The 72,089-nt window shown below is 34.4% G+C and overlaps 5 protein-coding genes and 1 pseudogene across 7 annotated transcripts; 4 read left to right on the forward strand and 2 right to left on the reverse strand.

Moving 5' to 3' along the window:
* The first annotated feature begins 4,723 nt into the window (after positions 1 to 4,723).
* LOC108205278 (uncharacterized) lies at positions 4,724 to 13,477 on the forward strand. The gene is made up of 4 exons (XM_017375169.2): positions 4,724 to 5,506; positions 5,966 to 6,055; positions 6,230 to 6,297; positions 13,167 to 13,477. Exons 1-4 carry the CDS (start codon positions 4,895 to 4,897, stop codon positions 13,300 to 13,302), a joined length of 906 nt encoding a protein of 301 aa, XP_017230658.1. The 5' UTR covers positions 4,724 to 4,894; the 3' UTR covers positions 13,303 to 13,477.
* An 11,151-nt stretch (positions 13,478 to 24,628) lies between these two features.
* LOC108204876 (transcription factor bHLH63) lies at positions 24,629 to 27,184 on the forward strand. Of its 2 annotated transcripts, none has more exons than XM_017374534.2 (7): positions 24,629 to 25,384; positions 25,457 to 25,714; positions 25,806 to 25,940; positions 26,056 to 26,127; positions 26,216 to 26,425; positions 26,510 to 26,612; positions 26,992 to 27,184. In XM_017374534.2, exons 1-7 carry the CDS (start codon positions 24,860 to 24,862, stop codon positions 27,027 to 27,029), a joined length of 1,341 nt encoding a protein of 446 aa, XP_017230023.1. In that variant the 5' UTR covers positions 24,629 to 24,859; the 3' UTR covers positions 27,030 to 27,184. The 2 variants fall into 2 exon arrangements, with proteins under 2 accessions (XP_017230023.1, XP_017230031.1); XM_017374542.2 differs by having other exon boundaries at positions 24,695 to 25,384; positions 25,469 to 25,714.
* Positions 27,185 to 29,346: 2,162 nt separating this feature from the next.
* On the reverse strand, positions 29,347 to 33,392 carry LOC108206268 (uncharacterized). 2 transcript variants are annotated; one of them, XM_017376517.2, is made up of 5 exons: positions 33,058 to 33,392; positions 32,895 to 32,974; positions 29,916 to 30,034; positions 29,757 to 29,833; positions 29,347 to 29,674 (listed from the first exon to the last, which is right to left on the reverse strand). In XM_017376517.2, the coding sequence occupies exons 1-5, from the start codon at positions 33,281 to 33,283 to the stop codon at positions 29,649 to 29,651; spliced, it is 528 nt and encodes a 175-aa protein (XP_017232006.1). In that variant the 5' UTR covers positions 33,284 to 33,392; the 3' UTR covers positions 29,347 to 29,648. The 2 variants fall into 2 exon arrangements, with proteins under 2 accessions (XP_017232006.1, XP_017232015.1); XM_017376526.2 differs by having other exon boundaries at positions 29,347 to 29,572; positions 29,712 to 29,833; positions 33,058 to 33,346.
* Positions 33,393 to 35,100: 1,708 nt separating this feature from the next.
* On the reverse strand, positions 35,101 to 45,710 carry LOC108219427 (uncharacterized; annotated as a pseudogene).
* Positions 45,711 to 47,962: 2,252 nt separating this feature from the next.
* LOC108219419 (uncharacterized) lies at positions 47,963 to 48,976 on the forward strand. Its single transcript, XM_017392871.1, has one exon. The coding sequence runs from the start codon at positions 47,963 to 47,965 to the stop codon at positions 48,974 to 48,976; it is 1,014 nt and encodes a 337-aa protein (XP_017248360.1).
* Positions 48,977 to 49,302: 326 nt separating this feature from the next.
* On the forward strand, positions 49,303 to 50,412 carry LOC108219412 (uncharacterized). The gene is made up of 3 exons (XM_017392858.1): positions 49,303 to 49,405; positions 49,604 to 49,714; positions 49,790 to 50,412. Exons 1-3 carry the CDS (start codon positions 49,303 to 49,305, stop codon positions 50,410 to 50,412), a joined length of 837 nt encoding a protein of 278 aa, XP_017248347.1.
* The last annotated feature ends 21,677 nt before the right edge of the window (positions 50,413 to 72,089 follow it).

Below are 72,089 nucleotides of genomic sequence, written 5' to 3' on the forward strand. Positions count from 1 at the left end.
AGCAAATTACTATGAAAATGAGCTGAGAATGAATCCCACCTGGCCTTTATCTGCATTTCACAAGAAGGTTGTGAATGATTGGAACTGCCATGTGAGTGTACATGCAATTGGGAGAGCTAAAAGAAAGGCCCTGGAGAAGATAAATGGGAATTATGCAGAGCAATACAACAAATTGTGGGATTATGCCTCAGAACTGAGGAAGGCAATGCCTGGAAGCACTGTTCTTTTGATGACTGAAGATGGACAAGCTGAGGAAAGGAAGAAATTTAAGAGGTTCTATATTTGTTTTGCTCCAATTAAGCAGGGATTTAAGAGTGGTTGTAGGCCATTAATAGGGCTGGATGGATGCCACTTGAAAGGTCCATATGGAGGTCAATTACTAACAGCTGTGGGGTCAGATGCTAATGATGGGATGTATCCCTTGGCATGGGCTGTGGTGGAAGCAGAGAACTCTAACAGTTGGAACTGGTTTTTGAAACAGGTGGTTGAGGACTTAAACATTGAAAATGATGGCAGCTGAACTTTTATTTGTGACAGACAAAAGGTACAAATATTGGTAAATAGTGTTTGAATATTGTATATTTGTTTGTGTATTTTTCTAACTACTGTATAAATATTGTTTGCTTGGTAGGGATTGATAAATGCCCTTGAAGCCATTGTGCCTAGGGCTGAGCACAGGTTTTGTGTAATGCACCTGTACAAGAACATGTGGAAAGAATTCAAGGGCATTGGAGTCAGGCAATGTCTATGGGCTGTAGCAAGATCAACAACTGACTACATGTTCAATAATCATATGGATGAGATGAAAAAGGTATACATTGCTGACTTATACATGTGTATAAATGCTATGATTTGAAATAAATCTGTATTTGTATTTGTATTTGTAGTTATCAAAAAAATGCTATTATTGGTTAATTGAGAAACCAAGATCACAATGCACTAGAAGTTCATTTCAAATGGTTTGCAAGTCAGACCAGTTTGTTAACAATCAGTGTGAGGTCTTCAACAACAGCATCAAAAAATACAGGGACCTAACAATTATAAGCATGTTGAAGGGAATACATATTGATGTAATGTGTAGGATCCAGAAAAGGAGAGATAAAATGCAAAGTAGCTATGCATTCAATCCAATCTGCCCTAATGCCATGAGAAGGCTAAATAAGCAAGTTACTCAATTTGTTGTTGTTTTCTTCTGATTTTATGTTTGTAGTTGCTGTATTGAATCTATTTTAATTGTATTTCAGGGATATTGCTGCAAGTAAAGGGTGTCATGTGATTTGGTCTGGTGGATCTAATTACCTAGTTACAATGACAAATGAAGGATATGAGATGGTGGTGGACCTGGAGGCACAAAAGTGTGCATGTAGAAAGTGGGAGCTGTCAGGTATCCCAAGTTACCATGCATGTGCATGCATTGCATGGGCACAACAGAGGTTTGAGGGCTACATTTATAAAAGCTACTCAAAGGATGCCTTCTTGGACTGCTACAGACATATTATTGAGCCCATATGTGGTAAAACAGAATGGACTCCAACAGAATTTCCAAGGCCATTACTACCAACAATAAAAGTGCCTACTGGTAGGCCCAAGAAAAAGAGGAACAAGTCCACTGATGTCCCACAAACAAATGCTACAAAGCTGACAAGGAAAAACACTTTCATGACATACACATACGGCAAAGAGACCAATCACAATACTAGGACTTGTCCAGCAAAGGTTAGAAAAATATATTATTTTGTATTCTATTTCTTATTTATTTTGCTCTTCATACATCATAAATCTACAATCAAATTGTACAGGCTGCAGATAAAGCAAAAGGCTGTGAAAAATAGGTCAAAACTAGGGTGAAGAAGGCCAAAACAACTGCTGAGACACCAAGAGATGAGACACCTCTTTCTGAGCCCACAAATACCCCTACAGCTGCAGAGACACATGTCTCTACAAGGAAAGCACCTCAGCAGATGGGAGAAGGAACTAAGTCATAGCAGAAAAAGGCCACAACTGCAACAATTGGAGAAGGCAGTCAAGGTGGAGTATTTAGGCCAAAAAAGGCCACAACTACAAGGAACACACCTCTAGGAATACAACCAGAGGACTTTGGAGATGGCAGGAATGCACCAGTTACAAGTCTGAGGAAGCTAGAAGCAGCAAAGAAAGCAAGGCAAGATAACAGGAATAAATTTACTGAGAAAGCAGCTTGGAAAATATGATGTCTAAATCTTTGCTTTGTTTTCAGTCTGTCTTCTTAACTGTGGTATAATGAATTTGGGAAGTATATTTTGGTGGGATGTAAACCATAACTTACTCTTTTGCTGTGAACTTATGTCTTTGTCGTAAACTTTGTGGCAAGTCAGTTGGATGTAACTATTTGGTACAATTTGAAGTTATGGAAATCTTTGCTTTGTTTTCAGTTTGTGTTATTTACACTTCCTAGTTTGCTTTACTTTGCTGTGAGTCATTTGAAATATTTTTATTTCGAATGGTAGATTATGGAGTTGGATGGATAAACTGAAATTGCATTACAAACAAGTGAAACATTACACCAACAAACCAGACAATGAAAACCAAACTAAACATCAAATGCAACTACAACCTACACAAAACTACTACATCACACCACATCCTTGTTGCAAAATTGTTAACAGAACAAACCAAACATTAAACAATGGCCTACTCCTCGCCAGAATCATCATCATCAGTGTGCACAGCTTGAATCATAGCCTTCATATGCCTGATTTTTTTGGCGTCTTTTCCATGAATCCGACTCACCTGCAGAGAGTGCCTGATTTTGTTGTCGTTCAGCTCTTTCAACACCTTCTGAATAACAGCCACTGAACGCTCCTCGTGCGGTGGCTCGATCCACCTGGAGTATGCACAACCCTTCCACCCCTTGGGGCACACAACCTTCTTCCTACCTGCATTTTCCTCAAACCAACAATATCTCTCAACAACACGCAAGTCACAGAAACACAAATCGAGATCTGGAATCTCACGAGAGTCTCCAGAATTGGCGTTGCTGCTGTTTGTTGCGGCCATCTCGTACAAAGAAGCGATAGAGAGTGAAGAAGATTTGAGGTATAGAGAGAGAGAGAGAGATTTAGGATTTGTTCAGTGGGATGTCTGTGAAAAGGGATGGGTTCGGGAAACACTTTATAGAGCTGCAAAATAGCTGTTACAAAGTTAATTACCCTGCTAATTACAAATTAATCTCACGGCGTCAGCGAAAATTTGACGGTAGTACACTAACTGCATAAAAATTAAAAGTACAGTACATCGGGTGTAAGATTTTGAAGTGTGCAGTATTGAAAGTGCTGTAATGGTTAAAGTTCAGGTACATAAAGTGCACTTTTCTCTTATTATATAGTATAACACGAAATTTTAGAATAGAATCGGATTTGAGTAAATTAAACTCGTACAAAATATTCTACAACTGAAATTCAAAATAAAATATTAAATAATTTACAACTGATAGAGTATATTTTTCTGTATACTTTAGATGATTATTATTCCCATATTAATTATGAATTATATTTAACTGGATATGTATTAATTATATTTAATTTTTTTTATCCTAGGAGGGAAGGAATTCTAAATTGGAAAGGATTTGGAAAAAATTAGAAGAAAAATCGGATTTGTTGACAATGTAAGGAATATTGTTTGGGTCATATCTTGAGTTGTAGAAGTCGGATGTGGGCAATTCAACAGCCCACGCAAAGATAATTTAATTTTCATCATTCTAGATGGGTCCGAGTATCAAAAACCAATTGAACAGCCCGGGAACAGAGGTTAAAGTCAACTACGAATTTTGACTTCTGGAAATTTATCCAGTTTTGGTATGTCTATATTCCTATGGGAATTAGAACACTTTAGTATTATGTATAATTAGATAGAATATTACATATGTGTTACTGAGGGGGAGCCACCAAGAAGGAGAGAAGGAACTTCTACTTGGTGATTGCAAGTTCAACAACATAGGGATAATTTTTCTACCTCATCGTATCATAATCTCTTCAAGAATTCTATTTGTTTTATGTTAACTATGATTGCCTAAACCTCTATTCTTAGAGGGTTGTTTTGAAAACGTAAACCTTACGACGGGTATACAGTTATGAGTTTTCGAGATATGTTATGACCCGTTAATGCTTGTTAAGATACTTGAACTAACTAGGGTATTCGATCATCCTAATATGTTATGTGATTGATATCTTTACAAAGTCAATTAATCTTTCTATGCGGTCATGAGATTAATTGTATGACAGTGTGTAATTCGTTTTAGCCTTTATATGCGGTCCATGAGGGTATTCAAACTTTCCAACATATTAATTTAATTGTTTTTAAGATTAATATTGGATTAATATTTAGGTATATATAATATTGCTGTGCGGTGCGGTTTGAACCGCACCAGCAATATATCAAATCGTAACCCGCACCGCACCGCGAGATTTGTAAAAAATCCAAACCGCAATGATCAAGTCACGAAAATTAAAATTCACGTTTCACGGTGCGGTTAGATGTGATGCGGTTTGGGCAAAATTATTACTAATAATAATAGATATTCAAATATCAAGTGAAGTCGCTTCCTTCACGATGCTATCCGTTAGAAACTCTCGGATACGTTTACTTCATCGACAACCAATTCGTAAGAAATCAGAAGCTTCAGCTGGGACGCCAACATTGACCGCCCACGTTCATGAAAAAGTCTCCTAACACAGCCTGTCCAAATATTAAAAAAAAAGGAAGCAGCTGGCGGGTTCCATGTGTAAATGTGCGGAAGTCAAATGACTAACAAAAAATTATACTGTAATTACTAACAAAATATATTCTAGTTTGTTATAAGTTGTGATTGAACGATATCATATTCAAGTTCGGGACAGTCCAGAAAAAAAAGCAGAAGATGGTTAAAGTTTTCGCAATCCTGAGGCCAGTGATCCGCCTCCTGATGAAGTTTTACGGATTATCTCCGCAAATAATCGAAACCGAACCCGGAACCCAAATAAAGATCTGGGCTCCGTCCAAATCCAAATCCGAATCCAAACCGAATATCGTATTCCTGCATGGCTTCGGCGCTGATGGCATCCTCAACTGGTTGTCCCAAGTCATGGCAATCTCCAGCAACTACGCAGTCTACGTGCCGGACCTCCTCTTCTTCGGCGAATCCATCACCGACAAGCCAGGGAGGTCAACGGCGTTTCAAGCGGAGGTCATAGCCGCGGCGTTGAAGAAAATCGGTGTCAAAAAGTGCACTGTTGTGGGACTCAGTTATGGCGCATCAATAGGGTTCAAGATGGCAGAGTTGTGCCCCGAGCTGGTTGAGTTCGTAGTGGCTAGCGACACCATAATTGAGTTTAATGAGTCGTTGAGTCGAGCTGTTGTGGAGAAGTATGGGTTTCCTAGCTTGCCGGAATTTTTGTTGCCGACGACGGTTGAAGGGTTGATGTCTTTTCTCACCATCTGTAATCATGGACCTGTGAGTATGCCTGGTTTTGTGGCCAAGGATTTTCTAAAGGTAATTCTGTAGATTTTTGCTACAATTTTATTTTTATTCTTTCTATTTTGGAAGTTTTTTGGCACACAATTTTAAATCCTTTGATGGTTTAGTTAAAATTGTTATATTTAAAAAATTCCTTTGTTTTTTTCTTTTTTATTGGTCAGGAATTTTTTATTTTTTTGTTTGAATTAAAATATTAATCATATATTTTTATTTTTAAAAAAAATTTCAAAAATAATAATTTTGACTATACAGTCAAATTACTTGAAAGTGTGTGCCTGAAAATAAAACGACCAATATTTTAAAACAGAAGTAGTAATTGTTTAATTTTTGTGATTAATTAATTCGGTTAAAAGGAAACCGGAGTTTATATATCTTAATATTTAGTCAATGATTTTGTTGTATGGAATGAGAATTACAAATCCTTGCTGACCTCAATACAAACGCCTCGTTAATTCCCTGTTTGGTTGAGTGCAGGAGTTCTATAACAACAGAAAGGAGAGAGCTGAATTAGCAAAGGCATGGGTCGTTCCTGATGATGAAGTGAAGCCCATTAGTTTAAGCCAGGTCAGTTTCTTTGTTTTTATTTGAAATGTTGAATTTTTTTTGTTATCCTCGATTTAACTGAAATTTGAATTGAATTATATGTTTATTCAATTGAATCCAGAATCTGAAACGTATGTGATATGTGTAATCGACAAAAAGTTCGATATGTAAAAATTGTAATGTGTGGTGTTGCAGAAAGTTCACTTGATATGGGGAGACGATGACAAGATTTTTACTTCCCTCACTGCTGAAGACACCAAAAGGTACGTATCTCGTGTATAAATATAGAGTTAATTACATTTTGTAACCCCTAATTTTGCTCCAAAAGCAATTTACTCTTTCTGTCCCATTTTAACTGATGTTTGACTTTTTGACACGTATATTGAGGTGTAAAAAAATAGTATCTACGCTCAATAAAAAGATTTAATTCTTATATCAAATAAAAGTTTAGATTCTAAACTTTTATTTGATATAAATTTTATAAACAATAATTATGTTTAGATGTGATTTTTTTAACACCTTAAAATACGTGTAAAAAAGTCAAAAGCAGTTAAAATGGGACGGAGGGAGTAGTATCTGAACTTTAAAACGCGGGAATATGCACCTTACACTTAACATTCCTGTGCAAGTTGTAACCCCTAGTCACTATTCCGTCCAAATCAAACAGTTAACTTTAACTGTTTGAGACGTAACAATGTGTATATCAGAAACTAACAGTTACTTTACCCCCGTGACCCCTCAAAGTTTATGTATTATATTTTGAAATTATTTCTGAACTCACACAATGATTTAAAATAAAATTTAAAATATGTATTTATTTTAAAATTTTAAATAAGTTACATCGTTTATGTAAAAAAAAATTAAATTTTCAGATTTTAAATCTGGATACATATTTTGAAAACTATTTTAATTTTTTTTACATCGTGTGTGTGTTTAGAAATAATTTCAAAATATCTATATTATACTATTAAAACCGAAACATCAAAAGTTTGGTCGGTTGGCACTTGGGCCGAGTTATGGGCCTATTTATATAATCAATCATTCTTTTTAACTAAAACTATTATCTTGGTTTCAAAAAAAAAAACTAAAACTATTATCTTTTTTATATTTTCCTAGCTAAAAAAACTCGATTTTCTAAAAATAATTTTAGACAACATGACAATTACCCTTTCTAACTAAAACACATTATCTTTTTAACCAATTATTCTTTTTAACTAATATATATTATCTTTTTTATATTTTCTAACTAAAATAACTTAATCTTCTAAAATAACATAGAGCAACATAGTAATTATCTTTCTAACTAAAACACATTATCTTTTTCAGATTTTCTAACTTAAAAAGACAGATCTTCAACAATTAACACGAGCGATTATTAATAAATAACTGGTTTGCAATTAAAATACATTAACATTATTTTTAAATACTCTAATGGTCTCATTTTAAAAGTAATATTATAAATCTATACTATACTTATATTATTATATCACTAAAGCCGAAATAGGAAAAGTTCAGTTCGTCGGTCGGTCGAGTTTGGCAAGCCGGTTTGTATTCGACCCGCAGACCTCTTTAATTTATAACATATTATAATATTTTCTTTATTTTCTATTAGACTAAAATATTGTAAATTAGATCAGTATGATGGGTCGATATTTGGACTTACGCGTCTCTTTAACTTATAATCTATTATATACGATATTATTAATCATTAATAACGAAATATTGAATGGTTGATATATATCTGGGTTTATAGGTGTTCTTAAATTATAACATATAAAAAAATATATTTTAACATCCTCATTAAAATATATATGTTCGACATAATTTTTAATTAGCTATTTGACAGACTTAACTATTAAGAATTTATTCAGCTGTTAAATAATTTTTTATTTAATCATAATTTTATTTTCAAAATAAAATTAGTTAAATTTGAAATATATACAATAAAATAAGAAATATTATAACCGCCCGTGCGTTGCACAGGTTATAAGCTAGTAATACATAATTTTTGAGGGGTCACGAGGGTAAAGTAGCCCGTTAAAAACATAATTTATTAGAATTATGTTTCTTACCAATGTCCCGCTATTTCTTACCATTTTGATTTCCCGAGTATTTATTTATATCAAATGTATCAAATTCTACGTTAGAACATCGATTTAAGACATTTTAGTTTAGGACATTAATTGGGGACGTGAACGTGGAACGCACTTTAATGCATTAAATCTTATAAAAAGAAGAAAATTTTAGAAAAAATTATAGAACTATATTTTATAGACACATTAAAGTGTGTGTCGGTAGCGAAATCAAAATGGTAAGAAATAGCGGGAGTATGTTTACTTTCTCCGTTCCAAAATAAGTGTCGATTTGACTTTTTTCATGTAATTTGAGGTGCAAAAAAACATAATTCTACATATTATTTTTTAAATTATCCTTTTCTAAATAAAAGTTTAACATCCAAATTTTTATTCAGAAAAAAAATTTAAAAAATACTATGTAGAATTTTGTCTTTTTTTACATCTTGAATTACGTGCAACAAGTCAAAGGGACACTTATTTTAGGACAGAAGAAGTATGCGTAAATTTAAAGTTTCATATTATTCAGAGATAACGAATCTTTCCCAGACTACCCAATGTTCCGTTGGTTCCCCATGTGTCCAAGTCCATTCATTTCTTCCTAAATATTCGCCTATTACTTCTTCAAGAATAATAAAATGATAAAGTGGACCCCAGTCCTCAGTTGTACCCACAAAAATTAATGAACCAACAAGCATGCACACATACATTTTACATATAGATCACTTAAGTTTATTATCTTTATTAAATTAATTCTATATTTACTTAATTAATTATAATAATAATAAATTATTAAGTAATATTTATTTGAACATGTAAATAAATTAAAATATATGAATTCAAAAAATGCTAAGAAAAACAAACCTGATCACCTTGGTATATTTCACCTCATATTGCAAGTTATATATAGCCGAGCAACTAGATCATAATTTAGCAAGTTTGACAAGACATAAAGTGTGAATAGTTGAATTGATAAATGAGTCAAACAGTTGATTTGACAATTCAGTATTGATTTTGGGTAGACAATGCATCGCAAAGTTAGAAATAAAAGCTGTGAGAGAGAAGTTAGCATTTTCAGCTTCTTAAAAGTGTTTCTGCTTATCTACACAAACGGGTCAAAAAAGTAGAAGCCAGAAGCCGCTTATGCTTCTATGAAATAAACACGCACATTATACAGTATGTATTATTTTGTAAATAGTTGATTTGATAACTCAGAAAAAGTATTTAAATTATTTATTTTATTTTTTGAAGGAATAAATTATTTATTTTATTAGTTTATAAATATAAATTGGTCATATTATTATTATTTATAAGGTATTTATTAATATATAATTTATGATACTTCTAATGATATAAATATATTAAAAATGAAATATTTTAATTTAATTTCACCATACATATAAATTGTTTAAACTCCAGTGGCTTATTTGCATCTTTGTCCGGACAGATATGTACCATCGCAGCATGCTTTATGTATAGAATAGGTTGTTGCCCAGGCTTTTTAAACATTTTCAAACATACAATGTAAAAAGCGGGTAGTTAAGGAAAGATTGAATGCACGTGGGTAGAGTGGGAAAGTTGAACACCAACATGAGTAATCAGGGAAATGATTGAGAGATAACCACCTACATACACTATTGAAGAATGTGCAAAAGAAATCGAAATTCGAAAAAAAACTTTCAATTCTGAGTTGTTTCTTTTTTCTTTTTTTTGACAATCTAGGCTTATATGCCTTACAAATGAGTATGTGCTCTAATACTTTTCGGGATGAATCAGAGTCGAACCCGGATTTCGTGGGACAATAGAGATAAACCCATCATTGGGATATCCTTTATCAACGATTAAATTTAAATTTAAAACAAAGATCAAATTTGTCATCATCAATGTAATTGACTAATTCTACATCAACGGGACATCTTCGACGCCCCAATTTGTAAGGCGAGAATAGTGGCTGGCATGTGAAAACTAAAATTATAAATAGTATGCAAGAAGTATTATAGTCTGACAAAATATTTTTGGGATAGTTTTTATGTTACTATCATGAAATTGATTTTTCTTATATTTTAATTTTATTTCTGAATTTACTTACAATATTCTTGTTGTGTAAAGACTTTTCACGAAATGCATGTTGCGGTGGAAAAATTTAAAAGTGATAAACTTTTGTTAGAAGCGACCCCTTGATATTGAATGGATTTTTGCGACGCTCTACTAATTTAGGGTCTAAGGCTGGAAAGTCACTACTCATTGTTAACATACATAATGTAGGTTTAATAATATAAATACTCAATCCCTTTACACCACAAAAATTCGAATAATGAAATGAAACAAGTTACAACTACTAATCAAAAATATATAATATTAACTTATTAGGAATCTTTAACAAATAGTGATAATCATAATCTTGGCTTGGAATCATACAAAACATCCCAAAGGTGCTGATACCAATGATCTAAATTAATATGGATTACTCCTAACTGAATATCTAAAATTGTATTCTACTTAAATTGATATAGCAAAACTAACGAAATAGAGAGGATGATATAGACAGTCTAACGACCCGTGCAGATCCGTGCACCTAAGATTGACCATGAATGACATTTACGTCACTCAACTCGATATTAACTTTCAGTTGGGTCATCCAACTTAAAAAGTTTTCAATGAGGTCACAAATCAAATAATAATATTCAATCTAATCGTCATACACGATAAAAGTTTCACAACCATTAATGGCATTGACAATAGACAGGACTCCGTCTATTGTTGTCATATTAGGTGACATATCACCTGCCACGTCAATAATTAATCTTCCAGCTGCAAACCCGACCCATAACCCACCCCCTATAATCCCGATAGTGAAAACCTAGACCTCAATAATAGAAATCGATTTTGAATTGTAAACCTAGCTTCAGAGTTGGTTCAAACTCGATTAGGTATTGCAGAATTTAGGACGAATTTGCGTTGTTTCGTGATGTTGTTGATGAGTTTCCGTATATTTCATTGGATGCCGATGAGTTTGGGTTGCGTGGGTGCATTTGTCGACAATCGACATCGGGGGAATCCACCGCGGCATCGGAATCAGAGGGAGATATGGTACGAGGGAGAGAAATAAAGAAAATAGGAGGCGGAAAGGTGGATGATAGTGTGGTGGGTGTGTATTGTTTGCGCGGTTTGTATTGAAGTCTCACCGTCTCGGTGATGTCGGCGACTAGAGTGGAAGAACAGGTGCGAAGGGCGAAATGTTTAAGAAGAGATGGAAAGGAGTTTGTGGGTATATAGCTATGTATGAGTACGATGTGGTAAAAGTAGACGAAACCACCACCTTCAGTAGGGGTGGCGGAGGGCAGGGGAGCTTGCTATGAACCCTAACCGAGAGTTTGCATAAACTGAGGAAGGAGATTAATTAGTTATATCAACCGGGTCGGGTCAGGTGTAATCCTTAGGTTAGGTCAACGCCACGTTAGATTGCTCACTCAGTTTTCCATCCATTAACGTCAATAACGGCAAGTGGCCTTTTGAAATTTGTTAAGAGAATAATGAGTTGACTGATAGCCTTTTGAGTTGGATGATCCAACTGAAAGTTAGTATCGAGTTGAGAGACCTAAATACCATTTAACCCGTTTGACCATCTTCACTTGCTCAGATGTCATGGTTAGAGTTAAATATTGGAATGAGCTACAAAAGCTCAACAAGTAACTATAAAAAAATTCTGGTTATAGGTCAAAGATACCAAAATCTAAATGGAAGTTCTAAAGTTACGGATCATTAAAAAAGCAATGTATCAACCATTTGTTTAATAAATGATTTATCTAGTATGTGTCTATAGACACATGCTATGTACAAAATATTATACATTTAACCTTTTGTCATTGGTATAGTTTCTCATATGTAAGGTGGTTCATCATTATTAAGAAGTAAGTCAATCAAAACAAATTAAAACTTTAAAAATTGGGTATTCAGCATGTGTTCATGAGCACACGCTAGATGAACCGTTTCATAAATACCTTTTTTCCCCAAAAACTTTAATTAAATTTTCTTTTTTCACGACATTTTTTTTATCAAAGCTTCACTTTCTGTCACAAAAATTGCCTCATTTTCAAAACAGTCCAATCATCTGGATATTTCTTTTTATAAAATATTTCACTCAATTGGGGTGTATAATAATCTGAATTGCACGAGTGATCATCCACGTACGATCTCCGTACCAGACTTTGCAATCCGTCTGCACGCGAATAGAAAATCCGAAATACAATTTATTTTCAAATATCAGCTCTCATCTATCTTCATAATGCCTCAACTATCAGCTCTCACCTATCTTCGTAATGCCTCAACTATCATATAGCTGAACCGACGTATGATTTTGTTAATTCACAAACTTGGAGGTTTGGTTTGTAGGAGATGAAATTTATTTTAATGAGTTAAACAGTAAAATGAAAATGCATTAGTTAAATAAATACACAATTGATAGTTTTCAGGATTCAGAGTCGCTTTTATTAACATGATTTTAATAATTTATTCCAATAAATTGGTAACTAGAAATATTTTAGAGGAATTAATAAGCAGAAGCTTGGTGGCTTGTTACCATATGCATGTATCTCTAACTTTTGAAAGAGACTGAAGTAAAATAAAGTTAAGAATACAAGGAATGGTACCAGGGAAATAGAAAAAATAAGTTGAAAAGTAACAGATTCTTTGCTCTCCGCTTTGGAGACGAATATGTACAACATACTGTAATTTCGAATCAGATATATACGGGTGTTTGTTTAACGTCTATAAGTTAGGAGCACTTATTCGTACCGTTTGTGTAATAAGTCAAGAAGCACTTATAAAAAGTTAGGAATGCTAACTTTTGTTTCAAGACTTCTACTTATTTCCCAAACACTTTAATCACTTATAAATCTTATCTTGCTTCTAACTTCTACTCCACTTATTTATTTTAATCAAGAAGCACTTGTTTTAAGCTCACCCAAACGGCCCCTAAAATGAATCTTCATTTGAGATTTCATCTTGCTGGTAAACAAGTGAGCAATAGAAAATAGATAATGATAATTTAGAAAATGCAGGCAACTGGGAGGGGATACAACATTGGTATACATCAAGGATGGGGGTCATGTGGTTCAGCAGGAGAAGGCGGATAATTACAATGCGGAGCTCAAGAAAATTCTTGCTTCCCTTTATGCCAAATCGAAGGATGCTTAGTACTGTTTTGTAATCTCTTGTTGTGTTAATTTGTTGTTTTAACTTTTGTTGTTCTATATTTTTGTTGTCTTTTTTGTTTTTTTTCACTGTAGTTTGGATGACTGGGAAGTCTCCATATTTTTCCAATAAAATGTGGATGACAAATTTATAATATGTTACCGGCTTATTCGAGAAATTTTGGACATTGTTTTACGGGAATATTGCTCTTTCGAAGTGGTATAAAATTATAATTTTCCCGTCTTACCCAAACAACTCAACGTTCTGGGAATAAGAAGCATAACGGCTGCCTTTGTTTTTTGCTTCCATGGAAAATTCTTGAATTATAAAATAATATTGTTCAAATAAGTTCAAGATGAGTGAAATTGAATTTTGGGAGAATTGTTCTCTTTTATGAAATGGGATGGTAAGATAAATGGATGAATAATTATTAAAATAATATGAAAAATGTGAATAAGTATGAATAGTTTAATTTGACAAAAATTTCAGAAAAATATTATGAAGAGGAGAAGGAACATTATTTTTAAAATATATTGGTTAAATCTTTTATTTAATTAATAAGAATAAATGATCGACGACAATTATAAAATATTTCAATCACCTTAATTCATAATACAAAGTTTATTCAATTCTCTCTTGTTTTATTTTGTCCAAGTGAATGGACCACTAATATTCTTTGAAGTGGAATACGAAGCAACATGGCTTTCTTCTTCATTTGTTTCCTGAGGGAAAAAAATTACGAGTTGTATAAAAATTAAATATTAGATCTGGGAGAATCTTGAATGACAGGATATAAATTTTTTATTAATCATCCATCGTGCTGATTGGCTATTGACTTATATTTACTGAGATTTGATTTAGGAAACGGAAGAAAATGGGGACAGGACTCAGGACATGTGCACGTACTCCATTTAAAATAATGATTTATTATTTAAAATGATTTAATATGATCTCCATCTAGGTAAGTTTAAATTACATGTGATTTGTGATATTAATAGAATAAAAATAATCAAATTATTTATATTAAGTGTTAAAATTGATTTTTATAAGAAAATGATAAAAATAAAATAAATTATTTAAAATATATATTTTATCATTCTAATTTTAATATAATTATGACTTTTTTTAAGTTTTAAACTAGTTCTTGACGTATTTCATAAATAAATATTTTTTTAATTTAAAATTAAAACTGATTATAAGGAGGCGATTGAAAATTTGCTAGCGTTGTATTGCAACAAATGAAGCTGCCACAAGATGAGAATTGAAGCAACTGCGTGGGTTGATACCAGCCATTCACTTCCGTCAGCACTTTGAGATTTAACCTCTCACGAATTCCTAAACCTGAGATACAATGAAATAATCCTATCTGACGGATAACATTTTAAAACTTAGAAATTTTAGATTTATCGAACCTGTTTTCTAGGATTTAAATTGAAATTTAGAATTAATTTTCAAACCTTAAAAATTTTGGCTTGAATTTGAATATTATGTATTACGTAGATCGGTCCGAAACCCGAATATACATATGAGTGAGGGGGAGGGAGAGAGAGAGGGGTTCTATGGAATCCGCATTTAAGTGGAAGATCGGAGTCTCAGTTATATTTTTTAGTTTAATCATAAATAATATCTTCAATTATCTAAATTTATATATAATTTATCATTTATAACTTATAAGTGGACTTAAATATAATTATCAATTAATCATTATTATATTTCAATTTTAACAGTCATTAACATCAATGTTCTACTTATAGGCTATATTGAAAAACATAGTGTCCTATAATTTATAAAGATAATTGTTCTACCATTTAATTATAATGATTATTTGTCGGATGTTTACAAATGTTTTGAAAAAAAATTAAAATTAAAACAACCAGATTATATTTTATCTGATTTTGGACCCTGATACTCTAATATTTTGTAGGCTCTATAGAATTTACAATATATATATATATATATATATATATACACACACACACACACACACACACACACACACACATATATATAGGGTAGCACTCCATATCATACCCTCTTATATGGAGTTACGTAGCACACCATTATAAATATATACATAATATATATTCTATTATATTTTTTATGAAATACAATCGCAAATTTTGATTATTAAACCGAAAACGAAGTTATACAATTTTTTTATTCCAAAGATCATCTAAAATTATGCAATATCTCAACATGATTCTATAACAGAATAATAATCATCCAGAATTATTCTGTTGTAGAATCAGTTTTGAAAATATACTTTTTTTAATCAAATTTTAAGTGTTAAATTACTTAAAATAGATTTATTTTATAGTATTCAATATTAGAATCACGTTTTATATGTATTCTATAACAGAATTTATAATAAAATTGATGATTTATAGTGGCGCACTCCATTGGCCTACATATATATATATATATATATATATATATATATATATATAGAGAGAGAGAGAGAGAGAGTTGGGGTCCTTGGAGACTCACTTTGTTTAGAGTTATTGGAGTCCTACTTCCCTACCCTAGGATTGTTTTTAGAAGTAATGGCTACAATTTAAAAAATAAACAAACTTTATTAATTATTAATTAAAACAATAACTACTAGCATAACTTATCCAGTCTTGTAATTTTGCAATCCGGATGTCCCGCGTCTTTAAGAGCTTCAGGTACGATTTTGAACACCCAACATCAACCCAATCTGCTTAGTGTGTCGAATTGCTAGAGCACCTGGAGCGTGGAACACAATTTGCAGTTGATACGTTTACGGTTTGTATGTATTTAGGGCTCTAGTCGAAAAACATAAAAACCACAATCATGAGCGAAGATATGTGATGTACAGTATATTTCTTATATGTTATGTTTTCTTAACTATTTAAACTTTGATACACATCAATGTCGTAGCTCTCTATTCTAAAACTAATTTTCACTCTGTATATTGGTTTTGGTTATTTTTTGCTTGTTTTTTTATTTTCTGAGTATCTATTCTATTGGTTCTTTGATTAATTAGTAACCAATAGACATGTAATATGTTCTTGGTGATGCATTTTATATATTGGGAACAAAAAAAGGTGAAAGTGAGTGAGAATATGTATTGTGTATAAAAATTATAATTATGATGTCTATAATTCTTTCTTAATTTGAATTAGAATTGGAAAATGAAGGTTAGGGATGCAGGATATGTGGGACATATTGTACTGCACATCTTTGATGGAGTGGGACATGCAGTTATGAAAAATAAATCACATTAGAGGCTTAGTATGCGTAGTGTATTGTGTAATAATTTCTTAATGCAGGACATTTTCTCCTATAAAATAGAGAGCATGCCTAGGATTTGTTCATGCGTATATTTCTTTTGTTCTGAAGAACATGTAATAGTACATTGAACATAACATGGTTGTCATATTTACTCCATTGGTTGTAATTCTGTCTTTTAAAAATTAATGCAGCGTGAAGAAGAAGAAATCAGATTATTTGTTCCCATTGGTTGTACAAATAGACCAATGTAATCGTAAATTATATTTATGTATTACACTAAGCAAGTCTTTTTTTATGAGTTAAATAGCTAATTCATCACTAACCTAGCTGGAAACTTGCAACTGAGTCATGTTGTTGAAAAACTTTTCAAACACATCATCAAGTAATTAAAAAAATTCAAACGCGTCACTCTCCGTCAATTCTGTTAATTACTTAACGGAAAATTCGAATTTTTTTAAAAAAATATGAAAAAAATCAAGCAAATCTTAAAAAATTTAGAAAAATCTGAAAAAAAAACAAAACATTCTTAATAAATTCAAAAACAATATGAAAAAATGAGGAAAAAAAATTCAAAAGTTCAACTAAATTCTGAAAAAATTCAAAATCTTGAAAGAATTTGAAAAAAAAAAGCTTGAAAGAATTTGAAAGAATTACTTAACGGAACTGACGGAGAGTGATGCTTTTGAAAGTTTTTAATTACTTGATGACGCGTTTGAAAGGTTTTTCAGCAACATGACTCAGTTGCAAGTTTTCAGCTAGGTTAGTGATGAATTAGCTATTTAACCCCTTTTTTTTATCTATATGCTATGAATTTGTTATAGTATAATGCAGGACAATCAAAAGGCACTGCTAAACAAACTCCAGGTCATCTACAATCAGAGGATTCTTATGTGGTAAGAGAATAAGAGAAGATAGCTGGTATATGATGGCATGAGGAAAATTGCAAAAGGGAAGAATATAGTTGGTTGAATTATACTTAGAAAATTGTTTTCGTATTTCAATTAGACGATGGTTTAGAAGATTGATTGATAAGCCATACTTTTATAATTTGTTGTTTAAAATCATAACTTTGCTTTGAATGAATGAGCTTGGTAAATTGTTTGGATAATTGCATTGTTATTTCTTATTTTTAATGATACTATTGTTAAAACTTATAATGCATTTTAATTGACTAAGACTTGAGAGTGCCTGATATGGCATCAGTCATAGAGTATGGACCTTGTTGCAAAAACATCTATCAACTTATTTCCTTACTATTAAAAAAATAAACGTGTGAAACAACTATTAGGATTAAAGATGCAACATCATTTTTAGCATCCAAATTAATGCACAACAAACACTACGCAGTGCAAAGTTAATACCAGGTTGAACCGAATGCTCTGCGAGTTTATAGAACATTTTGCAATGTTTTTATGTCATTCTATAGTTGCAGAACATACGTGGTCTACGGTACTACAGTAAATATGTGGACTACATGGAACTTTGTAACAACTATCACATACATATAAGTGAAAAGTTAAATTATACCTTTGAGTATTTTAATAAAAACCAAGTTTAAAATAAACAACAACCTAACATTTCTTATTGGAGACAAAATCCGAAATGAAGCTTAAATATGTCTATGAACAAAAAATGCCAACTACTTTAAATAATCTATGAATAGCGGCGGGAAATCCTTTGGCCTTTAATCAGGGTCTTCAGGAAGATCCTCTAGTCCTTACTTCTTTAGAGTAGGACACGTTCTGGCATTATGACCGTCAGTCCTATTGCAATTACTGTAAGCGCGTTGCTCCCGGTTCTACATATAGATCTTTTTTACACTTTTTATTCGAGAACGATAACCCTTGTTGATGTGAGGTTTGCGTACACACTCCTCATTAGGTGGTATATGACCAACAAATCTGTTGGCTCGATTACTCTGATATTCTATATGGGTCGTGTCACTCTTATTCTGTAACTTATTATTGATATCCAGAGTGATATTAACTATAAAAGGAAACCATGTCCAGAAAATATATTCTGGTGATGATGTCCTCTTGAAAGCTCATAAAGATAATTATGCTTTAGTCCTGCAGGCAGATTTGTTCTTGCATAATTATAAGGTTGAGTGGATGATCAAGGATAAAAGATATTGATTAAATTAATTGTCAGAAATTAATTTAATTAATGGACATGCGATATCTTAAACATGGGGAATTTATAAGCAATTAATATGAGAGCCGAATTAAATAATTAATTTACGGAATTAGGAAAGGTAGTGCAAATATTAATTCTTTAGTGGATTGAATTAATATTTAATGACATTGGGCTTGGCCCGGAATGTCATTGGAAGGCCTGACCTAATAGTCCATGATCCCTACTGTAACCTATATATATTCTCGTTCTCCTAAATGTATGGTACACACAAAAACGAATTCACATCTTAGGGTTTGAGAGAGGCAGCCGTTTTTCTCAAGGAGCCGGCTAGGGTTTTGGAATTTCGGAGCTTTAAGGAGAGGTACATCTTGGGAGATCGAAGGCCACATTTCGTCCAACGAGAATCAGGGAATACAGTAGAAGACGTGGATTTGAATCTCTTGCGCCGTAGCGATTAAGGTTAATATTCTATTCGAACTTCTTTAATTAGTATCATAAAAAGCAAGGCCAAGGTCCAATTGTTCCTACAAAATGAAATTTAAAAGAACTTTCGACAATACATACCTAATGTATGTTACAGATGAGATATATATATATTCTAGTGATTGGTTGATTTTGTGGCTCCAAAGTGTTGTGAATGCTTTATCTTGCGTCTTCAGAATGAAAGTATTTTCAAAAATAGATATCAGATTGTGGAAGATGAAAGAGTTGAGTTAGAATAACCAGGGAGATGAACACGAAGACCCTGTATATGAAGAACTTAATCGACACATGACCAGCTTATTATTAGTTTTAGTTTTAAAACATACATTACTTTAAAAATATAATTATTATTAACCTATTATTATTATCATTTGAAACTGATTATTATTATTATTATTATTATTATTATTATTATTATTATTATTATTATTATTATTATTATTATTATTATTATTATTATTTAATTTAAAAACACCACTTTAAATAAATATGCAGTAATATTTGAAAAGTTTATTCTCATATGTTTTTTAAATATCTTAAGGAAACACATAAAAAAATTAACGCGCTTAATTTTAAAAAACATGTGTAACATAAAAGTACTCTAACATTATTTGATATGAAAGTTTAAAATTATTTTTAAATACAATTATAATTCATTCTATGCTAGAATCTTCATTTTTGTAAATTCAAGTGGATTTTACATATTAATTTTAACATAAACTAATTAAAATAAAATAATTTTCATTTGTTAAATTTTTAATACAAAATAAAAATATAATATAAGTTTTAGGAAAGAATTGATGACAAATAAAATGAGAGAGTATATATTGGATGGATATTAAAAATAGATATGAGTGGGACTAGATATTTAACAATAAAAAAAGTAGTAAAACATAAGAGGAAAAATTAATTAAATGAATTTTGTAATGTAGAGAAAGTAAAATTAAATAAGAAATAAAGAACAAAAGAAACAAAAGTGAAATAACAGCTTAGATTAGAGACAAGCTCGCCAGCTCATTTTGTACAGAATACTGTATTCAGTGGACGTAGCATTTCTTTTCATTTTAACAAAGTTTGGGGGTTATTATGAATCGAAATGCCGGAAGTATTAGTTTATTAGTTGCTGTCCAAAGAACAATGTGTTGGATTTGATCTTGGAGGGGATAGTCCCAAACAAATGACTATGGCCTAAAGATTTTTGTAGAGATGTTCCAAACACGAGCCTAACCCCCTTGGTCTCCTATGTTCTCAAATCAATCACTTATCTTCTTCTATCTAATACTATTCTATGTATCTCTAATCCTCGTTTCCTTTAAATAATAGCTCACTATTATGCTATATATGTATACATATCTCATCTCATCTTTAACAAAGATCGCTTCCAAGATTTCCATGTCTTTTGGTCCTTGCTAGTTGTATTTATAAACTTCAAATGACCCCCTTTAGATTGAAGCAACGGTCAACTTAATATGCACAATTGTCTTTTTTATTGAACAAGTTGGCTTACAGCAGTAGATTAAGTATCTGTTCTAAGATAATTCTTAAGAGTGACTGAGGGTCGAACCAGAATCTAGGATACATCATAAAGGCGAGAAGCTGAGAAGATTTTGAGACTGAATTGAGAAAAAAAAACTAATTGAGCAACGATAACGACAAAAATGAATGCGTGAGTATTTAAATTTTAATCATCGTGATTTACCAAAAAAAAGCTTGTAAAAGGAAGTACTATGCCTAAAGGACACCCAGCACATATGTTAAAAGAGAATAGTAAGAAAGAACCAAGTTGAGAAAATATCAAAATATACCGAATCGAGACATTACTTTCAAGTCACTATTGAGTTTATACTCCTGTCTGCAAAATGGGCCTACAAATCCATAATAAATTTCCCATAGCTCTTCTTTACAAACTGGCCCTGCTTCTTCCCTGGGCAGAGGGTGATGATAATGAGACCCACTTTAGCCTTATCCCAATATCCCCAATACTATTTAATTCAGATTTTGACATAAAGTATTCTTGGCACATATCAGTATCCATTCACTTCCTTGTATTCTATGGCTTGCAACTTCTCACTCATCAGTCAAATTGTAAAGACATGGCCCCTAAGTGGTGTTACGGTCTTAGAGCATCTCCAATAGCCTTTTTGTAGTGGCTCTTAAATTGAAATTTGAAGAGCATTGCAATTTTGCTTGCTCCAATAGACTCCCAGTGAGTCTTAAATTTCTTAAATTTCTCTTCTCTCTCCTTAATTGTAAAGCTACTAGTTACTCTTAACTAATATTTTATAATAAATTTGTAAGCACTCATTCTCTCTCCATCCACTTTCTTTTGTACTCTTATGCACATAACTTGCTTTTAATAATATAAAACAAAATAAGGAGTGAATATAAGAAGTGTTGTTGGAGTTGAACCCACATTAAATCACTACGAGTCAATATTTTATATTATATTTAGGAGTGATTTAAGAGACTATTGGAGATGCTCTTACTATATCAGACCACAGTATATCAGTTCAGAACACTCTGGAAACATAGAGGCTGTAGGGGTGTTGGCATTGCATGATTAATATACTTGTGTCTTTTATGTTGTTATTTTTATTTTGTATCGTTAAGTGACCAATTTTTTTAAAATCTCAAGTATTAGTTAATTAATGGACTCCACGGGATCTTATAAAATTATAATCTATTCATTTCCTATTTCATTATCAACTTTCACTTAGCTGATCTATTCATCAATGTTACTATTGTTGGAGAAACAATGCAAAATTGGCAAAGGAAGAGTAACAATCACAAAACTATCATCCCCACATACTCTGCTATAAACAATACCAAATCAGATACACTACTGTATGTGACTAAATATTTACTAATAAATCTTGTAAAAAAATAATGAAGTTGGGGTTCCATCTCAAGAATGCAGTTGCCACTTGGGGCTAGGGGGAGTTATGAAGGGGTCCAATGATGGGGATGAAAACAAAGATTTGGTGATACAAGTACCTCGGATCTGCTGCAACATTTCATTGGCTCTCTTGCAAACCCCCATCCCCATCTCCTCTCCATAATTGTGACATGATATATCGGAGATGGATGTTATATAAATCAAAGAGAACGGGACTTTGCCGTTGTAAAATCGAGTTTCGCAGCATATTCTTGTTTAATCCCTCCTTAAACTCGAATTTTGCAACATATCCAACCACGCTTAATATACAGTAGTTTACATTGTTTCAATTTTTCAGAAATTAGTAATTTTATTCGTCACGAAAATATGCTGCAACAATGTCCGTTAGATTGGAAAATATATTAGTATTACATGTATATCAGTTATGGTACTTATATCTGCATGCATTTATGTAGTTGCATAGGATCTCTATGGAAATTTGGACTGCACCTCCACGAACTGTCTCGTTTTCTGAACCTCTCACACACCTCCCATTATTGATCTCCATCAACTCTTTCCCCAAACTCCAAGATCACAAACTTCATTTTTTATGTATATCTTATTCTAGAAAGCAAGATCCTTCATCTGGATGAACTGCGTATGAATTATTTCGCAGTGAGACGGTGCGGGAATGCGATGGGATATGTCACGTGACGTATCGGTTACGTCAAAAAAATATGTTAGAATGACAATTTTCATAATTTTGAACAACTCTACTCTTTTTAAAAAAAAGATTAATTTACACAATTAAAAAAGATTAATTACTCAAAATAAACAAAATAATATATCTGTGTATATATGAGTTGTATATATATTTGTTCATATATTTATATAAGTTGTAGTCTCTGCCTTCAGTATACTTGTATAATTGGTGAATGTGTGTGTGTACTTATATATAATATATTTGATATTTCCCATATCATCCCGCACCCGTATCGCCATATTTTTTATGTTGTCGAATTCCTATGTCTCTGTATCACGCACCCGCATTAATGCATCGACCAAGAAATAAGAGTCAGGCTTGCATTACAGAATTTGAAATTAAATATGTAATAAAATATAGAACGTTCGAGCAAAATATATATATAATTCAGTATTTCTAAGGTGTATAACTGTATATTGATATACAATGAAAACTAGTTTTTAATTTGATAACGGATTTTTCAAAAAATTGTACAAATTCCATCTAAACTTTAGTCGACTGTTTTTACTTTTTACTTCAAAAATAATCCGCGAGCGCGGGATCTTTCATAATAATCAACCCCTGTATAACCTCTATTTGTAAACAAGATGGTATCCTGTGATTTTTTTAAAATATAATTTTTCTGTTATTTATAAGTTGAGGGGTCTAGCCCTCCTGTAACTCCATCACACTATCACAGTGAATGAAAAATAATACGGGAGACACGTTTAGATAGTAGACACGAAAGAGAATGAGTATTGAAAATGAGAATTATGAGAATGAGTATTTTAAAAAATATGAAAAATATGATTTACCATCAAGTCAGAATGTTTCATTATATATCGGCATATCGTAAAATGACTAATTCAAATACCAACACATGGTTTGAGATTCCGATCCCTAATCATGAACCAAGCGACCCTATGATGTAAATAAGTGATAGATGTGAATTAATCCGTTTCATGGGAGGTGAGGATAACTAAAATGATATATATGGGCAGACACATTATATAATAGATATACAAATACTGCTAAGCCGGTGCATTGTATTTGGAACTTTATATAGCCGATTCCATGTTTATAAGTGGAGATTGCTTCGGAATGTAGCTTATTATTAAGGGTTGCTTTAAGAACACCATAGAAAGTGATGGAAGAAATAAGATCCAGAAATTCATTCGGTAGGCTATCGCACATATATATCTGGTGGTGGAATCAAATAATTAATGACCTGAGATTACAATAGAAACTTAATGTCTTAAGGATTTTTATAGATAAATGGGCTTGATGAAAAAAGAACATTAATTTACATGAACAAAATATTAATGCAAATAGGTAATTTTGTTAAAAAATTTATTTATTCGATATTTCAGTTTCAATTACTCCCTCTGTTTTGAAATATAAGTCGCTTGACTTTTTTGCACGCATTTTTAAGTCCTTTGACCACATGCTAAAAATGGTTATTTTCGAAATTTTCTTTTTTGAATAAAATATATGATTGATATTATTATTCAGAAAAAGAAAATTTTAAAAATGATGATTTTAAGCATGCGGTCAAAAAACTTAAAAATACGTGCAAAAAAGTCAAACGATCTATATTTCAAAACGGAGGGAGTAGTATTCCTAAGTCATTATCTTTGAATTTTGGTATGATATTAGAAATAAGAGTGATGCCCCTTGAAGCCCTCCAAAATCTTCTCCTCACTCTCATATATTGGGACACTCCCACGTGGCAGTCATGTCAGTGTGGAGCCCAGACTGACTGCCCATGTAGACCCCCCACCCCATTGCCTCACAGCCCTCACCTTACAGTTACATTCCATTCCATAGTTTCCTCCCCTGCTCCACTGCCACTTCCCTCTCCCACTGTTGTCTATTTAACTCTCTCCATCTGTTTTTTCCCTACCACAGCTCAAACAAGATTCAATCACACAAACAAACATTCTTACAGCAAATGCATGTTAGTTTTGTAGAGCAAGTGAATTAGGCAAGACCAGTGAAGCAGAGTTTCCTAAACCATACTCTTTCCTTACCAGTTACCATACTTTTTGCAAGACAGATAAGAGAGAGTTATGGATGCCATACCAGAGATGCTACAATGGCTTAACTCGTCCGCTGATGGAACGGATATCAGTGTGCTTCAACGCCAACGAGCCCGAATCAACTGGCAGCAGCAACAACAACAGAGTTTCTTTAGTGGAAATGATCAGCATGATATGCATTCTATACCAGAAGCTGAGGCTGCACAGTTCCAGACATTGATGAATGGGGATGCGGTTTTTGGGAGATTTGGGAATAGAGCAGTGAAGCCTGACCCTGGAATGGAAATTGAGTGGCCGGGTTATGGAAAGATGATTGGAGACGATCCTTTGGGATTAGGAGCTTGTGGATATGGAAACATTAATGATGTTGAATTGAATTATGCAATTTCAAGGACTACTAGTTGCCCACCGGTAGTTGCAGCTGCTGCTGGTATAGCAGAAACACCGGGAAGCTATACTCAAGGGAGAGAACCAGGTTTGAACGGACAAATGAGTGCTGCAGTTTGTAGAGAGAGCTTCAAGAAGAGGAAAGCTGATGATAATGATGACCAAAAGGTTTGTTGAGTTCGAATTTCTTTTTTGGCACACAAAATCTTAGGACAGTATACTGATAAATGTACTTCACAGGGGCAATTTCAGATAACTGAAACACAGGGAGTCGATGAAAAAAAGAGCAAAGGATGTACGGAAGACACAGGTTCAAAGATAACGACAGAACAGAATAGCAACAGAAGTAGTAAAAAACATAGCAATTGTAATAACAAAGGAGCATCTAATGACACCACAAATGAGAATTCCAAGAATTCGGAGGTTAAAAAGCCTGACTACATTCATGTTCGTGCACGTCGTGGTCAAGCAACAGATAGCCATAGCTTAGCTGAAAGAGTAAGTCTGAAGAAGCAGTTCTTAAGGGGGAGGGAGCAAGATTTCTGGAACCTTCAGTGGTTTAAAATACTTTATTTTGTGGATTATGCAGGTCAGGCGGGAAAAAATCAGCGAGAGGATGAAATACCTGCAAGATTTAGTACCAGGCTGCAATAAGATTACAGGAAAAGCAGGAATGCTGGATGAAATAATCAATTATGTGCAGTCCCTGCAAAAACAAGTAGAGGTAAATTTGTAGATTATTGGAAAAATCATATACTAGTTACTTGCTAAACTACATTAAGCATCTGATACATGTTTCACAAACCCTTGCCTAATACTTTAACCATTTGTTTTGCTAGTTCTTGTCGATGAAATTATCTACTGTCAATCCAAGACTCGACTTCAATGTTGATACTATCTTCAATGAAAAGGTGACTCAACAAAACATTCTAACATAATATACTTATCTACAACCACATGCAAAGTTTCTTACTAATTGCTTTTCTCTTAAACCAACAGATGTTTCCTGCTTGTACATCTAACTTTCCCACCATTGGGCTATTGCCAGAAGCAGCTACTTCTGCATATCTTCAGGTCAATCCACTACAACATGTGGCTGCATGCTCTGGACTTGAGTTGGAGACAAACGCTGCTAGTATCGCACTTAAGAGAACAGCTAGCGCTCCTGTATCCATAGCAGATACATTTTTCAACCCACCCTGTTTCAACGTATATTTCCCAGCTCAACACTCTTTATAATCTGAAAAATGTTATGGTCTAGATTTCTAACAAACATAGAGTAATACATTTCAGCAATTACAACACTCCGGAACATGGGATCTGGAGCTGCAGAATCTGTATAACCCAGAATTTCAACACGGCAGATCAATAAATTATCCATCTCAACTATTTACAGGTATCGGCAATAACTAGTTAAAACTCAGTCTCATTCACTCGGTTTTACGATCCGTAAAGGTAGAAACAAAAAAATTACAGGGCAGGATAGAGACAACAGGGAGCCCCCCATACATGTCATCAATAATGTATATGTTTAATCATCATTGGTAACAAAGCAGTACATGCTAATGGGTTCCCAACATTGAATAATTCATCACATGATGGTCCATATGGTCTGCTAGTAGTGACCATTGGATTAGAAGTGGTTGAGTTGATAAATGACTGATAATAATAGTCAGGGTCCTAATCATACAAATTTATGTACTCATCATCTGGAAGTAGATAGATACATAATAGTTTTCCTATGAGCTAATGTAAAAATATCTGGCTATTTGCAGGTTCCATTGACAGCAGCAATTTAAGGATGGAGATGTGAAACAGAACTATGTATACAATTCATATCATAATTTAATCCCAAGTTTTTCTATTGAAATTCAAATTTTTGCTACTTTAAGAACAAGCATAAATATATGTAAACTCAAAATGTAAATATAATAATCTGCAGAGGAATACTACATCTCAATTACGACATCTTTTCATGTAATATGGCACTGTATGTATTATTGCAGAATCCTAAAACAGTAGTCAACTTTACGAAACAGATAGAAAAATAACATGTATGAGGAAATTTAAAATTTACGCTTCATAGAGAAAAGAACTGTCAGTTTTGTGTATGACATTGACTCATAATACACCAAATACTGGGAGAATAGATAAAAGAACACAAAGCCTTAGGCCACTGTCTAGTATCGTAAGTTGTTACTTTGTCGATTTAGGAATACAACCTGAGAGCAAGTTTAAGCAATGGGTTGAACTGTAAAGAAGAATCGCCAGACAATGAACTGGTGCGATTCATCCTGAATAACAGAAAAGGAATGATGATTGAGACACTAATAATTGGACGAATTAGAGCAGGGATATTTGAGTTATTGTTGAAACTGAGGGTGGGTAGACATGACAATCTACCCTCCTTCCACAATTCAATTCATTTCGACAACATTCATGACCCACCATTTTTCCAACCATCTAATCTTTCATCATTTCAGTTGTAATAGGTCACACCATTCAGTCTTCAACTTCATCAATGAACGACCAGACATCTGAAAATTATCTAATCGCCATCTAATCTCATCATTCGGTTCTAACAGGCCACAAATTCAGTCTCATCTTTCATCAATGAACAGCAAGAAATCTGAAAAATCACCTACACTAATATTATTCATTCCGCATAACCCACTAAAGATGAATAACACAGTAACAGAAGGAAGATAAAATTCCGCAAACTAAGATAGTCATAAACAATCTGAAACTTCCAGAAGGGAAAAAAAATTAATAATAATTTCTTCCTAAATCAATGGAATCGTTTTTATTATATAGTTCAGAAAAAGAAAAGAAAAAGAGAAGCCCTTCCTCAGTACTGGACTGCACCAATGAATCTGGGGCCAAACAAGGTATCTTTCATTATCAATCTTTGTCTTCAATTTCAAGTTATAACTAGCACAAATGTTGTAGGACAGGGTTCATCCACAACCCACAAGTAAGACCTCCTTGATTCTCTTTGCCTCATTTGCTAGTGAGATTTGATATTTTCCCTTTTGTTTCTTAGGCCCACTTTGCCTGGTGTGGAAGTTTTCCTTCCTTTTTCTCTGATAGTTCTCTCTCAACTTCTCATATAACCCTCTTCCAAGTTCACAACAAAACTATAAAGAATTTCTAGGTTATCAACCTTTATAGCTATTGGCTAATATTAAGATGATATTAGATTTATGGCCATAGAGCCCGGATAAGCTTTAAGATATGATCACTTATTCAACTTCAAAAGATATTCTTTGATTTCTAGGGGCATCTCAGAATTATTTTATTCTGCAATTACAGGACAGACAACTAGTAGTCAAACTCAATGTTCAAGTTTCTAGTCCGTATTCTCCCGAATTCTTGGTCTTTCTGCATGATAGCACAATCAGCATTCATGCTTGCCTCTACTTTTGAGAGGTCAAAATCTGTAATCCCAGTGCTACAGGGATAACGTTTGTAAAAGAAATATGAGAATCAGACCTAGACCACTACCACAACTAAACTGTAATTGGCAGATGCCCTATCTAAGCATGGTGGATTCTGAGGGGGCAATAAGGATCAGCCAAGTAACATTAGTAATGTAAGAGGGTTAATCCTAATAGTGTAGTATGCGAATTAGTAGTGAAGTCAGTACTGCACTACTGCTGACTTTAGAGTATGATAATAGAGGTTGTCAAAGTGTTTAACAGAAGTCGGACTGAACTCCGTAAATAGGAGAAGTCTGATCGTGCTTTGGATTATGATTCTTCTGTATACAAATTTACAGAACAGAGTATTCTCAAATCATAGGTGAGAGTACCAGCAAAACTTCTCCCTCTCTTTTTGTTAAAATTGTCTATCCAGGGCTTCTCCTCTGGATTTTGTGTTTTACATTGTTTTCTCAGTAAATTCTACTGCTATTCACTGCAATTACTAACTGAATTAGTCCAGAAAACTAAAAATGACATGCTGGTGCCCTTTGAATTTTCAAATACTTGTATTATGAAGACAATCTTATGGAATTTATAATCCAGAACATTAAACAACAGAAGTAATGTTTTGATTGTCCACAATTAATTCTGTCGAAGCTTATGTAAATTGTAGAAATAATTTGATTACAGGAATTAATTGATTAGAACTGGCCAAAATAGCAATACAACTAAATTAGAGGTTTTAAACTTTTTCTTACATACTTAATTACACATAGAATGTGCAACAAGATTTTAAAAGCAACAAAATATATTAAACAAACAAATAACATCCATGAAAAAAATCAATAATGGTTTGTTTTCTAAACGATAAATGTCCATTGCCTTGAAGCAAACCTGTCATCCCCATGGGACCCAAAACAGCTACCACAGCTTACTACATCCAGACACAATGTTAAAGAGATGAAGACTTGTCAATTCTTCAAATAACATCCATATTGCTCAGGATTCAATTAAATAACAGATTCTTCACCAGCTTCTGTTATTGTATCCAAAGAAATTATTAAAAAAATTACCGTATATATTATGGTTGCAATATGCTCAGTATACAGATATAAGACCTTTTCCAGGAACAATAATGACGGGGGCTGATTTACAATGATGAAAACAGTGCTCACTCACGCTTCCCTGCACAACACTGAGAATCACGGAAGATATAAGACAGAGAAACACACACAGAGTTATGGTGATAAGGTAACACAAGAAAAAAGGAGTATAACCTTCGTAATAAGCTTCTGCCTCTGGTGCCTAGAACAACAGCTGCTGGCTTCAACCTTTCTGCTTCTTTGCAAATTGCTTTGCCTGCATCTCCCTCCACAATGCGAGCCTTTGTTTCCACCTGATAATGATAAAATACTTAAATACAAATTTATCTGATATAAATATAATATTCGCCTCTTTTAGAAGACACTCTTAACTTGGTACATTATGTTCAGAAATATGGGTAATTGCAACTTGCAAGCCATTATTAGCTTTCTTCATGAATCACGTACACAGTGGCGGAAGCGGGTGTTATCATATCCAGAGGACCACACGATGATGGTGGCCTTTCTGGGCTAATGGAATATTATCTTTTGGACTTTTGACATATCACACTGGGCTCAATCTCTCTTAAATAATTGGGCTAGCTACATTATGGCCTATCAACTAAGATATAATATATGTGTCCATGCATATATGGGACATAATCACTGAAATACAAGAACATAAATTAAAAGGATGATAGCTTAAGAAGCTACATTAATGTCAATGCTTTAAATTACTACTATTTTTATTAGCAAGGCATGATGATTCTATTACTAGAAAATATTGTGACAGTTAGAACAGATCTATGCACTTCTCAGTCGGTGTAGGAAGAACTCATTAATGTGCAAATGCATTAGAGAAGAAAAAGAATAATTTAACAGTATAGTTATAAAAAGTTGGACCTTGTGCCAAATTTGTGAAAATGTTACTCTGTTTCCATTTTTTTTAACGAAAACTCATTTTCATTCATCATGAACGTTTACTTAGACTCTTCCCTCAAATATAAGGCACATAGGCCAGGTGATATGGAAGGCAAGAGACGTTTTGAGGCAGAAGATAAGGAGACTAGGCTTGAGGCATTGAGCAGTGAGCACACCTTATAAAAGCTAAGTGCACAAGTTTTAAGAACTAAACATGTATATCAACAAAATTATGTACACACTACACACAAACGAAAAATCAAAATCCAAAGTGCTGATGGGGTTTATCAAAATTCTAGAGAAAACTAGCAAATACTTGCCTTTAATTGGAGATGGTAGCAAGATCAAAGTTCAAACAACAACATTGTCAAATTATTGATATCAAACTAATTTATGATTTCATAAAACTAATTTACATGAATTTTGTACATTAATGATCCTAATAACAAATTCAGCTTGCTGCCAAGTGCCACCTATATAATAATAATAATAAAATTAATAATATAGCTATGCACATAATATAATTTAAGATTTAACCGATTCATGTACTTGGACTAGTTAATGGTTGAATAGAATTTGAAAAAGTTCTTCAGATAAAAATATGCATGGCAGGATTTTTTAAAAAAATATCTATTTACATTCTAAGATTTTGAGTTACCAACTACTTTAAATCAAAAGTAACAAATTAGTGAGCCTAAATTATAATGAAGTTAAAAATATTTTTTTTTCAAGTAATAAAAGTAATCGGGCGGCCTGGCGTCACTTCACACCTCGCGCCTTATCAGCTGGTGGGGTGGGGGGGGGGGGGGGGGCCTCAGAGTAAAAGAGTCGAGGAATGTTCGCCTAGCCTCAACTCGAAGTGCCTCGTGTCCATGCTTCTCTCTAACAACAGTGAGTAGACTGCATGGTTTTCTAGTCTAACAAGCCAGGCGGATTTTGTGTCAAATTAAAAAAATGTCGAACATTTCTCATTGTATATAATATAAAAGCAATTTATCACAATATATAATAATAACAAAAAAAGTTCATGAACATGAGGTCATTAGCATGAAATTTCTTTGAAGATAATAATACAGCAACAAAAAAAAACATGGAAATTGAGTGGCTTCGGCTTAAATGAAAGGATAGAATATTTAAGCAGATAACAAAAACAATGTGCAATGTCTTCTGGTAACCAACAAACAGGAAAGGTGATCAGAAATGACCCCATATGTCGGAAATGTCAAATATGAAGCTTCAGAATAATACAAATACATAGATATAGATAACTTATTGCGAGAAGGAAATGGGAAATAATCAGGAAAGCAAGTCCACAACTAAAGATTGTGATACATTTTGTAAGAAGCACCAGAAATTAAGATTGTTGATTTCGTGCACTCTAACAAGCACCAATCTGGGTAAAGTAACTAGGTATAGTCAATACTAATTGTTTAAGCGGAAATTTATTTGAGTAAATTTTGACAGACAAGGCGGCTTGGCATTACGCGCAACCTGTTACAATTTATAGTAAAACAGAAAGAAATAAGAGAAACTGCACATTAATCATGTTACTATTTTTTTTAAAAAAAAGAAGCAAATGGGTTCAGTTTTCGATATATAATAAAATCGAGATAACATTAGTAAGTAACTAACATCTCATCCATATACTGAGTAATCAAATTATTATCTTCTAAATGGTTTCTTATTTAGTATGTATAATTTCTTATTTAGTATGTATGATTAAATCCAGAAGGTTTAGTTGGTACTTAAAATGCATTACTCATTACAAATGCAAAACAACATTGTTAAAGATGTTGAAATACAACATCAGGTGAGGATTTATATACAATCACCTCTTAATATACTTGAAACAAAAAACTGATGCATTCAATAAACATGATAAAAAAGACATACAGAAAAGGTGCTTCTGAGCTAACTGCCAAGTATTGTAAAATATAGATCCTACCACTTAAGAGAGATCGAACTGTGTCTTGTTTGTTTAAAGTCACAGATTAAAATTAATATTTATTTATTGGCACGACCAAACTATTTATTACAGTACTAACTAACAACAATATAGTACAAAAATAGTTCACTATCACATACATCAATTAAATAAACACACATCAAGTAGTCATCTATATATGAGAGAGAGGCGAGGGGCAGAGAGATAAGAGGAAGGGAGGGAGAGGGAGAGGGAGAGGGAGAGCGAGAGAGGGAGAGAGAGAGAGGAGAGAGAGACAGGGAGAGAGAGAGAGAGAGAGAGAGACTAACCATAGCAACCTCCATAGCCTCAACAGCAAGCTTCTCCATAAGAGTTTGAGTCGCTACATACACAATCTCGTTCTTCAAGTCTATATATCAACAAATCAATCAACAAAAACACATAAACATACACACTTGTGAAATCATATACTAATACACCGATCAAACTTACTAGAAACAGCGTGAACAAGATGAATGGTATCAGCGAGACGACAGAGATGAACAATAGCCCAATCAAAAGCGTGTTTACTATTGGGACCATGATCTATGGCAATAAGTATGTCTCTGCCACGGCGGCGCTCGCCTGTTTCTCTCTCTAGCTCCGGCTCAGCTCCGAGGGACGGGAGCTTAATCTCCGACCACTGCAACACCACTTCTTCTTCGGACACTATTTCCATTTTAGCTATTCTTGATAATTACTTTAGGAGCAGACAAGTGTTGTTTTAACTCTCTATCTATTATTGTATGTCTATCATTATTGCATTTACCCGTGTCCACGTTCCAATTCCAAATGGTTTCCACTTTTTACAAGTTTCCACTTATATTAAAGTTTCATACATTTGATTATTATACTATCCAGCTAAAATCAAAAAATAAATTTAAATAAATTTAAAATTACAATATTTATTCAAGTAATCTTTCAACATTAATGTATACTTTGAAACCGTTCAAACCAGTTTTACATAACAAACTAATCTAATTTTATTGTTTAATTATTTAATTAATGCTTTTGGAAAATATTGGTCTCGAAAGAATGCCTCAAAGTTTATCAATAAATAGAATCTTGTGTTTAAATTTTAAATGCATAAATAGTATCCTAAATAATATTAATTTGAAAAGACGGTCTTAAAATTACAATATTCGTCCTCAATACTTCTTTCCTGACTCTCAAGTTATATACGATATAAGTAAATTATATTATTTACTAGTATTTATGACCGCGTTACTTGGCTTTATAATATTAAAAAATAAATTAATTGACAAATGTAATTAGATATATTTTTGTTTCATGTTCCTTAAGTAGAATGATAACATAGATAATATAATAACATCGATAATGAACATCATTATAAAACATTCAACTTGCTCATAAAAACATATGATAAGGTTAACAGTTCATCGCTAAACAATTACACAAATATCATAATCCAAATAAAAAATTATTTCACGCTGTCAATATTTAGTGATTGTTGATGATCCATAAGATCCGATAGTCCTTGTAGATAAAAGGTCGATAATGTTGCCTGCGTGTCTTGAATTATTGTGATTTGCGGCATTTCTATCTCATCTTCTTCTAACTTGAATCTATGACGGTTATTGTAGCTCAGTACATTGTACTGAGCTATGTACTAATACATATACACCCAATTATGTTATAACCTTTCTTTATGTTTTGGATATTAGACTATTTATCTAAAATGTGGAATAATTGAAAATGTATTGTATTTCCCGTTAATTAGATGGAAATTATTAAAAATATTATATACTTTGATTTATACCAATTTTATTTTTTCCTGATGAGAAGTATATTTTCCCTAAATAATTTGTTATTATAAAATTTTTGAATCAATTTTTTATGATGTTTGAGCAATTATAATGTAATACTAATATTTTTTTTTCTCATGGTTTATATTTGTTACAGGAGGTTATCATATAAGAGAAATCAAATAAGTTTTTTTATGTTTAATCTCACGTTAGTCGGTTTATTGTGATGTTTAGATGGAATAAGTGAGTATTAAATTGAGTAGAAGTTCGTCTGATATAATGGACAAAGTTATTAGCACATTGTTTTTTTTATGTATATTGCCGTAAAAGATCTTTGATATCATATTATTGAAAAATATTCAGATAACAATTATATATATGGTAAACACATCATAAGCTAATTTAACAATTGAAATTAGAAATAATGAAGTAATTTGAATGCATGATAAAATGAACAAAAGTTCTTTGGCTGTGTTTTAATTGAAGACAATAATAAATGTTTCTTCACCATAATGTACTTGCAATGCATATAGTTAATGTACTTAAACGCTCGATCTCTGAATTAACCTGTGGCAGCCATATCCTGAGTTTTCCAAGGATAGGTTTTGAGACTCCCATATTGGCATTCATCCCTGTAATATATCAATATATTATACTTAGAAGTTGCATGAAGAAAATTGAAGGATGTATACTTATGATAATATTAAGAAGATATATGAAATACCTTTACTCACAAATTCTGAAAAACCTCTTTGTATACTACATTAATGGTGGTGTTAGTAGGTTGACCATTGTTATCAAGAATTAATATTTTTAATCCTTTCCTCGATGTCACCTTTGAAATAGCCACATATAATTGTCCACGCGTAAAAACTAGTCGCGGTAAATAAAGTCCCACACGTGAAAGAGATTGATCCTGACTCTTATTTATTGTCACAGCAAAGTAAGGAATCACCGGGAATTGTCTTTTTTGGAACTTGAATGGGAATTTTTGGTCTGATGGACTCAAGATCATCCTGGGTATGAATACTCTTTGACCTAGATTTCGACCTGTGATTATATACTAGTAATCTGGTACCATTACATAGCCCCTTTGATTGGTTAATATTCCGTATTAGCATTATTGGAACACCCACTTTTAGCTTCAACATGTGATTTGGCAACCCAGAGCCTTTAATACTATTTTAAAAAATTAGGAGAACTAAAATCTTCGTTAATTCCAGGACCTGTATCAGTGTTTGATATGCTATCTGAGCTCCGGTAGACTTTTTCCTGTCCACTATTTCAAGTGTTGGAGCTAAAATTGCTCTATTTTTTGAAATAATGTGAATCTTGCAAGTTTTGTTGTATTGAATGGTAAGTGAAATCCACAAGTGAAGAGAAAGGATCATCTGTATATTGGATGAGGATGTCTTGAGGAATTTCAAGGACCGCCTCGCCATCATTGTTTTCTCCGAAAAACCCATCACCAACTTTCAATATCCAGTCTGAAAAATCCTTATTCTGGTATAATTCTTTATCAAGATTGGTTCCCTGAAGTCTCATATTTTTGTCAACCTTAATACCTTGCAGAAATCCCATAAATAAGAAGAGTTAATAGTGGAAAATACAATTTCATGTCTAATACCTCTTGGAATCACTAGTAGTATTTGTCTGAAGTCACCCCCAAATACTATAACTTTCCCCCCAAACGGGCGTTCTGAGTTTGCTTCATCTGAGAGTTGCAAGACGTCTCTCAAGCTTTTATCTAAAGCCTCAAAGCAATATTTCTGAGTCATGGGTGCCTCATCCCATATAATGAGATCAGTTTTCTTTATAAGCTCTGCTAAATCTGCCCCAGGTTTAATGTTACATGTTGAGTTCTCATTTATATTGATAGGAATGACAAATCTAGAATGTGCAGTGCTTCCTCCTGTGAGTAGTAGGGATGCAATACCACTTGAGGCAACGGTAAGAACAATATGACCCTTTGAATGGATAGCAGCCGATAAAGATCTCCATATAAATGTTTTCCGGGTTCCTCCGTGACCGTAAGGGAAAAATATGCCTCCTTCACCTTTTGAAACAGCATCCATAATTTTTTTCATATACATTTCTTTGCTCATCTGTGAAACTACCGAGCAAAGCTGCGTGTTCCTCTTTTAAAGAATTTTTGTCGTAACATAATTCATCTTGAATGAGCTTATTTTGTGTATTAGATATGATTACCTCATCAGGGAAAGACATGCCCGGATGATGTCGAAGGCTGCCACCGTTTGTATTCAATATTTTCTCGAGTTCCATCAAAGTATATTTTCTATTTGTTAACGGCTAAGTTGGAGATCTGTATATTAAAGAATAAGAAAAATAAATTTTTTAACTGTATGACCTATAAGTAGTAATAGATAAGAGTAATGTCTGGAGTTAGTATAATACCTTTCATTCCAAGAAACCGTCTTTGTTTGTAAAGAATATCATCTGACAGGAACTCCCATGTTTGCTCCCATACATATTCAGGCCTGGATGTGCTATTAAACAGTAGTAACATAGCAAATAGTGTTCTGACTGAGTGTGCACTACCCCAGAAGCTTGCCTCTTTTATAGCTTCAATATATTCCTTATCATCATCTAATAATCCCATAGCATGCTTCCTTGAAAGTTGGATATACAACTCCATCAAAAGTACGTATGTCTTCATAGCATGTAGGTCCCTTCACCTTATTTAGCAGAATTCTTAAGTAGTATGCTTCTCCACAGGTAATAGGCACGTGGTGTATTCTTCCTACTGAGAATCCGCACTGCCTAGGCTTCCATTCTTTTGTGTTTTGTTTCCAAACAAATTTTGTTGGGAAATCCACATATGTAAGATTCTTAGCTTCTTCATAAATTTTATTACATTCCATCCATGATAAGAACATCGATCGATCAAGTCTGGGACGATTTAGAATTGAGTCAATAGAGTCATCATCTTAGAAAATGACATTTTGCTCATTTGGAAGGTGAAAAGATAATCTCTCCACTGATGGGCTTCTATAGTGAATATCAAATCCAAATATCCTCCAAACTGCTGTTAGTGTAGGTGCCCTGGAGGCAATACATTATTCTTTTAAACCTTTATGTCAGTTGTTCATTCAATAAATGTATTTATTATGATCTAAATTATTGCGATTTTTTGTTAGCATAATAAATGTCCTTAGAATTATGATACACATTATATAGTTTAAGTACATGACTTGAAATTGAGATTATATAATATATCATATTCTTAAAGGTCCCTAGTCGATTATTATTATATAGGACGATAATAATACATAGATAGACTAGTATGTTGTTTGACAAGATAACCACATCTCATTGGTTATAAGTATGGGGATACTAAAGTCAATACATAGGTACATGTGAGAGTACATGGTACTGGACAGACCCACAGTGAGATTCTTCATGTTTAATAAAGTCATAAGAAAGACTCACAGTGATAATGGTACGGTGTAAAGATCCTTTGACCTGAAATCATTATATTTCTCTACGAGGATTAATATACTTTGACTACATTAAAAGTTACCTTTGACCGGGTGATGATAAAAGTGGACGTCGGGTATATCATGAGTCGTATGAGAAATATGAATGATAGATAAAGGATTTAACCCTCCTATAAATAGGAGAGATATTATTGGCCTCTTGATTGAGTAAGACTATAAAAGCATGGCCATGCTCAAATAATGATTTGTCTTGATAGTCTACTCATGGATCAAGTAAACCCAGATTAAATGTTGAAGAGGATGACTAAATACATGCATCGAGTTTAATCTATGATATATATGGTTAAAGGGATTATATTACACGAAAAACATTAGTCACGAAAGGTTTTATCTAATCACGATTTAATTATTGTTTAATTGGGTAACAATGATGTATTACTAGATACCGCTCATTGTTTATAATTTTATTAGAGAATAAAATTGCCGATTAAATGATAGCCTATAGGGTCACACAAATAGAGCACTTAATGGAATAGTTAATTTAAATTATTGATTTAAATTAACTGATGATTATTTGAATTTATTATAATTAAGTGAGACTTAATTGAGAAAATATAAATTCAAATTAAAGAGAATGCTTTTGCCCATAATAATTAAGTATGACTTAGTTATTAATTAAATAATAGAAATTCATTTTTATTATTTAATCCTATACCTACTAGGGTTGGGCTTTGCTGTTACGGGCCTTTCAATCAGTCATTATAAATAAATAATGATGGTGAAGGAGGTCATCACGTTTTGAGAGAAACCCTAGCAGCAAGAGAGGCAGAGGCAATTCTCGAGAAGGAGGCTAGTACGTCCATTCCGTCGGTGCTCGTGTGGATACCATAGAGGTGTTTTTCCGAGAGGTAGACACAAAGCGTGATAGCTAAGATTTCCGTTGAGTTCGTGAAAGTCAAGTTTTTGAAAGGTATGATTCGTTATCTCCATAATCTGCCCATAATTATACATGGATCCTGTTCTTGGGTTTCAAAAATTTTAGTTTTATTTATGTATATCCGCTGCATTTTATGCCTCGGAACCCAACAACTGCTTCACATGGAGAGAGATATCTGCAGTCATAGTAATTTTTTATTTCATCAATAGTAGCTGCGTCTTTGTGATTGGTGGCTGAATCATTTTTGGTGAAACAGACTGTAACACGATCATGACCCTTGTTAATGTATTTAAATAAATATTTAATGGCACGTGACTGATTGCACCATTCCACGTTGATATGTGCCTGGTACTTGAGTAAAAGTTTGGAATTGTACGGTACCACAAATCTATTATCCAGAATTGTGCCATTCGTTTCCATTGTGTTTCCATTATCTCTTCTTTGATACACTGGATAACCATCTTCATCAACACTTGTTCTTTGCTGAAAATCTTTAGGAAATTTTTTCGAACACCTTCCGTCACGCATACACGGGGAGTTCATATTTGAAATGCCACAAGGACCGTGCATCATGTTTGTTGTGACAATATCATAGAGCTCTGGGAATTCTTCTTTGTTTGGTATTTCTGCAGATATGATCCTATCAATGTCCTCAGGATTGGGAAACTTGTAGTCTTAATGCATGAATAATAATATGTGTGCATGAGGAAGACCCCGTTTTTTGAATTCCACTGTATAGATTACTGCAGAAATAAGGTTAAAAATAATTAATATCATGACTAAAATAAACTTATTATCACGTGTAATTAATATATGTTGTTATTTAAATAATAGGATATGCATATTAGTTTACTAACAATACTGAATATATTATATTCCTCATATTAATTTTTTAATATATGGAAAGACAGATTTATGTAGTAATATATAGATATTAATATAATTAAAATATTATTTTTAAATTTATGTCAGGCCTGTCTTCTGGTTGCATGCCGTGCTTTTCCACAATTCTTTTGATTTCGGGCCATTTAGTATTGCAACTAAATGTTATAAATAAATCTGGATATCCATATGACCTGTAGAGTGCCATCGCATCTAAATAATTTTGCATCATGTATCTAGGGCCACCAGTGAATGAAGACGGCAGTACTATCCGCTTTCCTGTATTTTTTGCACCACTGGTTCCTCCTTCTGCGAATTATGATAGTTTGTTGTATTTTTCGGATCGTAGTTTTTTCTGATGTTCTCGGATGTAGGACAATCTTTCTGACTCAACCATTGTATATGCATCGACCAAAAATTGTTGGAATAACTTTTTTGAAGACAATATTGTTGCACCTTCATTGGTTCTATCTTGTATTCTATAAGCAAAGAATTGTCTGATAGTGACTCTAGATCTTGCCGCAGATGAACTATTGTTGATTCTTTCTAAAGGGATGTCAACTCTGTATCCATCTTCGCCATAAGGAAATAATAATGGATATTGAATTGGAAGATAAGAGGGATGTAACTCACTAATAGCTTTAGTATGCCACCTCTTGTTTGAACAACAATATCTCTTTTGTCCGAATTGCCCTTGATATCACCAACTATTAGAGCTGCCACCTCAGATGCAGTAGGAAGATTGTATGTTCTACCATCGTAATCTCTCCTTCCAATGAGCCTTATCATTAGATTTGGACAATATGTTGAATCAAACATATCTCTTGCATTCCTAAATGACTGAGTTAGTGGGTTATGCTCATCTAACATCCTTCTTAAATTGTTGACTATCTTAGCATCAAATGAATCTGAATCGTTTCCTGAGCTGTTTTGAAGAGACGGGAGCATTGATAATATACAATGAAAACATATATATACCTTCTTATTATTTAGTAATATATTATATGAATGCATAAGCATTAAAATATATTTATCAAATATATATATTTTATACTGAAGAGATACATATATATTTTGGTATGAAGTATTAATATACCTGACTGCAGATATTCTATTTGAGACCTCATTGTCAGTGTCATGTATGTAAAGTTGTAAAAATTTTGGAGGTGATCCTGGTTGGGGGCACAAAGTTCCAATTCTATGGTAGTTTTGTCCATATAGCCTAAAAACCCATGGAGCGCCTCCCCGGTTGATTGAAAAATCAACTTTGCCTCCCATGGATGTGAAAGAGAACATCATATTGAACATGCGAATATGTTTTACAAAGTGCCTGCCTTTAGAATCTTTATTCTGTAGCAGGGTTTTCAAGTACAGAGGGGGATCTTTTAATAATGGTAGCTTTACTTTTGCATGCATGCAACACAAAGAGAAAGCAGGTTGTGATGATATCTCCTCTCTTTTCTAACTCTTTCCTCGTACCACATCATTGCTCCACAGTGAGTGCATTTCCAAGTTGGGTCGCCGATATCCCAATATTGTCCTGAATGAATATAGAAAATATTAAAGATTAAGTAAGAGTAAACGGTGAATAATTTGTACAAGTCATAGCTTAGTCTACTTGATTTATTGGAGGCATCAATTCTTCTGCCACCTCAGGTCCTGATCAAATTATGTTATAAAATATATGTTATTAAGATTTATAACTATTATTATTAATGTAGGTTAACATTTTATTTTGAAAAAACAACACTACTCTCTGGCTCTCTATTTTTTCACACCAGAAAGTAATAATATATGCATATACATATATATGTAGCATGAAAATTGTATCATCTAGAATGTTGTCCGGCAGAATGTTGAACTCATTATCATGATGTTCATCATCTAAAGTTTCCATACCATCGTGTGAAAATTGAGGTGTAGGCTCAGTGTAACAGTTGTTATTGTTGCTTGTGGAGCTCGAAAGAATTGAATGATATGAGTATCTCGACAACGGTGTCAAAGGAATAACTAAAGTATAAATTTGGAGTTTTTAGAAAATTAGTCCAAAAAGTAGTGTTAAGATAGAAATAAACAAAAGTTATATTGAGAGATTTGACTATTTGGTTATCAGTGACTTACCGGGATATCTCGATTGGCTTGTAGTTAGGATGTTAGAAATATTGGATATGTTCAGTGTTGAAACTTGTTGTGTATCCGGACCTTCACATATTTGTTTTCTAGATCTAGCAGACAGGTCTGAAAGAAATTTTATAAATATTGGAGTTAAATCATGTACATGAGGTCTGTGGATCAAATTTTAATGTAGAAACTTGTGTGAATGCAGAAAATTGTCTAAGCAGTGATTGAAAAAATTTGGTGACCTTAACTAAATATACATATTAAAATAGAAGTATGTATGATATGATGGATGATGAAAGAAGAAAATACTCTTACATGTCTGATCCATAGAGGCGGTGGGAAACCTAAATCCTGCATGAGAAGATGTTGGATCTGTTGATATATTTCCATTGTCAATCCGTGTTATGGTTTGTAAGTTTCCTGTAATGAGTAAGAAAATAACGGATAGAATTATTGGGTGTAACCGTGTATAGTATATATATGTACAATTATTGCAAGTTACAGATAGATGGCATACCTTGCAGTCTTGCAGGGTCTCTCTTTTTTCTCTTATGCATCAAAATGATCTTTCTCTTCATTCTTGCAAGTCTTTTGTGATTGAACTCCATATTTTGAGATTGAGAATAAAATAATATGGTTTACAAAATATCTGTAGACATATATATGCAGTAAGTTAAAAATTCCAAAGGTTCCTTAATTAATTTGGTACCTCAACATATGTTCCTCGTGTTCACACAATCCAAAAGTGAATTAATTTCACAGCCTTTCAATTCTTCTTCTTTTTGAATGGGTAGAGTTTTATAAAAGAAGATCGTGAAAAATTTTACAATCTTTCATTGGTGGTTTGAATTAAATTTTTTTACATTATTAAAATAATATATATAAATCTTTGATATAGCAAGTACAAATGAAATAATATATACATTAGAAGGAAATGGTAAAATTCATAATTTTGTAAATGTTTATTCTAAATTTGTAAAAGTTTATTCCAATATAATATATACTTAATTAATAATATTTGCAATATTTAGACATCCTAAATTATTAGAACTCATTTGTTTAATATTAAAGCTCTTAATTTATGTTCTTGTCATTTTGAAATTTTGGGTGTAAAGTCAGCATGGAGTGACATAAAATCTATGCCATGATGTTTCTTCCCTATTGGTTTTTATGTTTATCAGTTGTCCGCATATATTTTATTCATAATATATGTGTACAGATGATTCATTTTAGTCGTGAATAATAATGTATTCATATGAATAAGGTGTAATCAAAAATCGACCTTTCATTTTATTTCATGCATCCATTAAAGCTGTATTGTAAAATGGTACATGTTCCGTGTAATAGGATAACTTTTTTAATGAAAATGGGTAGACTCCCGGAAATTAGTGACTCATTGATTATAAAATTGAGAAATGATGGTGATCATTTTTGTAATTAATGAAAATTGGTCAGTCATTAAACATCTGGGCTGTATTTCAAAATTGAAAGGTTAGGCGATGAACATTTTTCAATTTACTTATTTAGTTTTAATGATATATATATATATATATATATATATATATATATATATATATATATATATATATATATATATATATATATATATATATATATATATATATATATATATGGAAGTCATTTTCTGAGAATTGTTTAGGTCATCACTTGTATTTGATAATATTTTATTCAAAAGATATATGTTAAAAATAGTATTATTATTTTTAAGTCTTGCCAGAAACACTAATACTTGAGCAGTAAAAGTAGATGAATACATATGCAGAAAATGTAAAAAAACACATGATTGATTGTTGCGGTCAATAATAACGTATTCATATGAATAAGGTAGGTTGAAAAATTGACTTTTGATATTAGTTGATGCCTCCAGTGAATTTCTTGAAAATATATAATATAATTTATTTTTTAAATATATCTTGTGCAGTAATATATTTTATTATGTATGGGCTGATAAAAATAGAAGACGTATTGTTGCAGGAAAATAATTGTAAATTTGTAGAAAGGTGAGAGCTTACATATTTTCTTAAGTAATCTCCAATTATATCTTTGTCATCAGTCATTCTATAGACTGTAAATACTTTCCAATCATTGTTAAGATTGTAATTAGAAACTTCAACCTTAAAAAAGAAATCTTCTCTCTTCGAAATTTTTGAATTCTTCCGGAAAAAAATCTGAGCCTTCAGTCTGTTAAATCATAAATGTAAAGCAATATACATAAATTTATATTTTCTAATGGAACAGATGATACAAATATTAATATAATTGTATAGTTTCGTACCTTTGTAAGTGAACCTCACGACCTCACGATCAAACATAACAAATGAGGCAGTACAACTACTATCAACTACTCCAACTTGAATATTGTACCTGAAAACAACAGATTAGAACAATTATATTTCTATGTGGTTAATATATAAGTCCAGAGTATTATAAGAATAAATGTTAAAAAATACTAAATAATATGAACCTTGGTGTTACATTTTGAGCCAACAATGTTTCGCTACATTTGTTGCAAAAAAATGTTGTGTTTTTCTTAGCAGCAGAATTTTCCGCAACATGGTCATCAGTTTCATAGACCTTTTTATTGCATTTCTTACATGCTAAATAATACCATCCGTGTTCCAACTAGACGGAAACAATCGTGGATAATGTTGTGAAGAACATTGGTTTCTCAATCTCATATATATATCTCATCCAATGTTATTCTTTCGTGAAGGCTAAGAAATTCCTGAGCAATGGAGATGGATTTCTGTGTTGACGTCTCAAGACTTCTTATAACAGGAGCAGTCTGTAGATCAGGGCGTAGTCTGAAAAAAATACATCAATAAATAAATACTTGCAATTTTGAAATGAAAAGATTAATCTGAATTAACTTTTAAGTAGTATTACCTTTCTGTGAAAGATGTCACTTCTTGTAGATCACTATTTAAAAATAACCGTGTGCAGAAGAGAGAATTTGACAGGTATACCTCATCTGTTGTTGGCATGTACTAATGATTTTTAAATAAAAAAATTATTATAATTAATACTTTGTTAATTTGTAGTCATATTAATTACCTCTCCACTCCTTTACTTTTGCAAATTGAATAATCAGAATAACGGCTCCATTTTTATTTTCCACAATAAAGTTTGAGGCATCCTGTGCATATTTGTCCCATAAAGTACATTTTAATTTATTTCCTCTGTACAACATGTAAAAAATATCACCAATAGAAATAGTAATATGATAAGTGCTAATAATCTTAGAATTGTAAACTAAATTTATATTCACAGGGTATTAAAATTTGAGATCATAAAAATTAAAAATATATAAAAACAATTTAGTTTGGAAGTAATCAAATAAATAATATTAATTTATTTTAGTTAGAGGCTATCATGCAGTTAACTGATTACACAGTATAACATATGTGTATATTTATGTGCAAGTTATTTGTAAGTCACTCAATATCATGCAATTCTAGTTGCAGTTTCTTCTTCTCTTTGCCATCTTTCTCATTGATCTCAAGTGAATCAGATGAGGCAACTCTTCCGATAACATCTACAATGGGAAAAAAAATGATAATACACTGAAAACACAAATAGTTATTAAATGCAATTTAAAGCACGTGAATATTACACTATTAACTGAATACCCCATATATGGAGAACACATGATAAGAAGTATAATTTACCTATCAAGAATTTGTCATCAATTTGCTTTGCGAGAATATCATCAAATGATACAAACTTAAGTCCGTGTGCAGAAATCCGCGTGTCTTCGTCACAAGGGATAACAGATATGGCAGGTAGAAAATTAATCTTATATTGATGATTTGATATCCTGAAATTTCCACTACTCTGGGCAACCTCGAAATTAGAAATAAGACGAAACTGGCCCTCACTTAGCTTGTTAGAGAATTTGACCATCAAAATTTTTTTCGCCATTGCTTGAATCATACCACCCTGAAAAATGTATAAAATCTTTTAGATATATTGGACTGCAAATTAAACAAATGAATGCAATTACCTTTTTATCTAGAAACATCATCTCTATGCTTCCTTCCTCCTTTGGATTTTTAAAACATGGTGGTTTCCACAATCGGGCTATTCTAACTTTAAGAGTAATTCTCTCCTTCATGGGTTTGACCTCTTCGATAAAATTATAAGCACATGTCATCTTGTTTTGGTAAATGACTGACAAATTAATCCTGATAATGTATGTGTGGATGAAACTATTTTTATAGTGTTGCTTGAGAAGTATTGAAGTCAGCAAGCAAATGTATGGAAAAGGATAAAAGACACAATTCTATGTCCCTAGTCAATAATGTATAATGTATCCTTGATTATAACCAAAATATGATTTAAAAAGTGCCCCTTGATTTTAGTTCATGCACCAGCTAATAAAGGAAGTCCAATGTATAACGTCATCGATCTTGTTCAATTTTTTTGAATAACAAATCATTTAGTATTTTCGATTGACTATATATGCTAAAAAAATAATAGTTATATATGCTAGGGAAAAAGATTATTCTAAACAGAAAGGCCTTATACAACAATATTGAAAACTAACACGATTAGGAATTCTTCTAACCGTGATGAATTAAATATCTATATTTAATAATGTTGAGTTATGCCTGGTGATTTTTTGGTTAATAAAGTAATTTCTATTTAATATTATATAATTTGGAAAAATTATTTTATACAGTCGAAACAAAAAATGTAACTTTTTTTTCCAATATTAATGTAATATTGAAAAAAGAAGAAGAATATTTTTCAAAACCATTGACATCATTGTTTAGCCAAAATCTACAATACCGAAAATTAATAAGAGTAGCGGTGTGGAAGTTGATCATTTTAATAAAAGTTTTTTTAATAATATTTTATTATTTACGTACAACATGTGACTATTTTAGAATGAAATTAATAATTAATAATATGAAATATAGCAAATAATAAAAGAAATTATTGTAGAAGATAGACGGGATTTATGATGAGAGCAATATTTGTTGAGCTATGTAGGTTAAAAATGTATTATTTATAGTACAAAGTCACTCTAGAAGCCTCCGTGTGCTGTAAATAATGATAGGAATAATGTTTCTAGAATAACCTAGTCTAGGTTAAAAATAAATTGATTGTAGATTGAAAGTTAAAAACTATGCCCTAAGTTGGTGAGAGAAAGACACGTGGATAGTTTGTGGAGGAGCTGACGTCAGCTGGGGTTTGTTTTAGTAATAGTAATGATTCTATGATCATTCTCACTCATTCTTGTTAATACATATCAAATAGTGTATGTACTCTAAGTGTTTGTGAAAATGCCCAAATGAAAATTTTGAGTTTTGAGTTCAAATGTTACTTACTTATGTGCTAACATTTGATAATTGAATAGGTTTTAAGGATGTGTGATCAACAACCCAAGAAACGAATGAAGTCACTCTTTACTTTCTACAAGAAAGTTAGTGATGTACAAGCACCTGCATCAAATATTCACGTGGATGATCAGCCTGATCCAGCTTTTTTTTTTTGACAAATGCAAGAAAATTTCATTAACTTGAATATAATACAGTCGGAACAAACCCCAACTGTCGATACAACCAGGTGGTAAAACAAATAACATGCTAAAAACAATTAGATGATTTGTTTCCTGATCGTTTAACAGATAGAATTCAAAAATTCCTGAAGCAAAAAACGAAATCAAAGACATCCTAAGCGATCCAAATTGAACCAAAATCTCTGGAAACAGTGATATCACAATTGACCATATCACATAAAAACTATTGTTAGCCCAATGTTCAGAAACACCAATCGCATAAATCGAGATTGGAGAAGTGGCACCACAGCTATCTACATGCCGGATACCATCTATAGACTTGCCGAAGGCACCCCAGCTATCTACATGCCGGATACCAGCTATAGACATGTCGAAAGTGTAAACCGTGAATGATGAAGATTGTGAAAGGTGAGCTCTTGCAATAATCACCACCGTCCCAGATTCGATACAGTTTTTGTAGATCACCAAAAATATCAAGAAACTCGTTTTCAACAGATCCAACACGAAATAAACCCAATCATGACTAAAGAAAAACATAACAAACACTCCAAAAGGAGAGACAAACCACACACTCCAAGAGGAGAGACACACAAACACCCAAAAGATTGGGTTTTATTGAAAAGAAATTAACGAGAATAAAAGATAGATAATGAAGGGGTTGGGGCTTTCCACCGGAGAAAACCAGTGGAAGCCCCTCGATTTACTTGAAAAAGAACAAACCCTAATGGAGGAGGAAGAGATGAGGGAGGCGGCTAGGAAGAGAACAGATCCAGCTTTTAATTCTTTGCCTATAAGTGAAGTGGAAATTCCAGTTGATATTCCAGAAGAGCAGTGTGTGAAAACTGATCCTGGGATACGTAAGCCAATTTGTAAATTTCCGGTGAATCAACAAGACCGTATTCGGAAGGAGTATATACAATTGGGTCCTTGTCAGCCTAAGTTGGAAAATTATCCACCAACATCTGATGGACGTGATAATCGTCATTTTCAATATAGATGGTTTTCATTATTTCCGTGGTTGAAGTATTCGGTAGCTACTGATAAGGTGTTTTGTTTACTTTGCTTTCTTTTTGAAAAAGATCCACCAAAGTCACCTATGTTCACTACTAAAAGATGTTGCAATTGGAGCAGAATGTTAGCCAGAAAGAAAGGAATCTGTGAACAACATGTTGGACAATTAAATTCTTATCATCAGAAGAATGTTCAAAATTGGGCTGCTTTGTCAAGAATTTCTCAGCAAATTGATAGAGTGATTGATAAGCTTCCACCAGAAATTGTAAAGCAAAACAGGTTGCGTTTAAAGACAACAATAGCAGCAGTAAAGTATCTTGGCAAACAAGGGTTGCCATTTAGAGACCATGACGAATCTCCAAACTCATGTAGTAGAGGACATTTCATTGAAATAATCAAGAGTTACGCAGGTATGAATGATGATATTGCGAAAGTTGTTCTTGAAAATGCTCCTAAACATGCCATGTACATTGCACCATCAATTCAGAAAGAGATTCTAGATATAATTGCTACTAAGATTCGAAACAAAATTCGTCAGGAAATTGGAGATGCCAAATTTTGTATCCTAGTTGATGAATCACTTGATATATCTCATAAGGAGCAAATGGCAATTATTATCGGATTTGTTGATGAAGAAGGTTTTGTTCGATAAAGGTACTTTGAAATTGTTAGTGTTAAAGACACTACATCTCTTAATCTCAAGAAACATATATGCCTTGTTCTTTCTACACACAAACTTCAAGTGCAGAATATCCGTGGCCAGGGGTACGACGGAGCTAGCAATATGCGAGGTCAGTTTCATGGATTAAAGACATTTTTCTTCAAGACTGTCATTTTGCATATTATGTTCACTGTTTTGCTCACCGACTACAATTAGCTTTGAATACATGTGCGATAGATGTCCCTGATATGCATATATTTTTTCAAATGCTAAGCTCCATTCTCAATTTTGTTGGATCTTTGTCAAAGCGTACCAATATGTTAAAAGATATTCAAGAAGCAAAACACTTAGAAAGTTTAGCAGATGGAGATCTTGAAACAGGAACGGGTCTTAATCAAATGTGTAGTTTGAAACGAGCAGGTATGACTCGATGGGGCTCTCACTTTGCTTCTGTAAATACTCTAGTTCACCTGTTTAAAGAAGTTACTTGGCTTCTTCAAAGTATGATGACTGATAAAAAACTTAGTGGAAGTATAGGAGGTGATGCAAAGGGTTTTCTTAAGGCATTAAGGACATTTTATTTTGTTTTTTGTTTGTTACTCATTAACAAAATTATAGGTATAACCGATTTACTTTCACAAGCTTTGCAAAGACAATCACAAGACATTGTTAATGCTATGAATTTAGTTTCAAGTACAAAGACACTTCCTCAAGAATTGAGAGAACATGGTTAGGATAGTTTTTTTCTAAGTGTCCATCAATTTGGTGAAAATCATGGTCTTGATATGCCTAATATGGATGCAGCCTATTCAATCGGGACCGGTCGTGGTTGTCAACAACGTGATTTAGTTACAAATGAACATCACTATTACTTTAAAATTTTTAATGTTATCATTAATGTTCAACTAATGGAGCTAAATGACAGGTTCACGGAGCAAAGTATAGAATTACTTGTTTTGAGTTCTGCATTGGACCCAAAAGACCAGTTTAAGAAGTTTGATATCGACAAGATTTGTGTACTTGCAGAGAAGTTTTATTTAGAAGATTTTGATGCATCAGAGGTACGAGCTTTAAGGTTACAATTAGAGCATTATAGGTGTCAAGTAGTTTCGCATAAATATTTTCAAGAATTATCTTCTCTTGCGCAATTATGTAGACAATTAATTGAAACAGGCTTAGCCAAGATTTTTCCCTTGGTTGATATATTGATCATTTTGGTTTTGACACTTCCTGTTTCTACTGCTGATACTGAGCGAGCATTCTCTGCGATGAAAATTATAAAAACAAGACTGAGAAATAAGATGGAAGACGGATATCTTTCAAGTTGTATGATGCTTCACATTGAAAAAGAATATGTCGATGATATTGATTCAGAGACTGTAATTAATCACTTCGAGTCCACAGGAGATCGTAGAGCTCAATTTTAAATGAGGTATCATGTACTTGTAGCTTTCTAGTCTGTTAGTGAAAAAAAATATTACGCTGGGTAATTTTTTTTTTTGGCGAGATTCGCCACTGATAGTCTGTGTCACCAATATTTACTTTTGTTTGGTTATTCATTTTCCTATCTACAGTATCATGACAAAAGAATTTAGATCAACATATACATAATAGTATAAGAAGTCACCAACAATAAAATCCTCTTAGTTATTGAGCATTAGCTTTGTTAGATATAATTGATGATTACTAATGTTCTTAAAGTTTGTTTTAGAACAGGAATCATCAGAGTTTAAGCTAGAAGCTGATCAGAGTTTAGTAAAGTCTGACAGAGTTTGATAAAGTCTGATCAGAGTTTACATAGTCAAGACTCGTCAGAGTTTACACGTGGAAAGAGCTCAGAAGCGGATATACTTCAAGGAAGGATAGAAGCTGAGGAGTGATTTGCTGACTATGGAAACTAAACAGAAAACTGGAGCAATCTTTGATTGATAGATTTATTAGCTGATTTATAGGATATCAAATCAGAGATTGATTTTGTAACTGTGTCTATATAAACACAGATTAGGGTTACTCTATATGAGTTGAGTTATCGAGTATATTGTTAAGAACCCTAGCAGCTCTTAGTGATACAATATAAATCACTGAGAGAGTTTTTGTAACCATCAAAGCTTTGTGAATATAAGAGTTTATTGATTTCAATTTCTTATATTGTCTTACTGTGTTACAGATTGTGATCACTATATCATATTATATAGTGAGTTTATAGGACCTAACAAGTGGTATCAGAGCCAGCTCTGTTAAGATTACTACAGTGAGATCTTAAACACAATCATGTCTGAAAAATCACAAGCTTCATCCTTTAGAGTTCCAATCCTTAAGGCATCTGAATATCCAGTCTGGAAAGAAAGAATGATCATATTCTTAGACTCTGTTGATCCAGAATACCTTGACAGGATTTATGATGGACCACATATGCCCACAAAGCTCTCTGTTGGGATTGCAGATGAACCCCAAAAGATGGTTCCAAAAGAAAAGAAAGATTATACTCCAGAGGACATCTCATCTATCAGTAAAGATGCAAAGGTGAAGCATCTGTTGCATAGTGCCCTTGATAATGCAATGTCTAATAGGGTGATTGGGTGCAAAACTGCTAAACAAATCTGGGATGCTCTGGAAACCAGATGTCAAGGAACTCAGGCCATTAAGAAAAACAGAAAAACAATCCTTACACAAGAGTATGAGCACTTTGACTCAAAATCTGGTGAGTCCCTGACAGATCTGTATGACAGATTTGTCAAACTGTTGAATGACTTATCTCTGGTGGACAAGGAATATGATCTTGAAGACTCAAACCTCAAATTCCTTCTAGCTCTTCCTGAAAAATGGGATTTGAAAGTCACTACAATAAGAGACAATCTTGATCTTGGAGAAATGTCTCTTGATGATGTTTATGGAAGACTGAAGACTCATGAACTTGAGATGGAGCAAAGGAGCAAACGACATGGAGGAAAATCAAAGTCTGTTGCTCTGAAAGTTCAAGAAGAAGCTGCTAAGAGCAAGGGAAAAGCTCATGTCACAAAGTCTGACATTGAGTCATCAAACTCTGATGACTCAAACTCTGATGTTCCCTCAGACTCTGAAGAAAGTGATGATGAGATGATGCAGTTAGCAGCATTGATGGTGAAAAGCTTCAAGAAGTTGGCCTACAAAAAGTTCAACAAAGGCAAAAGTTTTTCAAGGAAAGACAGAAACTCTGAAAGAGTTTATGACAAGAAGAACTTTAAGAAGAATGAGGGCAAAGAAGGGAAAGCTGGAAAAGCTGACAAGTATACCTGTTTCAACTGTGGTGAAAAGGGACACTTTGCATCTGAATGCAAGAAAGCCAAGAAGGAAAAAGAAAAAGCCTTTATCACCAAGAAAGGAAACTGGACAGATACATCTGATTCAGAAGAAGAAGTCAATTATGCTCTGATGGCAAACACTGACAACAACTCTGAATCTCCTGCTAAGGTACCTCATTCTACTCTTGCCTTTGATACTGAAGATATAACTGAGTTAAGATTGTTTCTTAAAACTTTACATATCAGCTTTAGAGATCAGACTTTAGAAAATGAAAGATTAAAATCTGAAACTCTGAGTGTAAAGAAAAGGAATGATTTTCTAGAAAAAGAATTAGTTCAGATGTTGGAAGTTCAAAAAGAAAGAGATGATGCTGTCATTGTCAAAGATGAATTATCAAAGAGGTATGCATCTCTTCAATCAGAACTTGCTAAGGAAAGGGAGATCATTAAGACATGGACTAATTCAGGCAAAACCACTCAGGATATCTTAGGTAGTGGAAACTGGAAGAAGGGACTAGGTTACACTGATAACTCTGAAGCTGAGTCATCAAAAACAGAGTTTGTTAAAACTCAAAAACCTAAGGTTAAGCCTGTCAAATTTGTTGTTGAATCCTCTAAGTCTAAACAGAGTAGACCAAAATCAGAGATTAACAAAAATTTAAAATCTGCTAAGCCCAAACAGGTTAACATAGGACTGATGACTCAGAAACAACTTAAACACAGGCTTAAAGAGGTAAAGTCTGATGACAAAAACAAGGAGCCTAGGAAAAATAGGAATGGCAAGATTGGTATAGACAAGAGTAATAACTACATGCCTGTTCCAAATGCACCTAGGAAGACATGCCATAACTGTGGTAATACTAATCATCTTGCTAATTTTTGCAGGAAGAACAAGGATATTAACTCTTTACCTACAAAGTCTGGAGTTAGAAAAAGTAGTATTAGATATAAACCACAAGATCCATGTTTTCATTGTGGTAGTTTATGGCATTCTATTTATACTTGCAAAGAATATCATAGTTTGTATTATGATTATTATCAATTGAAACCTTCTTTAAAGGTTAATAAAAACTCTGCAAGTACAAACTCTGTTTCCAGTACAAACTCTGTTGCAAAGTCTGTTAGCTCAAACTCTGATAATAATACCGCTGCAAAAGCTAACAAACTTAATAAGGCCAAGGGATCCAAGCAAGTCTGGGTCCTTAAAACTAACAATTAGTGGTCTTTGTGATTGCAGGGCAACAGGAAGAACATTCTAGTCTTGGACAGTGGATGTTCAGGTCACATGACTGGAAATAAGGCCCTGCTATCAGAGTTTATGGAGAAGGCTGGCCCAAGTGTTTCTTATGGAGATGGCAACATAGGAAGGACTCTGGGATATGGCAACATCAATCTTGGAAATGTCATCATATCAAATGTAGCTCTTGTTCAAGGGCTGAAACACAATTTACTCTCTGTCAGTCAGATCTGTGACAGAGGATATCATGTTGATTTCTATGAAGAACACAGTGAGATAGTAAGCAAGTCAACAGGCAAAGTGGCAGTAACTGCTCACAGACATGGGAATATTTATGAAATCCACTTGCCTACAAACTCTGAAGGAAAAGCAATTTGCTTGTCTACAAGGATCTCTGCAGAAGAAAGTTGGAAATGGCATAAGAAGCTCTCACACCTGAATTTCAACTCCATAAATGAGCTTATAAAGAAAAAGCTTGTGAGAGGACTCCCTGAATCACTACTTACATCTGATGGATTATGTGATTCATGTCAAAAGGCCAAGCAGAGGAAGACATCTTTCAAGAGTAAGACTGAATTCTCAATAAACAAACCATATCATCTTCTACATGTTGATCTATTTGGACCAGTCAATGTACCATCCATTGCAAGGAAGAAATATGCTCTTGTCATTGTTGATGAGTATACCAGATACACTTGGGTATATTTTCTTCACTCTAAAGATGAAACAGCCTTGCATCTGATGGATCATGTGAAACAACTGGATCATGGATCTGAAGACAAAGTGAAGATCATTAGAAGTGATAATGGAACTGAGTTCAGAAATTCAACAATGGAAGAGTTCTGCAAAGAAAGAGGTGTAGTGCAACAATTCTCTGCACCTGGTACACCACAGCAAAATGGTGTAGTTGAAAGGAAAAACAGGACTCTTATAGAAGCTGCCAGAACTATGCTTGATGAGGCTAAATTGCCTACTTATTTCTGGGCAGAAGCTGTTCAAACAGCCTGTTTCACTCAAAATGCAACTTGATTAATAAGCATGGCAAGACCCCATATGAGATGGTGAAGAAAAAGAAGCCAAATCTGAAGTATTTTCATATATTTGGGTGCAAATGCTTTGTATTGAAGACTCATCCAGAACAGCTTACCAAGTTTGATTTAAAAGCTGATGAAGGTATTTTTGTAGGTTATCCTCTGGTAACAAAGGCCTACAGAGTCTATAATCTGAGAACCAAGGTGATCATGGAATCCATACATGTGTCATTTGATGACAAAAGTATTATGGGCTTAGCAGATATGGATGATCATGAAGAACTGCATTTTGAAAATGAAGAAATATTCTCTGATTCAACAAACTCTGATGAACAGTCAAACTCTGACTGTGACCAAAATACAGCAAACTCTGGTGAAACTTTACAAGTTCATAATGATGAAGCAATTGCTGAGGGGGAGCATCAAAAAGTACCAGACTCTACCCAAGACTCATCAGAGAATGCTGACTCAAACTCATCAGAGAATACTGATTCAAACTCTGATAGCACAATTTTAGGGGGAGCTACAGAGAATAATCAACAGAATCAGGAGAGCATGGATCAAGGGGGAGGATCCAATGATGAAAATGGTCAACTTCCACATGCTAGGAAGTGGACAAAATCTCACACACCTGATTTAATAATTGGCAATCCAGAAGCAGGTGTGCAAACAAGGACAGCTACAGCAAATGAGTGTTTACATCATTGCTTTCTGTCACAAACAGAACCTAAAAAGGTGGAGGAAGCTCTTCAAGATGCTGATTGGATACAAGCAATGCAAGAAGAGCTAAATGAGTTTGAGAGAAACAAAGTATGGACCCTAGTACCAAGACCTAAAGATAGATCCATAGTTGGTGCAAAATGGGTGTTCAGAAACAAAACTGACAGTGAGGGTGTCATTACAAGGAATAAAGCAAGGCTTGTGGCAAAAGGGTATTCACAACAGGAAGGTATTGATTATGATGAGACATTTGCTCCAGTTGCAAGATTGGAGGCAATCAGAATCTTTCTGGCCTATGCTGCTCACAAGAAATTCAAAGTATTTCAGATGGATGTCAACAGTGCTTTTCTAAATGGAAAACTGGATGAAGAGGTATATGTTGAACAACCTCCAGGATTTGTGGATCCAAAACATCCAGACTATGTCTACAGGTTGGACAAAGCACTTTATGGACTAAAGCAGGCTCCAAGGGCATGGTATGAAACTCTGGCTCAATTTCTTCTTGAAAGTGGATTTACTAGAGGTACCATAGATAAAACCCTGTTTTATTTGAATCATGGTAATGATCTGCTTTTAGTTCAAATCTATGTTGATGACATTATTTTTGGCTCCACTAATGCTAAACTCTGTCAAAGATTTGCCAAGCTCATGCAGTCTAGATACCAAATGAGCATGATGGGGGAACTCAGTTATTTTCTGGGTTTACAAGTTAAACAGACTGAAGATGGGATTTTTATAAATCAAGCCAAGTATACCAGAAATCTTCTGAAGAAATTTGGTATGCAAGACAGTTCAGCTGCAACCACTCCTATGGCAACAGCAACCAAACTAGACAAAGATACTGGAGCATCAGTGGATATCACAAACTATAGAGGAATGATTGGATCTTTGCTTTATCTGACTGCAAGTAGACCAGACATCATGTATGCCACATGTCTATGTGCAAGATTTCAGGCAGATCCAAGAGAGCCTCATCTGATTGCAGTAAAGAGGATATTCAGATATCTCAAGGGAACCACATCATTGGGATTATGGTATCCAAGAGAATCAGATTTTAGTCTAATTGGATACTCTGATGCAGATTTTGCAGGTTGCAAAATTGACAGGAAAAGCACAAGTGGGAGTTGTCAATTTCTGGGTGGAAGACTTGTTTCTTGGTATAGCAAGAAGCAAAAGTCCATTTCAACATCAACAGCAGAGTCAGAGTATATAGATGCAGGCAGCTGCTGTGCTCAGATTCTTTGGATGAAGAATCAACTTTTGGACTATGGGTTATCCTTTTCTAAAATTCCTATTTATTGTGATAACCAAAGTGCTATTGCTATGACAGGAAACCCAGTTCAACATTCTCTGACAAAGCATATCAGTATAAGATATCATTTTATACGGGAGCATGTGGAGGAAGGAACCATTGAACTTCACTTTGTTCCTACTGAACAGCAGCTAGCAGATATATTCACCAAACCACTAAGTGAAGCAACCTTTACTAGACTGGTGAATGAGCTAGGAATGATATCAGGAACTGAGTAAACATAATGGTCAGATCTTTTAATTTTAAATTGTCAAATTACCATATGTATTGCTCACACATTGGCCATGATATACTCTGTTTGTTAAAATCTGATGACATTCTCTGATGATATACTCTGTGTGCTATACTCTGATAATATTCTCTGATCGTCATTCTCTGACGATATTCTCTGATATGTGTAAACTCTGAATCTTGATTAATGATCTCATTCTTATTTCTCTGAGACAACTAACCTGTGAAGATATTATGAAGCATGATCTGAATTAGTAATCATGAATCTCAGTTAAGTTCTTTAATCTTGATCTCAATTTTGTGCTACTATTTTACCCTATATGCATGTTGATATCATTGAGACTCTATTACTTCACATATCTTAATTATAAGTGAGACTGACTAATTTGCATTTTCTCTCAGAAAATTAGACAGTGATTACAAACTCTGATGCTCTATAAATACCCCTGGAAATAAGCATGGTACTCCTTTGAGATCTTAGATATATGACAGTGACTGGGAAGACCCAAACACTTACTGGTATTAAGTAATTGCCAAGATTCTGTAATCTATGGTGACCAGTCACAATCTCTGATTACTGGAGAAATACTGTTGCAAAATAATATTTAAAGGTCGTGATTCATTTACACTGAAAAGCGTCCTGTAAAAAAAAAAAAAAAAAAAAAAAAGGGGTTGGTTTATTTTATATGTTTCTCCATCAGAGTATATCTTTTGTCTATGTCTTGAGAGTTTAAATAAATTATTCTTGTCTACCTTATAATTACGAAATTGTGAAATTCTCTAGTCTCTGATTTAATATGTTAAATCACACACATTATGTCACAAGCACATTATTGAGCTATGGATTTTATGACAAACTCTGATTTATTGATGAATATTCTGAAAATTATGTCTTTATTCTGAGGTATTTAGAATTTATTTAAATCTCAGAGTTTAATATTCGAGGGATTTAATCTTGATTTTCTAAATTCTTATACACTTTCAGGAGTTCAAATTTTCAGAGAATATGAAGGGAGTATTCCAAACGGGTGTATTGTTAGTGGGTTTACATCATAAACATTTTAATAGGAGAACGTGTAATCAGCATTTATAACTGCACATGTTTTACTGCGCTCATGATTATTACTCTCTTTTCTCCATCCCACTAACTCTTATCTACCAGTTAAAATCTGACAGGTGTCCAAGTGAACAAAGAGCCATGCGTGTACAACTACACAAAATCTGAAGGGTTTATCACATCAGATCTTAATTCTTATCATTCACTTATACACTTATTCACTTATACTCTTACACATACTCTCTCAACAAACTCTTGCTCTCTTCTCTCTGATATTCAAATTTTCTCACACACACTTCCTCAAACACCTTCTTTCTTAAACTCTGTTCTAATGGCCACTACAGCATTCATCTTTGCAGGTGTGGAATTTGTCACCAATAACCATGCTGCTATCCTAAACACTGCCGACGCTCCAAGGATTATCATCCTATGCAGCAATTTCTGGCACAGAGTGCCATTGCTACCGCTCTCACAGCTCCTGCCAGACTCTCAGGAAGCCAGATCATAAACTTCTGGAGGACGGGTAAGTATGACAATGGTGGTGAAGATGGATCACCATCGATTGTGTTTTCATATGAAGACGAGGAGTATTTTGTTACTCCAGCCACAGTCAGAACTGCTTTCAATCTGCCAGAGCTCGACACTGCTTATATCACAAATAGAGATGCAAATCTGAGAACAATGATGACTGATCTGGGCTACAGTGAATCACTAGACAAATTGGGACAACTAAAGCGCCCAGGGCTCAGAAGAGAATGGAGTTTCTTTTTCGACTGCATCACCAGGGCATTTCAAAAGAAGTCTACAAACTGGGATGCTATTCCAATGGACATGCTGCAGATTGGGTATTCTCTGATCTACTCTACTAATTTTGATTTTGGTAGATTAGTTCTTAGAAATATTGGTGAAAGAATGCATGAGAATAGACAAGTCATATATTTCTCAAGATTCTGTCAATTATTGTTTAATGCAACTGTTGGTGAGGTAGATTTTGGTGTTGATGATGAAATCAAGCCATTCAGGCTCCATAAAAGAGTGTTTAAGGACCTCATCTCCAAGGATGAGAAGTATCCAATTCAGAGACCTCTTCTGATTCCAGCTCAAGTTAGAGCTAGGATGGACATGCCCCCAGTACAACAACCACAACAACCTCAACCTCCAGTCTCTCCTACAATCCCCAAACAACCCAGAACTTCTGCATCCAAGTCCAAAAGGGCTGCAAAGTCTGATGCAGCCCCTTCTACTGCCAAAAGAACAAGAACCTCTGTTGCTACACATGTTCTGAAACCAAACACTGATGAGCAAACAAACACTGATGAGCCAGTAAACTCTGAGGCTCACCTAAACTCTGAGGCTCATTTAAACTCTGACCCTCAAGTAAACTCTGAGACTCCTGTCCACACTGAAGCTGCTTCTCCTCAAAAGCAGAAAAGAAGAAGACTGGTTGCAGCTTATGACTATGAGGATCTTGAACCTGTACATGCCGTAAACTCTGAACCTACTCCTACAACAGCCTCTGAACCTGTTCAAGCCAGTCCTCAGAAGCCAGCCAGATTCAAAAGAAGGGCTCAAAAGCCTGCAAGAGCAAAAGTCCCAATCACTGAAATCACAGATTTCACTCTTGAGGAAGAGCAAGCACCATCCACCACTCTACCAGAACCTTCTCAAGCTCTGATGGTACTTCCTCTTCAGGCTGTCCCAATCTCTGATGGTGCTACAGTATCTACTACATCCTCTGAAGCAGATGAAGAAATAAAGTGTGATGAGCCAGTTACAACTGAAGCTGGAGCAAATATGTCTGATCCTCAAACTCCATTATCTGATCATGGTCCAATTCCTCAATCTCCAATGAAAATTCCAGAGGGTGCCATAGTTCATGATACAGCTCCAGAAAACTACAGGTCTGATGTAGTTGATGAATCTGACAAAGTAGCTATGGAAGCTCTACAGTCTCTTGCTCAGACTGGTGAAGAGCCTAGCAAATCACAGTCTGAAGCTCAAGAAAAATCTGGTCAAAATACTGTTGAGAAAGTTGCTGATCCTGCATCTAATAATGATGAGGATGATGAGAGCTCAGATGATGACAATGATGACAATGATAATGAAGGTCCTCAGTCACATCTACAACAAAAGTGGGAGTCTACTAGCCAGTACAATGCCAGGCTACAAACTCTGAACACAGACTCTGAGCCACTTCCCAGGGATCTTCAGGTTGATCCACCAAATGAAGTCTGGGATAAACTCTGGTTGAGCCACCAACATTCTCTGGAGCCAGCAAAAGCTGAAAATTTTCTCTCTATGGCAGAGAATAAAATTTCAAACTCTGATGTTATGTCAAGCCTCAAAGGCACAATTCTCTATCTGAAGACATTTCATCCTGCTCATGCCCAGACATCTAAATCAATAGATGGTCTAAGAACAGAGGTGGCAAATATCAAGGAAACAAATGACATGGAAAAGAAAAGGACCATGCTACCTCTGAAAGAAAATGTACAGAAGCTGGTGACTGCAAATGAATCTCTGGACAAAAGGATGACCATGATTGAATCAACTCAAGAAAAGATGTCCAAGCAGCTTGAAGCCATCCAATCTTCACTTTCTCTGATCACATCAATTCTGATTCCTGATGAGGATGATGTCAAAAAGGGGGAGAGAGTAGCTAAAGTCAAATGCAAGTCTACTACTCAAACTCTGAAAAGAAAGAAGAAGGATGATGATGATGATGATGTGGATGACTTCACAAAGCATAAGAGATTTCAAGCAGGGACTGGTGGAAGAGTTTCAAACTCTGACAGTCAGAAACAATCTAAGCAAAGCACAAAGTCTGCTCCAACTCACAACATCACATCTGGATCTAAGCAAAGACCAGTGACTGGATCAGACAAACCCATGACTGATGAAGAGCTTGCTAGATTAATTTTTGAACAAGAAAATCCAGAAGCTAATTTGGATTTGGAGTTGATTGCTGCAGAGGAAGCTGAGCTGAAAAAGGAACATATTGAAGCCATAAACTCTGGAAAGATCCAAAAGCCTGCAAAGTCAACTGCCAAACCAAAGGAAAAGGGGATATTGATTAAGGAACCTACTGTTGCTGATCAGAGTTTACCAGTCAAAAAGGTATACTCTGAAGATGAATACACTTCCAAGGGTAAAAGCAAAGTAGATGAACATCTGGAGAAAGGCTGGGATAAGAAGCAGTCTACAACCTCTGACAAGGATCAAGTTGTAAAGGAAAAGAAGACAGAAGCTGCAATCTCTGACAAAGCTCATGTTGCAGAACCTCAAAAAGAAAGATTAACCTCTGACATAGCTCATGTTAATAAGGATGCAAAGAAGGACACAACCTCTGACAAAGCTCAAGCTGTGTTCAAACCAACAACTACTCCACTAGCTGGATTTGCAAAGCCTACTCTGATGACTGAGATAAGCTTTGAAAAGGGCTCAATTCAACCAATCTCTCATCGTAAGGCAGGAAGAGATAAAGGAGGGCTGGGATCCAAATATGAAAAATTTGATCAGAGTATAGGATCAAGACCAGATGACCCCTCATCTCTCTGTGCTCCCAAGACTGGAGTATTGCAAGACAAAATGGACAAACTTGATTCAGTCCAGTTGGTGAAGAATGACAGAGGAGATAATATTCTTATCTACTTCATGTCTGATGGAACAGTGTTTAGAGTACTTGAAGCAGATCTCTATGCTAAACACTGGGAGGAATTGAGATATGTATCATACATATTTCAAGTGAAAAACAAGTCAGGACAACACATCTCCAACCTGCTTAAAGACCAAATCAGAAGAAAGATGGGTATTACAGGAAACAAAAATGCTGGACCTTTCATTCCTAAATACCTCAATCATAAAGGACAGCTGGTTGAGATGAAGAAAAATTCAGCAAAAATTGAAACAATAGGTGGAATCAGAACTCTTGCATTTAATGAAGAGTCTGATAAAGCTTACAATATCAGGCTGGATAGAGACTTGAAGAAGAACAAGATTTATGATCTCAGAGCTGCAATTTATCAAACTGGAGTTTCAGATCCAGAGCTGAGAGAGATCAAGAGACAAATGATTACAGTGCTTGAAGAAGCTGAAAAAGAACTCCTCAGAGGGTATCTAAAGACAGCAAATGGTGTCTATGCAGCTAAGGAGTAAAGTATCTGTAAGTGTTAAAAGTTTTCTGTTATAATTAGTTAAACTCTGTTGCATTTGACTTATTTGTTTTGACATCATCAATTATCTGTTAACTTGCACATAACTTATTTATGCACAAGTTGGGGGAGATTGTTAGATATAATTGATGATTACTAATGTTCTTAAAGTTTGTTTTAGAACAGGAATCATCAGAGTTTAAGCTAGAAGCTGATCAGAGTTTAGTAAAGTCTGACAGAGTTTGATAAAGTCTGATCAGAGTTTACATAGTCAAGACTCGTCAGAGTTTACACGTGGAAAGAGCTCAGAAGCGGATATACTTCAAGGAAGGATAGAAGCTGAGGAGTGATTTGCTGACTATGGAAACTAAACAGAAAACTGGAGCAATCTTTGATTGATAGATTTATTAGCTGATTTATAGGATATCAAATCAGAGATTGATTTTGTAACTGTGTCTATATAAACACAGATTAGGGTTACTCTATATGAGTTGAGTTATCGAGTATATTGTTAAGAACCCTAGCAGCTCTTAGTGATACAATATAAATCACTGAGAGAGTTTTTGTAACCATCAAAGCTTTGTGAATATAAGAGTTTATTGATTTCAATTTCTTATATTGTCTTACTGTGTTACAGATTGTGATCACTATATCATATTATATAGTGAGTTTATAGGACCTAACAAGCTTCTTTTAGTACATGTTAATAGGGCTGAGCAAAACCGAACCGAACCATACAAATTCGGTCTGGTTTGATTTGAAATTTTTTAAAATTCCGGTTAGTTCGGTTTTTGGTTTTAACCGAACAAAAAGTTCGGTTCGGTTGCTAAAAACCAAAATTTCGGTTTAACCGAAATAACCGAAGTTTTATATATATATATATATATATATATATGAATCTAAAATTATTTTTTATATATAATAATATTAGTACTTAAAAATATCAGATATGTGACTTGCGAGTCTACCGACTTATAACCCCAATTAGTAATTATCCCGCCATGGGTGGCTGAGCCTCCACCCTCCGTTCTCATTTCAAGTTTACGATTTTAACCGAATACGGCATCAAGAAGCTGCAGCTAAACGGAGCTCGGATAGGAAATGAGGTAAGATTATTTATCTCTGGGTTATGAGAACTATCCTGCAGATTTCCGATGTCAACTTTCTGATTCTGGGTGTTTGAATAGTGTGCTTTATATTACTATTCTTTATAGGGAGCAAAGGCTATCTCTGAGATGTTGATTAGAAATCCAAGCTTGCAGATTCTTGAACAGTTTATGAGTTGCCGATTTAAGTATACAAAGTTCGGTTTTAACCGAACCGAACTGAAAAAACCGAAGTAATTTCGGTTCGATTCGATTTGAAGGACAAATACGGTTCGGTTCGGTTTCAAATAATATGAAACTTCGGTTTTCGGTTATTTCAGTCGGTTCGGTTCAGTTTTTGACCGTACCGACCATTTGCTCAGCCCTACATGTTAATATCCTTTTTAGTAGTAACCATGTGCCAAAAACTATTGCGGCTAAAAATAAACTGCACCAATTGTAGATCCAACAACTATAAAAAATTGTCTTATTGCTTTCTTTTTGCCTTTGTCATGGCATGATCCTGTCCAACATAACTCAGTATTTGTGTCATTTCCAAGACCATCAAAATGGTTTATATAATACTCCTTCCGTCCCTTTTTGTTGTCACCTTTGGGTTTGTGCCGGTCAAATTGACCAAAGTTTGACTGGAATTTATTACTATTTTATCAAGTGAAAAAATAAAAAAAATATGTCACCGGAAATAATTTGTAATTTACTTTAATGTAATAACCGTAAATTTTAGGTGCGTGCTCTACACTGTTAGTTGATAATTAAATTAGTTGTGCTTAATCTTTTTTTTTTTAAATAATAATAAATAAATAGATAAGCGAGAATAGGAATTAAGTCAAATATTACAAGAGCGGGAGAGCGATATCAAGAATACTTGTAGCAACTTATCTTGATTATATTTAGAGAGGATAAATAAAATTATTTGGTAGTATCTATTTGCTATTAAGGACATATGGTTAAAATAAAACATTAAATAATAAATCAATATGGTCCTTTTGTGTAAATAACCAAGAAATTTGCCTATAAAAAAACACTTTAGGTGGTATCAGTCCTCATTTTAAGAGAAAGTAAAGTGGGTTAAAGAAGTGTTAGAGAAGGACGCAAGTAGGAGAGAGAGAGTAAAGATACCCAGAGAAAAAGAAGGGATTTACAGCTACAGATAAGGTAAGAAACGCTATTTACTCTCATACTTTTGTACTAGTGTAGTATTTATGGATGTAGTTGTAAATTTTTATATTGCTGATGGACCCACCATTATGAAGTAATGGTGTTATGTACGGCTCTGTTTACTGTTTCTTATTGCTTTCATAATTTAATTAACTGTTACACATGCCTTTTCTTTTTGTTAGTTTACACAACGTAATTTATAAAATGTTTCCCCTAAATTGATTTCAAAATTAGGGTTAGGGTTCGGGTTCGGGTTCATGGGTCAAATTGGGGTTTGAGAGTATTGTTGATTGATTGTTAAAATTGATGTGGGGCTTGTGTTCAGTGGAGGAAGAGGAGTGTTGGAGGGGTTGAATGGAGGCCGTTGGGGGCGGCAGTGCGGCGATCGACGGTGGCTACGCCACCGTGACGTTTTGATTCGCGGAGAGATGGGCTGAAGAGGGGTGGAGGTGGATTGATAACAGAGTTGGGGGATGGGTCGGAGCACCATCATCGACGACGATGGTGGCTGTAGGTCGGAGATGGCAGAGCGAGGGAGGCTTGTCGGTTGTGGTTCGGGCGAAAGGAACGGTGGCAGGACCACTGTTTGAGGCTATAGAGAGAGAGAGAGAGGGGCGAGGCTGGGGTGGGGAAGAGAAGGAGAGGGCGGGCAGGTGGTGGCGGGCGGCGAAGCCGCCGGAAAAGCTCGGCAGTCGTCGTCGAGAGGAAGAAAATAGCTGGGTAGGGGTTGAAGAAAATAGTACTTTAAGTTGTCATTTTGACACTTAACACATAATTTATTTATTTTTTCTCTCCATCTATGTGAGAGTCTTTTGGTCTCTTCGTTCATTCCCTAATCTTGCAGGGGGAATCGTGAGAGTTTATTTCTTATGGCTCGTTATAATGATTTAAATGATCAGTTTACTGGGTTAGATATTGATGAAGAGGAGAATTCTGCATTTGTTTTCGGAGGAGATGTTGAAGGGGAGGTAAACAAATATGAGCTTTGTGTAGTGGGCAGGTTCTTGACGGAGAAAAACATTAATGTCAGTGCAATGAAGTCTAAAATGGCAGATGTGTGGAGGCCAGCCATGGGTATTAATATCAAGGAACTAGAGCCGGGGTTGTTCTTGTTCCAGTTTTATCATAAGGAAGATATGAATTGGGTTCTCAAAGGAGGTCCATGGTCAATTGATAATGCAATGCTTGTGATGGCAGAAGTTCCAACTGGTGAGGAGCCACTCAGTGTTCCGTTATGGCATGTAAATATGTGGATGCAAATCTTTGAGCTTCCATCTGGTTTTATGTCAGAGGTCGTGGGAAAGCAATTGGGAGATTTCTTTGGAGAATTCCTCGAATATGATAATAAAAATAATACAAGTATATGGAGAGAGTGCATGCGTATCAGAGTCAGATTGGATGTCAGGAAACCGCTAAAGCGCCGAAAGAAAATAATGAAGAAAAATGGAGTGGAGGTGATGGTCTCATGTAAGTATGAAAGGTTGGGGGATTTTTGTTTTACGTGTGGTATGCTAACGCACACAGAGCGCTATTGTAGGAAATTTCTTAGCAAAACAAGTGAAGAAATTACTAAGGAGTGGGGGAGTTGGCTCAGAGCTCCATCAAGGAGAGCCGGTGGTCCGGTGAAGAGCCGGTGGCTGCGGGAAGAAGATGATAATGATTGGGAGGCGCGTCAGGGACGATACAGCTCAGGTCCGAGATCAGGGGGATTTAGTTGCGATAAAGTAGTCAAAAGCATGATTATCGGAAGTTCAAAAATGCAGGAGTTACAGAATCACGGGGATAACCCAGATCCCTTAAAATTAGGAGCTAATAATTTGGAAGTTAAGGGGGATAATTCAAATTTAAATATCGAGGATGGGCCGGATAATGATGAAATGATTGGGCTTCAAATTACTGAAAGAAAAAGAATGCGAGGAGGTCCAGATAACTATGATATTATGGACACACCAGGTGGGCTTGCAGGTGCATCTGACTCCATTGCGGTGAATAAAAATAATGATGGTGTGCTTTCTGATCTAGATTACACATCGTCAAACAACTTTCAACTGGCTAAGCTTGCTCAGCAAGCTAGCCGGACATTATGAATGTTGTAAGTTGGAACTGCAGAGGATTGGGGAATTCTCATGCAGTTCGTGCGTTACGGGACGTTGTAAAGTCTCATAAACCCAACATTTTGTTTTTAATAGAAACTTTGTCTAATAAAGAGAGAATAAATCATCTTTGTAGTAAGCTGGGCTTTGCTAATCACTGGGCAGTGGATTGTGCTGGTAGAAGTGGAGGTGTTGCTTTGTTGTGGAAGAGTAATGTAAAGTGTAAAGTGATCAATTCTGACCGGAATTTCATAGACGCGCAGATTACAAATGCTAATGAGGTTAAGTGGAGATTGACTGGCTTCTATGGTTACCCCAAGCGTGAACGTAGAAGGGAATCTTGGGAGCTTTTGAAATTCCTAGCAAACATGTCTGATTTACCTTGGGTGGTGGTAGGGGATTTTAACGATATGATTAACATGGTTGATAAAAAAGGGATTCATGCTCATCCTCAGGCGCTTCTGGATGGATTTAAGCAAACAATTGAGGCGTGTGGCTTGATTGAGCTAGATCTGACAGGAGGTAAGTATACATGGGAGAAAAGTTGCGGTAAACCGGAGTGGGTGAGAGAGAGATTGGACAGAGTGTTTGCTTCAATCTCGTGGTGGAGCTTATTTCCTTTATGTAAGTTGAGTGTGCATCATTGTATTAAATCTGATCATGATCCAATACAGCTGGAACTCTATAGTACAGATTACTCGAAGAAGAAGTTCAGGTTTCGCTTCGAGAATACATGGCTTAAGGAAGAGAATTTTCATCAGGAAGTCTCAGCTCATTGGAAAATTTTGAAACCAAGTCACTTTCTTCCTAAATTGTTAGAACTGTCATCTTTTTTGGGAGAGTGGGGAAAACGGTTTTTCAATAAATTCCGTATAAAAATCAAAAAACAGAAGGAGTTGGTGTCTTCTTTTGAGGATTGTGCAGATGAGGACCGAACTAATAGATACTTTGCAGAAAAGAAGATTCTTGAAGAGCTCATGCTGAGTGAGGAGATTTACTGGCAGCAAAGAGCTAAATCATTTTGGCTGCAGGATGGAGACTCGAATACGAAATTCTTTCACGCGTACGCAACCAGTAGGAGAAAGCAGAACCAAGTAGAGTATCTTAAAGACGAGGATGGAGAAGTTGTTAATCAGCATGAGGAAATGTGTGAGGTAGTTAAGAAATATTTTATTAAGCTTTTTGGAGATGAAGGGAGAGCAGAAAGGGACAATATGGAAGAGCATGAAACTGTTATAACAGAGGATCAGAACAGGAAGCTTATATCGGAGTTTACGTTTGAGGAATTTTCAGTTGCTGTAAAGCAAATGCATCCTGACAAAAGTGCTGGCCCGGATGGTCTAAATCCGGCATTTTATCAACACTTCTGGAATTTATTTGGGGAAGATGTTTTTCAGTGTTGTAAGAAATGGTTAGCAGACTTGGCTTTTCCTCTTGATTTAAATGATACAACTGTTGTGCTAGTTCCTAAGAAAGATAATGCCGATGAGATGAAGGATTTACGTCCAATAGCACTTTGTAATGTCCTGTATAAGGTTATAGCTAAGGTTTTAGCTAATCGCCTGAAAACTATTTTGCCCGGCATCATTACAGATAATCAATCGGCGTTTGTTCCAGGAAGAAGTATAACGGATAATGTGTTGTTGGCTTTTGAGCTGTTACACTATATGAAACAGAAGAAAAAAGGTATAGAAGGAGAGGTTGCTTTGAAGCTGGATGTTAGTAAAGCATATGACAGAGTGGATTGGGGATTTTTGATGCACCAAATGAAGCAGCTAGGCTTTGATAGTAAGTGGATTGCTTGGATTCAGCTATGTGTCACGACAGTAACGTATTCCATTAATTTCAATGGCACACAAGTTGGTCCTGTTAACCCGTCAAGGGGTCTTCGTCAAGGTGACCCATTGTCACCTTATTTGTTCTTATTTTGTGTGGAGGGGCTATCTCGTATGTTGGGAAATGCAGCTGCTGAAGGAAGGATACAAGGTTGTAAAATCTGTGTGCAAGCTCCTGCAATAACGCACTTATTATTTGCAGATGATAGTTTCTTATTTTGTAAAGCTAAGTCAGAGGAGGTCCTGGAGGTTAGGTCAATCTTACAGAAGTACGAATTGCATTCTGGTCAGGCTATCAATCTTCAAAAATCTGGTATTTATTTTAGTGCGAATGTAAGACTAGATAAGCAGGAAGAGTTGAAAGATTTGTTGGGTGTCTATAGTGATTTGAGTACAGGGAAGTATCTTGGGCTTCCGTCTTTGATAGGAAGATCAAAGAAAACGGTTTTAACTTTCTTAAAGATCGTTTATGGAGAAAAATACAAGGGTGGAGTGCTAAATGTCTCTCGAAAGCTGGCAAGGCGGTTTTGCTCCGTACAGTAGCACAAGCGATTCCCTCGTATGCTATGACTTGCTTTTTGTTACCTAAGTCTCTGTGTACTGATCTTGAGAAAATGATGAATAGCTATTGGTGGGGATCTCAAAATGATAATAAGAAAGGTATAAGATGGGCGTCATGGTCAAATATGAGTATGTCGAAGGAGCTAGGTGGTTTAGCTTTTCGTGAGCTCCATGGTTTTAATTTGGCGCTTCTCGGAAAACAGTGTTGGAATTTTCTGAACAACCCGAGATCTCTGGTAGCAAGGGTGTTCAAAGCTAAATATTTCCCAGAATCGAGCTTATTTGATGCAAGTAGAGGAGGGGGTGCTAGCTTTGTTTGGTCAGGGCTTTGGCAAGCCAAGGAATCTCTTAAGCAAGGGTATAGGTGGGTAGTGGGAGATGGGAGATCAATAAATGTGAGTACAGATGCATGGCTTCGAGGTAAGGATAATCACAGAATCGATGTACAATATTTGAACTCAGTGAGTGGATTAAAGGTATGTGATTTTTTTGTTCCTGGTAAAAATGAGTGGGATGACACCAAGGTGCACAACTTGTTTTCAAGTAGTGATGCTAATCATATTTTAGCAATACCTATCCCTAAGAACCAGGCCCAAGATCGTATTGTCTAGAGTCACTCATTGGATGGTAAGTACAATGCCAAATCGGGGTACAAGTTCTGGCAGAAGAATTGGAGTAATTGTAAACAGCTAGAAGAGAGTAAGGGATGGGGTAGACTATGGAAGATCTAGGTTCCTCAATAAATAAAAATATTTTTGTGGAGGGTATGTAGGAATAATGTACCAGTCCGCTACTCATTGAGGGGGAAAGGAGTACATACAACCATAGTATGTTCGTTCTGTGGTACTGATGTAGAACACTTGAGGCATGGATGTCTTGATTGTAGATACGCAAAGGGCTGTTGGGACGAATTGGGATTGGGTTTTGATACTTCTCATATTCTTACGTGCTCGGAATGGCTATTGCAGACCCTGGCAAATGAGTCGTTTGAAAAACTGGCTCACATAGCGACAATTCTATGGGGAATATGGTCAGCAAGGAACCTACTGGTGTGGCAAAACGAAATGTTAACAACTCAAATGGCGATGCAGTGGAGTGTTCTTCAAGTTAAACAATGGAGAGATAGTCAGCAGCTGAAACTTTCGAGAAATAATTCTTCTGTGCAAAATAATGAGGCTAAAGTGTTTAAATGGCATCCTCCAAGTGAAGGCCGAGTGAAGGTTAATGTTGATGCTCACATAGTTGCAGGATGTTCATGGTTCTCTTGTGGCTTAATTCTTAGGGATCATCAAGGGAAGTTTATCCGGGCAAGAACTCATAGATTCGCAGGCATAGTTCCGGTAGTCGAAGCAGAAGCCATTGGAGTATTGGAAGCTACCAGGTGGATTAACTCACTGGGCATGCATGATGTGGATATTGAGAGTGACTCTTTAGTCACAGTCAAAGCTATTAACAAGGCAGTAGAGAATTATCTGGAAGTTGGTGTGGTTTTTCAAAAATGTCGTGAGTTTTTGAATGATCGTAGAGACATTTCGGTGTCCTTTGTTAAAAAGCAAGCGAATAAGGTAGCTCATTTAATTGCTAGAGTACCTTGTGAAGTTAATTGCTTTATTGATCTGATGACTCCTCCACTGTCTGTGTTGGAGCCCCTTGAAAGCGAGAGTTTGATTATCTAATACATCTTTCCCGTTTCAAAAAAAGAGATTGGATGATTAAAAGGAAGGATGCTAAGACGTAACATTAATTAATTGAGACTCTTTGTTTAATAACAATTACTAAATCAATTGTTTCTGTTTATTTAGAGCATTAACTGCTAGTAAGCAATCACGTTTATTTGTATTTATGGATCAAGCTAGTAGCGGGAGTAATCAGGCAAGTCCACTTTTTTTTCCTTTTCTTGATGTGCTGGATTTATGTTATTGTTTTATCAGATATGTTCTGCTCAATAATTTATTGTGTACCTGAGATCCCAAGAAATTACTCGTTAATCGTCTACTTCTTGGAGATTGACTAGAGTCGGAAATACTAGGATCTTGCTCAACTTAAATACCCACATTCTTCGTTAATTAAGTCCACCTCTATTTCGGGTTGACTTCTACCTTCGTAATATTTTAATATCGTTGTTTCAACTTCTCAAGCTTTTCATTCAAGGAATTTACTTGTCTTCTCGATTTTATTCTCTACAACCTAGCTTGAAGCAAAGTTTTTAACCTAGATCTTGAATCATCACTTTCGTTAGTAAACGGTCCACTGAAGATTTCTTTTATACGTTGTTCATGTCTCTGAATTGTTTATTCCATTATCCAGTCCTTGTTTGATATCTTCTTCAACCCCTCCCATTTGTACCAGATCTTTTACTATTTGTTGATCTATATTCTCTAATTAACAACCAACTTCTTGACTCATCATTTCATTTCTAGACTTACGTTTCCCTTCTATTTGGATTATTTACCTCTGTCGGGAATAATTTCTAAGTTGTATTTAAGGGTGTATTTGTTCACATCCAAGAAAAAGGGTTGGAAATCTCTTTTGTGATGAGACGTTTTCTAAAGCTCCGGGAAAGATGCTTGCAACTGGTCAACACGAATGAATCACATTCGTAGAAGTGGTGAAAATATAAATTCTCTATGTGGGGTAAATTTGAGGGTTGAAAATGATAACCCTTATGCTAGCAAAGTGTGGAAATTTTGGGTGGCGCCATTCAACGGTCGCGATCAGACTGTGAGGGCGACACAGGATGGTTTTTACTAAATGGCGGTGATCAAGCCATGAGGTAGAACTGTCAAGGATGGAGACCAGTATCAAATATTCCCTATTTTTGAAACGATCATTCCCTGTGTGTTGTACTATGCTACTTCCTTTTATGCGCTGCCATAGTAATGTGAACTTTTTTTATTACTTGGCAAGATTTCTTTTCATAGCAATGGACTTGCTGAGCATATCAATTGCTCATACTTGTGAAATTCTCTATTTTCTTTCAAACAATGAAGACAAAATATGGCGAGAATGAGAAGGACAATCAGAAAGAGGGTAACGTCAAGGGCAAGGGCAAGGCATGAAGCTCGGAGGGGACAAAGGGTGCAAAGGCTCATTCCTGTGATGTCGATGTTTACTTTTATTATATTAATGGTAGTTTGTAACCTTGGACTTATTATTGTCATCGTATTCCAAACTGTTTGTAAGTGGATGTTAGACCCTGGAACTTGTGGGGCAAGTATGTAATGTATGCAGGTTGCTGAAGTTCTTGTGACGACCTAAATATGTGAAATACGGGTTTGGGGTCGTTACATTTAAGATGTAATTTTCAGTTTTTTAAAATAATGAAAGAGTG

Source organism: Daucus carota, chromosome 1 (genome assembly GCF_001625215.2).
Source record: "Daucus carota subsp. sativus chromosome 1, DH1 v3.0, whole genome shotgun sequence".
Classification (NCBI taxonomy): Eukaryota; Viridiplantae; Streptophyta; class Magnoliopsida; order Apiales; family Apiaceae; genus Daucus; species Daucus carota.

Bases quoted from the DNA above. Each gene is read 5' to 3' on its own strand.
- LOC108204876 (XM_017374534.2), top strand. From the start codon at position 24,860: ATGGATGCCATACCAGAGATGCTACAATGGCTTAACTCGTCCGCTGAT. The intron at 25,385-25,456 runs GTTTGTTGAGTT...TGTACTTCACAG, and splicing joins ATGATAATGATGACCAAAAG to GGGCAATTTCAGATAACTGA. The intron at 26,426-26,509 runs GTATATTTCCCA...AATACATTTCAG, and splicing joins TCAACCCACCCTGTTTCAAC to CAATTACAACACTCCGGAAC.
- LOC108219412 (XM_017392858.1), top strand. From the start codon at position 49,303: ATGTTAAAAGATATTCAAGAAGCAAAACACTTAGAAAGTTTAGCAGAT. The intron at 49,406-49,603 runs GTATGACTCGAT...ACAAAATTATAG, and splicing joins GTGTAGTTTGAAACGAGCAG to GTATAACCGATTTACTTTCA. The intron at 49,715-49,789 runs GTTAGGATAGTT...ATATGGATGCAG, and splicing joins TCAAGAATTGAGAGAACATG to CCTATTCAATCGGGACCGGT.
- LOC108206268 (XM_017376517.2), bottom strand. From the start codon at position 33,283: ATGGAAATAGTGTCCGAAGAAGAAGTGGTGTTGCAGTGGTCGGAGATT. The intron at 32,975-33,057 runs GTAAGTTTGATC...GTTGATATATAG, and splicing joins TCTTGTTCACGCTGTTTCTA to ACTTGAAGAACGAGATTGTG. The intron at 29,675-29,756 runs GTCTTATATCTG...ATACAATAACAG, and splicing joins CATTATTGTTCCTGGAAAAG to AAGCTGGTGAAGAATCTGTT.
- LOC108205278 (XM_017375169.2), top strand. From the start codon at position 4,895: ATGGTTAAAGTTTTCGCAATCCTGAGGCCAGTGATCCGCCTCCTGATG. The intron at 6,056-6,229 runs GTCAGTTTCTTT...GTGGTGTTGCAG, and splicing joins AGCCCATTAGTTTAAGCCAG to AAAGTTCACTTGATATGGGG. The intron at 6,298-13,166 runs GTACGTATCTCG...TAGAAAATGCAG, and splicing joins ACTGCTGAAGACACCAAAAG to GCAACTGGGAGGGGATACAA.
- LOC108219419 (XM_017392871.1), top strand. From the start codon at position 47,963: ATGAAGGGGTTGGGGCTTTCCACCGGAGAAAACCAGTGGAAGCCCCTC.